Here is a 72,089-nt window from a genome sequence, read left to right on the forward strand (position 1 = left end):
TACGTGAAATATGATGAACTGTTATCCTGTTTCTCTATATTTCAATTGTGGTTCTATTTCTCTATTCCTTTTGAGTTTCCTTGTGGTCTCAAAAATGGGGTTTATTCCCTCCAAGTTTCTTTTTCAGTGAATTGCATGTTGTTGATAGGAATAGATCCGAAGCATTTATCCACTGCTGTATCTCTTAAGCATAGTCGTGCACCATGGCGAAAATGTCATTGCAAATCCAATCGACTCTGTAACACCATACAAATGCCATCACGGGTTTGAAAAGCCTATTAGAACCATGCCCCTGCCCAACCGAATCACCATATACTCACGTTTAAACAGCCATGCGAACCCCCATACATATATAGATATACATCTTCGTTGAATCCCACATGTCTTATTTGGCCACCCACTTATTACATATACGCATACCTCCATTTGGATGCCCCTGTTTCAGTCAATCGCATGACCCAGTTATATATATATATATATACATATCTCCCTGTTGATTTTAATGGCCACCCGATGTATGTATATATACCCATGACCGAATAGCTTCTCACACACATATATACCTACATATATATATATACATACCCAATCAGCCTTCGAATACCCTGGTTCCAACCAACCCACTGACCCATTTTCATATATACTCATATATTCATATGCATATAGATGCTTAGCAGGAAGGTTAGCCGAATGGAAGCTCTCTCTCTCTCTCTCTGACATTGCTAACAACCCTTGTATATTTATATAATCACCACTGTAACGGTTGCCCTATTCTAGCCAGCCGAGCCTAAGACCCACTTACATATATACATATATATGTAATCACCCAATTGGTGGCCCCTACACCAGCCGAAGCTAGCGACCCACTTGCAAATAACTATCCACAAGCCTTTGGTGCCCAAACCACCTTGGGATCACCACTGTTAGCATAGAAGGTTCCCTTTGGAACCCATACTTGTTTAAGAACCTTGGGATAGTTCCTTATAAAATCTTTGTTAAAAACATGATACCAATAGTTAGGATGTGAAGCAAAGGACTTACGTTTCCTCTTTATGAAAATTGTTTGCTTCTTATCCTTATGCACATTCCTCTTAAAATGAGAGTTTTTAGGTATCAAAACATGCTTGGATTCTTGAGGATTTGCATGAGAAACATTTAAAGGCTTGGTTTCCTTAGGAATCCATTTCATTTTAGGTCCAAAATATGATTTCCTTTTTAAAGGACAGTTGTATGCAATGTGACCTAATTTACCATAATAAAAGCATTTAATTTCATGATAGGTGTGTAAATGTGAGCTCTTGGCTTTTGCTCTTGGACTATGAAAAATTTCAACACCTTTGTTATGATCACAAGAATTTGAAATCTCTTCCTTTAAAATGGATTTCTCATTTAATGCACTGTTCGAGGATTTCAATTCAAATTCTTCCAAAGCATTTTCCTTTGAAAATTCTTTATTGGAAGCAAGAAAATATTCATTATTTGATCTCAATACTTCCAATTCATTTGACAGTAGATTTAATTTCTTTTGAACAGATTTATTTTTCAAACAAAGCTTTTCAAAATTTTCATATAAATCATTAAAAGCATTCAATAACTCTTCATTTGAAAAAGTATCATGATCATCATTTTTAGCATTCAAAGAACTAGACTCATGATCATTTTCAATATCATTACTATCATCAAAATCATAAATAGAAGTAGAGGTTACCTCCTCTTCTTCTTGAGCTATGAAGCACGGGATGGGTTTTGAATTTTCTTCCTTCTCTATTTGTTGATGATTCAATGAATTTTCACCCTGCACTCTTTCATCAACATGCTCACAAGATTTATCAGAGAGATATAATGAATCAAGAGTACTCAATATCTCTTTAGCACTAGAGCACTTAGAAACTTTACCATAAATATCATCACTTAGGGCATGCTGTAAAATATGCATAGCTCTAATATTTAAAGAAAAAATCATTTTATCACGATCATCCCATTCCATCTTTGGTTTTGAAACAAAACCATTTTCCATAATATGCCACAAATAACAGTCGATGGATGTCATGAAAATACAAATTCTTTTTCTCCAAAAATAATAATAAGAGCCATCAAAATAAGGTGCCACATTAATAGGATAACCTTCCTTAAGAGCCATGGATCTCTCCTCAGGTTGATAGACCTTGAAATAAGGAGTTAGGCTCTGATACCAATTGTTAGAACAGGTAAGTTTTATGGCACACACCAAGAGGGGGGGTGAATTGGTTATTTTAAAAATTTAACTGATAGAACTTAAAATAAAAATTTTTTGATATAGATTGAGGTTTTAGAGATTTAAAACGTAAACCATAAAAATGACAAATGAACAAAGATAAATATGAGAACCGAGTGAGGAATAAAGAAATGCTTGGAAAGATAAATATATCAAAGAACACAAGCATAAGAAAACACAAGGATTTATAGTGTTTCGGCTTAACCAAGCCTAATCCACTACCTTACCTCCTCACTAAGGATTTTTCAAACCATCCACTAAAACCCCCTACTTAAACCAAGTAGGTCCTCTAGTCTAAGACTAGGAATTACAACCTCTTGCTTATACAAGCAAGCCCTCTAGCACCTAACTAGGAATTACAGCCACTTGCTTTAACGAGCAAGTCTTCTAGCACAAAGCTAGGAAAATAAGAGTGATACAAATGTAAACAAGATGCTAAGAGTTGGCACTCTTAGTTACAAGTTCTCTCACAATAAAAACAAGGCTTGAATGAATTAATACAAGTTAAAATCAAAGCCTTGAAGAGAGAAAAAATTGAAGCACAATCACTGTAAATACAAATGATAGTAACAATAAGCTCAAATTAATTCATTCCCGTCCATTAGCCTTCTCTTGATCTCCTTGATATGTATATATAAGCTTCCCACAAGATTGAAGAGAAATGAAGCCGTTTGTGACCGTTAGAGAATGAGAAACTAGCCGTTGGAGATTGAAAAACTAGCCGTTGTAAGTTTCTGTAAAACACATAGTCGACAGATCAAATGGGTTAGTCGACTATTTCTACAAATAAAACTAAGCATAGTCGACAGATGAGAAAGCATAGTCGACTATTTTTCAACCAAAACTTCTCATAGTCGACAGATCATTTTACATAGTCGACAGATCAAAAATTACAAAGAAAATTTTGAAATTCATGAACAAACATAGTCGACAGATGAAATAGCATAGTCGACTATCCTATCACAATAGTCGACAGACGTAAAAATAGTCGACAGATGCAAGATATAATCGACAGACTGAACAAGCATAGTCGACTATCCTTATGCATAGTCGACAGTACTAAACAACATAGTCGACTATCTTCTTGGAAAATCTGGAAACTTGACAGATAACATGAGAAGCACACTTGATTAATACAAAACATCACCACATATTTACATTAAGTAAATGTCCTCATTTTGTTTAATTTATATTTTACCTTCCATTTACTTTAATACATAAATGTAAATAAGAAAGTACCCCCCATTTGGATTCAATAAAAATATCAAAAAAATCAAAATCCATAAGAATAAAAAAGTAGAATTTGGATTTTAGTAGGAACTTAGGATTTTGCTATTTTACCACCTCCAAGATATACACTTTTCATTTCTTGAAAAATTCGTTAAAAATCATTTTATCACTAATGAATGTTAGTTATTAAATTACCGGGAGTTAGTTTTTTAAAAAGAAAACATTTTCATATATGTCTCCTTATAAGGTGCTAGTTTTCCAAACTTGGAAAAATATTGAAACGATGTCAAAATGAGTTTCAAGACATGATGCATGAACTAAAGGATTTTTCATACGATTAAGTTTCAAGCCAAAACCTTTCATGCATGTTTTAAAATATGAAAAACTTAAATTGAAAACCTTTCATTTGAATTTCTAGTTGGTCTTTTGCCTTAGAACAATTTTAGCTCTATGTTGACCAACGACTTCAAAGCTAATTCGAAAAACATTTTAAGAGATTTTATCATAATACATGTTTATTCACATCTCCATGTATAAGAATATAAATCATTTGGTTTTCATTTTAACAAAGTATTTGAAATTGATTTTTGTTGAAAACCATAAACTTGACTCATGACTTGGGGATAAAACACGATATTGTTTTTTATCATCAAAACTAAACACAAGGGTAGAACATCACCCACTTTTATATGCGTAAATCCGCGCCCAAGTTAGCTTCCCCTAGTTTATCGAGCAAACCCACCCCCCTCCCAACTTCGATCCACTTTTGCATATGTATATATGCTTACTTGCAGCACCATATATATATATATATACACGCATGCCTATTTAATTATTGTAGTGTTTACTTATGTTTAGCACTTAAGACACCCACATAATATATATATATATATATAGGTTTACACATGTTTGCACCCATTATAAATTGAAGTCACCTAATAATATATAAATATATATATGTACACATGTGCTTAGCACCCACGCACCCCCTGTAAAATGAAGGCACCCAATAATATATATATGCATATGTTTAGCACCGATTATATATTGCCACAGCATAATCTATCTATTTAAATGATTTTTGAGTACGTCCGAATTTATGAGAATTCATATAAAAAAAATATTTCTCTCCATTTTCTTCTAAATAGTTATTAGAATATGGCCAGTAAATTAAATGTCATTGTATAAAGATCAATAAAGCTAATGTGCTTGATGTGGTCCTTTTAGTTGCATGAGAACTCTAATAATAAATTTGAGACTTTTTGTGGAGATGTATTTATCATCAATACGTGAAATTAAACCATGTGGATACTTATTTACATATTTGAGAGCATGGCATTAAGGTTGGTAACCTTACGTGATGTCATAAATGGTTTGTTAAAATATGACATATACTATTATTATTAAATTTTGTGCACCTATTATTTTGCGCAGAGGGAAATGGTACCCTAGAGCACCTAGCATATGACGAGATGGCCATAGCCCGACAAGTTGGCTCCACATTGAATGTGAGTTTTTATTCTCTTGATGCACTTTCGCATATGTTGTTTGATGACTTGCAAGCGTACGACACTATAAGAAAAATCAGTTTTAGTGACGAAAAAATCCGTCACTAAAAATATAAAATTCGTCACTAAATTTGTGACGGGAATTACCCCGTCACAGATCTGTGATGGGTTCAATTCCCGTCACAGATTTAGTTCCCCCGTTATAGATCTGTGACGGGCAATGCCCCCGTCACAAATATTCTTAAATAAAAAAAATATTAAATAAATAATTTTATTTAAAAATAATTAAATCAATAATCTGCGACGGGCAGTACCCCGTCACAAATATTTATAAATAAAAAAAATAATATTAAATAAATAATTTTATTTAAAAATAATAAAATTAATACGACCAATCTGCAACGGGACAGCCCGTCGCAGATATTTTTAAATAAAAAAATAATTTTGAAAAAAAAATATTAAAATTAATATTAATATTTTAAATCAATAATATATTTTTATGAAATTAATATATTTTTAATTTCAAAAAATATATTTTTAATTTTTAAATTTATAAAATTAAAATTTATATTAAAATATTTTTAAAAATTAATATTTATTAAAATTAAAATTAATATTTTCTTTTATAAGAATAAAAAAATTTAAAATAACAAGAATTTTTTTAAAATTTAAATAAAATATTAAAAATAACATTAAAAAAATTAATATTACTCACATTCACAATAAAAATAAAACAAATTTAACATTAAAAAGAAAATTAAAATTTAATATTAATATTAATATTATCCACGTTTACATCATCAATGTTTACAACATTCAACTACAATCAATCGTCATTATTATTATCATTTTCATCTTCATCATTATCACTCTTGTCTTGATCAGCAACCGGGTCAGATCCACCTAGAACAGTCGACGGTCCAGCATCTGCAGTAGATTATTTTGTCAATCTACTTATTACTATATTCATTTCTGACTGCCACGCCGTCACTTGTTCTTGCCACTGTCGTAATTGCCGATTCTTAGCCCGGGATTCAAGTAACTCATCGTTTAATTGGATGACTTTAAGTCTCATTTGTTCAAACTCTGGTGACATATTTGAAGATGATTGGCTAGAACGATTTGCGGTAGATGGATATAACAAATTAGCTTGGGAACCCAGCCCGTATATTCGACCCTTTCTATTCCGACCACTAACAGTTTGATAGAAGATGTCGTGTTCATTAACTGTAGGCGATGAGGACTCTCCGGTACTTGCGGATGATGAAGATGCTTCCGCACTCAATTTTTCATATTTTTCCTATAAAATTAAAACTTTCATGTAAATGAATTAAGAAATTATTTTAAAATAAAAATTTTAATTTAATTTATAAAACACACTTACAGTGACAGCCCTACATCTGTCATCGACCCACACTTCTTTTCCTTGATTATCTTTCTTAGTGTGAGTTCTCCTGAAGAATTCAAACTCATTGGGCTCACGATTCAATTCAGTTGCCTGTATAAGAAATTAATAAATAATATAGTAAATTTGATCAAACTAAACTTATAATTTAAATAAATTAAAAAATATATATAACTTAGCATATGTAATTACCAACCTTCTTCGAGTCAAGGAGAATGGAATGGATCTGCCAGTGTGGAGCGACCCACCGGTCTCGGAAGCCCGATTTTTTTTATTTTGTGTGGCAATTTTTTTGTTGCTTTCTTCTGCCCACTTTGCATCAAGTGCCTTATATACGTCGGGATCCATCCACATTGCTTCGTCTTCCCCGTTTCTAATTTGATGCATATGGCTCCTAAAACTTCGTCTACCAGACTTATTCCATGTGAGTCATATGCGATCATTCTGCTCGGGTTGCCAGAAATACGTCTTCTACATTAAGTTAAGAAACATATATATATATATATAAGAATTTAAATACAAACTTATATTAATAAAGAATTATAAATTAACTTACGTTAAATTCTTCAAGCCACATCCTTCGTATTATTTCTGGCACTTCATCCCAATGAATCCACAGTTCAGTGTATCGTGCCCTCCAAATCTTTCCCAGTTTGCTTGGTGGGCCGCTTTCAGGGATAAAACTGTCAAACACAAAAGATATATATATATATTCATTTGAATGTATAATATAATTGCAAGTAATAAATTTAAAATAATAAATACGATACTCACTGATTACACTGTTCATCGCAAGATAAGTGTTTTCGATCATCTCCTCGGTTGATGCCAACCGGGTCAGTTGGAATGGGCTCAGAGTGTTGTGCAGAAGCAGATGATGAATTGAGTCCTTGCGGTGTCGACATGAATGTGTATGGGGAAGGTCTGTCTGGCATATGAGAAGTTCCTCCAAAATATTGGCCACTCGGTGGTACAACATCTGGTGGGTAGAAAATAGGTGAACACCATAATAACCCTATGGCATTATGGTTCCAGGATATGGAAACTGATGAGGCATGAGAGCAAAAGATTGTGAGGGTGGTGGTGAGGGTGGTGACTGGAGATTGAATTGTGCAGATTGGACAACAGGTGTGGAGTCAGGAGAAGAATATTGCGAATCAGAATTGGCATATGGAGAAAGTGTAGTCCTATAAGATATTCTACTTCTACCTCTTCCCCTACCCAAAGGTGTTGAATGTTCTGACATCTATTTTGACAATTATATATATATGAAAAAAAAAATTACATTAACATCAAAGTCATCATACTAAAAGTACAGGTACACAAATTATTAATATTCATATTTTAAAAATACAAATGTTATTAATTATAACTTTAGAATTGAATTTTTCTTAAATACTTATTTAAATTTGTATTTCCTTTAATACTTAAACAATTATTAAAAATTTTATTTGTTACATTTTTTATTTTATTTTGATTGAGTAACTAAGAACAATATGGTTAAAATAGTGTATCTAATATATTTTCTAAGTTAGTTATAAATGTCTCACATTGAAATTTTAAATAAAAATATTAAAATCCATCAGTGTACTTATTTTATTTTATAACAATAAATTATATTACTCATTAATAGTATTTTATTTTTAATATTGTATTTCTTATATATTTAAATTTAAATATTTATCTAATTTATTTCTCATGTAATTTTTAATTTTTAGTGTTTTATTTTAAATAAAAAAATTAAAATTTATACCTTTTTAAATTCTATTTTAATTTTTAAAATAATTATCTAATTTATTTCGTACATTATTTTAAATATTCTAATTTTACTTTTATTTATTATTTTTAATGTTTTAAACAGAAATTTTTTAATTTTTAATGTCTATATTTAATCTTATGGCAACAAAATATATGTTTACATAAATATTGTATTTACTTTTAGTATTTTATTTTTTACGTATTTTATTTAAAATTACAATATTTTAAATTAAAAATCTGTTTTAAATTAAAAACAAAAAAATAAACATTATTAATACAATTACATAACAAAATAACTAAAGAAATAATTTATAAACAATTAATAAAGTTCACATTTTAATTTCTAAACATTACAAATAATATAAATAATTAAAATAGAACTAAACTAATTAAAATAAAATAATCATTAAACTCAACATACATACTAAACACAAAAATAAATTAACTATTAAACTAAACTAACGCAATTTAAACTTTTATTTCCTTTACTACTTAAACAATTATTCAAATTTTGATTTGTTATATTTTTTATTTTATTTTCATTGAGTTATTAAAAATATTATGGTTAAATTTATTGTTATAAAAACTAATACATTTTTCATGGTAAAATTTTATTTGTATTTTTAGTGTTTAATTTTAAATAAAAATAGTAAAATTCATTAGTGTATTTTTAGTGTTTACTTTTTTATTGTATTTTATTTTTAATATTGCATTCCTTATATATTTTAATTTAAATATTTATCTAATTAATTTCTCATGTTATTTTTAATTTTTAGTGTTTTATTTTAAATAATAATCTTAATCTATACCTTTCTAATTTTTAAAATAATTATCTAATTTATTTCATATGTTAGTTTTAAAATTTTTAATTAAAATTTTATTTATTATTTATTATTTATTATTTATTATATTTTAAATAGAATTTCTTTTATATTTTTAATAGAATTTTTTTTAATTTTTTAATGTATACACTTAAATATTTTCTTATGACAATAAAATATATGCTTTCTTAAATAGTAAGTTTATTTTTAGTATATAATTTTTTACATATTTTATTTAAAATTACAGTATTTTTCATTACAAATATATCTAAAATTAAAAATAAAAAAATAAACATTATTTATATGTGTACCCTTAGAGTTGCACGGTTCCCTAGTCCAATTATTACATATCAAAATAACTAAAGAATTAATTTATAAACAATTAATAAACTTTACATTTTAATTTCTAAGCATTACAAATAATGTAATATCCCAAATTTGAAAATAAATAATAATTATTCAAATCAGTGTTTAAGGACATTAATGAATATTCAAAAATTTAAGAGGAAATATTTATTTAGGTAGTTTTGAGAAAATAAGGGATTAAAGATACTTAATTAAATTATTAGAACTAGTTAATAAATAAAGATATTAATATAATAATTAATATATTGTATGGGATAAATTTAAATAATAATAATAAAATAAGGCAAGTGAAGGAATCTTGAAGTGAAGTGGCTAATGTGCGTATATGTGATGATATACTGTGTTAATAGCAAATATTAATTTAAGTTTATACCTATTATGCTAATATCTTATTATATTAATTTAGTAAACATATTATGTGTGTGGAAAAAATCAAGGGAAATGGAAATGAGGATATTTCCATGAGCTGCCACCTCAATTAATGCATGTGTGTGCGTGTCCCTAGCAGGTGAAAATCAAACGGCTGGGAAGAGATGAGGGAGAAAAGACAATTGAAAGCAAAAATTGGCAAGAGGCCATGATTACGTCTGGGGAGAGTGAAATGGGATAGAGACTTAGCCTCCAAGGTTTCAATTGCATGCTATATACATGAGTATATGAATCAATATTTAATTGTTAGCATAATATATTATTAAAGAGGATTGAGATTGAGGCAGTGGAGTCGGCAGAAACTTAAGAGCATATATATATATATGCTAGTTTTGCAAAGCTATGATATATATATATATATAACTAACAGTGAGCTTGATGGGTTAGGAAGCTGCCATGGCCGACGAGGAGCAGCCGCGGCTTGAAGAAGTCGCGGCCATGGCGACGTGAAGCAGCGGCAGTCGGGGCGGCGCGGTGGCGCGCGGTGATGGCCGGAGGCAGGCCCGGCGACCAGCGGAGGGCCGGACAGAGAAGGCCGGCCGCAGCCATGCGTGGTTGCAGGCGGCCGGATGCGTGGGAGGAGAAGAAGGAGGCAGCAGCGCGGGGAAGAAGAAGAAGAAGAAGAAGAAGAAGAAGAAGAAAGGAAGAAGAGGAAAATGAAGAAGAAAAGAAGAAGAATGAAAGGAAAGGAGAAGAAGAAATGGAGTTGCAGGCGCGGGTGAAGCAGGGAAGAAGAAGAAGAAGAAGAAGAAGAAGAAGAAGAAGAAGAAGAGGAGGAAGAAAATAAAGAAAAAAATAAAGGAATTTTGGGATTTTTCGACAAGGGAAGTGATCAGGTACATGGGTAAAAATTTGTAGAAGCATGTTACGTTTAAATTATAAATTTTACGCGATTAAAATTAATTAATTTGAGTCCCGATTGTGTTATTTGCTAGGAAATGATTTAATTTGCATCGGGAGCTCGAGTGAGGTCGGAATCAGCTAATTTCAAGCAAGTTCCAATCCCTTTCCTCGTATTCTTTAATTCCCGTGAGAAACCCCGTGATTTCCTGTATTTTATCACCTCCCTTACTTTAATTCGGCACATTGCCTTATTGGTTGAACTATTATTCATTTGTTTTAATTTAAATTAAATCTGAGGCTTCTATAATTTTATTCGTTGTGAGCCTAAGGGGGTTTGTACCGCCCCCATTCCTTTCGGAATGATGCTGAACCCAGTTAGGGAACTAGGTTCCTAGTCGTGCGGGTTTTATTTACAGTTTTTCTCGGATTTATTTATGATTTGGTTAGAACTATTGAGCAGTGGGGCAGGGGTCAACCGTTTGGTGACGTTGGGGTAGACTATGGTACGGCCCTGATGCGGACCGTCGGGTGGACACCCCTAGTCACTGGCCGTTGACCGGTGCCGAGCATTGCTGAGTAACTCTGCCGGTATGTGATTTATTGTATGAGTAGATGCATTGTATTACTGTTCATGATTTGGTATGCACATGGGTATGGGATGCATGTTGGGATATTCATTTATTGAGTATGCTTGGACACGGACATTCTAGCTTGGTTAGGTTGCATCCAGCGCGGCATATGCATGGCGTGTGGTTTACTATGTGGGCGGAGCATGGCCTGATGCCTGGATGTATGGGCGCCTTGTATCACGTTGATGCTCACTACGCCATTGCATTTCTATGTGCATTGCATGGATACTGGTAGTATTTAGTTCTCGGACGGGAGTACCGTTCCGAGGGAGCCTATGGCTCGGTTGTCGGGAGTACCGACGGATACAGGTGACGGGAGTACCGGCCTGGGACAGCGCGCGCAGGTTTGTGGAGACATTTGTTGCCTTTCAGGGCAGCGGCAGGTTGGTATGGGACTTGGGTGCCAAGTGTCTTATGTGGGCCCCAAGGACCGATATGTGCTTTTATTTTGTTATGCTATTGAGCTATTGTGTTGTAGCGTCTCATGGCTTGTGTGTACCTGGGGGTTTATTTTGGGGAGAGTTTTTCTGGTTATGTTCAGCCTTCAGCCTTTTCTTCCTTATGCTTGCTGAGTCTCTCGACTCACCTTGCTTTCCATCATTCCAGGTAGTGGCGGCGTGGGCCATGGCAAGGGAGTCAGCTTTAACGGCAGAGTCGGTGTGGTGTACAGGCAGTCTCGTCAATCCCTATCCACTCTGATGTCTAAGTAGAATTTACTCTATTATTTCGTACTGTGCCAGGTCTTTTCTCGAGTCTCGTGTGTGTCGGCACAGGAGTTTGTATTCTTTTACTTATGTTGTGACCGCTGTGTTAGCGGGGTTACCCGTAGTGCATGCATGTCTTGAGCTTTGCTTCCGCTGTTCTTATTTTCGTGTATGCATGCCGGGGTGATTTTTGTCTCGTGTTTTATTATTTTTCTCCTCCCGTAGGCGCTCCCGTTCGGGTAGTCCGGGTGGTGGGGATATCTAGGCGGGGGTGCTTACAAATAATATAAACAATTAAACTAAAACTAAACTAATTAATATAAAATAATCATTAAACTCAACAACTAATATAAAATAAACTACTAAACTAACACAAAAATAAAATAACTACAACTAAACTAACACAAATAAATTATACTATTAAACTAAACTAACACAAAATAACTACAACTAAACTAACATAAAATAATTAAAACTAAAACAAACTAAAAAACACAAAATAATTACCTTAACTGATGAGCACCGAAGATAACCGCAGATAAGAAGAACAAATGAGAGAAAACTGAGAGAGTGAGAGAAAGGGGGTGAAATGTGGAGGGTTCGTTCGGAGTGGGGAAGAAAGGGGGGATTGAGCATTTTAAAGGCCAATCTGCGACGAGGCTAACATGTCCCGTCGCAGTTTTGCGACGGGACATGTCAGTCCTGTCGCAGTTCTGCGACGGGACATGTCAGTCCTATCATAGTTCTGCGACGGGACAGCTCGGTCCCGTCGCAGAAATGCGACGGGATGAACATCTCGTCGCTGTTTTGCGACGAGAGATTTATCCCGTCGCTATTTTGCGACGGGACAATGTATCCCGTCGCTGATTTGCGACAGAAATAGCTATCCCGTCGCAATTTTGTGACAATAATTTCAGACCGTCACTAAATCACTTTAGTGACGGCTTTCCATCACTAAATCCGTCACAAATTAGTGACGGGAGCATCTCCGTCACTAAAACTGATTTTTCTTGTAGTGCGAGATTTGATTCTGATACTTAATTTTATATACACATTTGCATAGTAATATATGGTGAGATGATGCATTTAAATTGAAATTTATAAAGTCATAAATTACGAATCTTGTATAAAACTGTGGAGTTCTTGATTTCTCTTTTTGGTGTCACCATATTCTTGATTCATGTTCGCTATTCATTGCTTCTCGAACTTGCTGAGCCTTGTGGCTCACTTGATCTTCTTTACCATTCCAGGAAAAGGGAAGGCCATTTTCGGGGGCGAGTCCAGTGGGACTAAGGCCCAGGGATAGTGGTGTACGAAGACGCGTCCTAACTTGAAGATCCTATTTAGCATTTTAGTGAGGCTTAATAAAATGATTTTTATTTTGTTAGTTAACATTAGAGTTTCTTAATTATTTTGTATGGCCTTCGAGCCCCAAACTTATAAGATATTGGAAGTGTAACTGAACCTTAATTTAGTTTTCGCTGTTAGAAATGAATTGAGTTGTTGTTTTATTATGATTTGTTCTATATCATCTCTGTGATGACCTCCTTTCGAATATCCTATGCTAGCGGAAATATTCGAGAGTGGGCCCTTACAGTTTTTGAGAGAAAGATATGGAACAAAATCTCACAAAGTAAACAACTCTAAGACGAATTATATATCCATCTCAAAAACCATCTTTAGTACTTTGAGATTGATATAAAATCCCTCTCAAACCTATCTCAAATGTAATTTTGTTAAGTTTGGGACAATTATATATATTATCTATTTTAAAATCCATCTCAAATTTAAAACGAATATTTGTTCGTATCAAAATTTGTCTCAAATATGAGATGTATATATTCCTATCTAAAAATTTGTCTACCTATGAGGTATATTTATAATCCATCTCAAATTTGAGACCAATATTTTTCCACCTCAACATCCATCTTAAATTTTAGATGAATTTTTTTTAGTCTCAAAATCCATTTCAATTTTTTTTAGTCTCAAATTTTGCAATGACAAACTTTCAATCACAAAATTTGTCTCAAATTTGAGATAGATATTTTTCGTCTCAAAATCTATTTCAAATTTGACACAAATATTTCTCCATCTCAAAATCCATTTTAAAATTAAGATAGAGCCCAACCATGGGCCTAGGTTCATTGCAAATGAACTCGGATTCATCACAAAGGAAAACGAGATGATGTTGATGAATCTAAACTGGACTAGGTCTATCATATTGAACCCAGACCATCTATGTAACATCCTGGTATTTTGAAAATAAATAATTATTATTAATTTCGGTATTTGAAGTGATTTATTATTTATTGAAATTTTGTGGATTTGAATAATTTGATGAGAGAATTAATTATTATATTTGAGGTGATTATTGAATATTTGTGGATTTAAGGAAAAATGTTAATTTATTTTGTTTTAAAGAAATGGGCAAGTATTGGTAGAAATCGGGGTATAAGTGGTATTATTTTGTGGCGAGTGAGTGTTAATTTCCAGAAATTGTGGGGGCTAGATGTAATTTCTACAAGTGACTTGTGGAGTTTCTTTAAAATTAATTGTGTGCATAATATAGGTAAGGGAGCTTGTAGGTGAGGTGGCATGCGCGTGCGAGGCTGAGGCGGTGGTCACGAGTTCAAGCTGGGCCATGCATGCGAGTGAGGAAAGAAAAATTGAATTTTTCCAGCCAAAGCCAACCCTAAAACAACGTCGTTTAGGGGAGGCGATGCTGGTGTTGCTAGTTGTCACGTTGCCAGCTTCTAGCCCTTCATTTTGTAATTTAAATGCCACCATTTTGGATGGAAATCGGGCAGTGAATCGAGCAAACAGAATAGGAGAAATTAGGAAAGAAGCAGCGAACGACGGAGTGGAAAAGAAGAGAAAATTAAGAGGAAATTTGGGGAGAGATTTATACAATTGAAATTTAAGGAAGTCAGGTAGGTTGAAAAAAATATTTATTGGGAATTTCATATAGTTATACTTAATTTTTAGTCTGCAATCTCATTATTTTGGGTAAAAATATTATTTTGTAGAGTGTGACCAGAATAGTTGTAATCTTTTATAAAAGGCAAGTTCCTACTCCTTTATGTTCTTTTGCGAGTTTACTTCACTTTGCATATTTTATTCCCACGCTTACCTCGTTTTGATTCTAAGTATTATTTTTGGTGGGTACACTTTTGTCCCTCTTTTATAAATCCATGTGGTTTATTCCTTTGGTTGTGGATTTGAGTTAAATAAAGGATTTCTTGAAATTTTGTTTCTAAACGCATAAGAGGTATTGAATCGCCCATATTCCTTTGAAAATGATGTCAAACCAATTTGGGACTGGGTTCTTAGAGGATTGGAGGACGTTTGGTTGTGGTTATGAATTTTCACAGGTGTGAGTCGTTGTAACAAAGTGCAAGAGCTATTGATTGGTGAGGTAAAGTGTCAACTGTTTGGTATCACTAAAGCGAATTGTCATAAGGCCAAGGAAGGTCGTCAACTAGTTGTTCTTAGTCACAGACTATTGAACGGTACCTGGTTACTGTCGATCGACTCTACCATTATGTGACATACTACATGGCATTGTAGTGCATAAGACTGGGCTTGCATCGTTGGGGGAAACATAAGCTATAAATACTTGGACACGTACATCTTAGAATGACAAGGTGCACAAGCATTACATTGGATGTGTATTCTTATGTGGACGAAACATGGCCTGATGCCTGGCTTATGGGGGCCAATGTATCACGTTGATGCTTACTATGCTGTTGCATCTATTATTTGTTGCATTGCATGGTTACGTTATCATGTGGATTATGATATAAGGGCCTCAAGCTCATATGGACTATGTTATGAGGGCCTCAGGCTCATGTGGATTATGTTATGAGGGCCTCGGGCTCATGTGGCTTAAGCTAGCCAGTCATGGATGCAGCAGGTTTGTAAACTAAGATTTTGGTGTTAGATTGTGCATTTCTTATGTGGGCAAGGACCATTATGTGCATTGGTTTATTTATGTTGAGAACGAAATATCATGATGCATGGTATGATGTGATATTGTCATTTACAATACAACATTTTGTGGGGTGTATTCTGGGTAAGAGATCCATCCCCCACTACAAAAAATTAACGTTTTAGCGACGAAAAATTCGGTCGCTAAAACATCAAAATTCATTGCTGAATTTTTTAGCGACAGATTTAGTGACAGGTACTTTTTCGTCGCTAAAAATGATGTCACTGAAATTTAACGACGAGATTAGCGACGGGATTTTTTTAGCGACAGAATCAATGACGGGGGTTGTACCAATCGCTAATCAGCAACGGAATTAGCGACAAGGTTGATCCCGTCACTAAATTTTAATTATTTATTTATTTATTTAGTTTTTTAGCGACAAGGTTGAACCCGTTGCTAAATTTTAATTCTTTTATTTAATTTAATTTTTATTTTTTAGCAACGGGGTAGCTAAATTTTAATTTTTTTTATTTAATTTTATTTTTATTTTGTAGGGGTTGACCATATCAGTAATTCTGTTTCAAAATTCAACTCTTGCCAAACCCCGGCATCCCCTCATGTGCGCCACGTGGCAGCGCTAGGATATTACTCCCAACTATTATCTCATGCTCTCTACCGGATTCGAACCCCTAACCTCTCATGACCAAATTTCGCATGTAAGCCAGCTGATCTGTAAGCTTTCTTGTTTATTAATGTATATAAAATATATTTATAGTATTCTCTTCCAAATATTTCAGAATTATATTTATTAACCAAAATTTCTCAAACTTATTTAATGATATTAATTTTAATATTAATGTTAGTAAAGGGAAATGAATATTAATTTTAATTTTATTTCTTTATTAATTCAAATAAAACTTTATTAATTATTATATTAGCAATGAAAAATTATGTTTTTATTTTGATTTTAATTTGTAATATATTTAAAAAATTATTATGATATGTTTAAATGTAAAATTTTTAATTTTTTTATTTTTTAGCAACGAGATTAACCCCGTCACTAAATTTGAATTATTTTTTTTATTTTTTAGCAACTGGGTTGACCACGTTGTTAAATTTTAATTTTTTTATTTAACTTTTTTAATTTTTTAGCGACAGGTCAACCCCCTCGCTAAATTTGAATTATTTATTTATTTTTTAGCGATGGGATTGACCCCATCGCTAAATTTTAGTTTTTTATTTATTTATTTTTATTTTTTAGCGACGAGGTTGACCCCGTCGCTAAATTTTAATTTTAATTTTTTATTTTTTTATTTTTTAGAGATGGGGTTGGCCCCATCGCTAAATTTTTATTTTTTATTTAATTTTTTTTTAATTTTTAGCTACGAGGTTTACCCCGTCGCTAAATTTGAATTATTTATTTTTTATTTTTTAACGACGGGGTTAATCCTGTCGCTAAATTTTAATTTTTTTATTTAATATTTTTTATTTTTAAGCGATAGAATTTTCGTTGCTAAATTTAGTGACAGGTTTTTCCGTCACTAAATTAAAAAAATATTTAAAAAAATTAGCGACGAAAATTTCGTCGCTATCCGTCTCTAATTTGCGACGGAATAATTCCGTCACTAAAAACTATTTTTCTTGTAGTGCACAGCCTTATTATTATTCTTCTATCATGCTTACTAACTCTTGTGGCTCACTTTATTTTAATATCATTCTAGGTATGAGAGCTGATGTTCGAGGATGAATCTTATAGCGTGTTGTTATCTAGGTAGCTATGTGTACGGAGCTTCCCTGATTGAAAAAGATCTTTGGGAATGAGTTGTAAACAAGGGTTCAAATATTGTGTTTTATTAGATTTGATTGGTTGATACATTGTTATGTAAAGAAAAGCCCAAGAAATGTGTATTTGTAATTAATTTGCTTCAATTGTTGTAAAATTGTGGGGCAAAATTTTAACATGTATATTTGAGTTATCAGAGTGTATGTAAACAAAATTGAGAAAATTTTGAGGCATTACAATCTAGGTTCATAACAAATAAGCCCAACTACCTAGGTTCATCACAGATGAACTATGGTTTGTGTTCATTCGCGATGAATGCAAGAGAGAGAACAAGAGACTTAATTGCCATTGTTATAATCTTTATTGAACCATCGTTGTTGTTTTTGTCTAACTATCCACCATTTAGATCATTCCAAATCTAGAAAGACAAATGAACCCAAATTCATGGCAGAGGGGAGAGAAAAGAAGGAAAAGACTTATTGTTGTTATTGTCTGCCAAAATATTTCCGTGAAACCATTGTCATAATTTTCGTTATTCAAAATGTTCCACATCTAGAATATGGGGGGCGATTGTTAACATGAACAAAGCCTTAGAAAGAGGGAGATGAATGCTACAATTGTTCCTATTGTCACTGGCTAATAGAGATAGAGAAAAATATAAGAGAGACATGAGAAGAGATAGAACTAAAAAATGAAAAATGACACTACAACAAAAACTGGCATTAACGACCAAAAATTAGCGACAACATTAGTTTTGGTCGTTAATGTAGTACTATTAACGACTAAATATAAATCCCGTCGTTATAAGATAACTTTTAACGACAGGCAAAATAAGTCGTCGTTAATCAATCATTTTCCCGTCGTTATTGGCTAAATTTTTTAATTCTAACTATAAAATAAAAAAAATATTAAAATTTAAGTACTACTTATAATAATTAATTTATTATAATTATTATAATAATACAATATATCAAACTAATTAATTTATTATAATTATTAGATTTATAATATAATTATATTTTTAAATAAATATTAATTTGATACAATAATTTAAATTATTTTATTACCATATTTTAGATTAATAATTTAAATTATTATTTTATTAGTTATTATAATCATAAATTATTTTATTTTTATCAATTAAATAATTAATAATATTATTTGTATAAATGATTTGATTTTTATTTAACAAATTAATATTTTAAAAATAAAAAAAAGAGGAAAAAATGTGGGCGGGATTACTCCCGCCGTGTATATCTCTCCCTCTCTTTTCTCTCCCTCTCCCTTTCCCCTTCTTCCCCAAATCATCAAATCCCTAACTCCCCTCTCTCCCTCTCTCTCTCTCTCTCTCTCTCTCTCTGTGAAGTACTCCCACTGCCCATCGATTCGCCGCGCTTCCTGTCGTAGCCACTGCCGCTGTCGCTGCCGCTGCCTCCGCCTCCGCCTCCGGTTGCCACCGCTGCCAAATCCGCCTCCACCTTCGCTGCCTCAAAGAAGGTATATATATATATATTGTGTGTGTGTATATGTAGTCTGCGTGTATATATATTATGTGTGTGTATATGTATTATGTGTGTATATATGTATATATGTTTTCTGTGTATGTCTATGGATTATGTGTGTATATATATATATTTATTTGATACTTTGAAACTTCGATTCGACTGATCGTGTGGCGCTAAAGCTATATAATCTTTTATAATGTGTGTATGTATATATATTACAGTGATTGCATATGCTCGATCCTGCTTTCCTTCCTAATTTGACTATTTAGAGCAAGCTTCTGATGTTAAAAAAACAGAGGAATGTACTGTTATAAAACCAAAAGATTCACTTGCTTCTAATGTTAATTGTTACAACGTACTTATGAAACCAAAAGAAGAAAAAAGCAAGCCACAGCATCTAAATTAAACAAAAATTAACCTTAATTTGTTCTTAATTTTAGTTTTATTAATGTCATTATTAATGAATGGTGTCTATAATTTGAGTGTGAAATATAAGAATTAACTCAAGAAAAAATAAATTATAAAAGGTGTTCTGGTCAAATGACCAAAATACATGAGGTATATACAATTAATTTATCTTTTTTTTTTGTTAAATATAATTTTCAGTTTTTATTTTCAAAATGTTAAAAAAACAATATGGTTATCGAAAGTAATATCTAGTTTTATATTTTAACAAATAAATAAAAATTGACAAAAAGACTTTATGAGTACTCTTTATTGGGCTTCTTATGGATTAAGTTTCCTTCAAAATGGGCTTATATTTGGGTCATTATATAACCTAGCCTAGCCTTTTATCAATAATGAACATGAATTCATTGAACAATAATGCTTAAAAGCGTTAAGATTGTCATAATCATAAGTAGATTGTTTATGTATTACAATAATAATAAGGTGCTTTATAGGTGGATGGGTGTTTAATTTAATAGGATAGAGACATAAAATGTTGTTCATATATATTTATGAACATATATGAACATTTTAACTAATTCGCAGAGGGTAAAATTGAATATATATTTTCATATATGAACATTTTTGTTAGTATATATATATTTTCATATATATATATTTTTGTTAGTATATATTTCAATTACGCCTCTCATTTTACATACTACTTTATAGTAGTATGTAAAAGATACACGTATGGTAGTATTGAGTGTTAATTGACCCAGATGTCCTTACTTTTCATTTTAGTAAGACAAAAATAGTCACTTGAAAGGATAATTTTGAATGTTGAAAAAAACATTTATTTGTAAAATGAGTAAGCGCCATTACTCACCAATTAGGTTATATTAGGGAAGGTCAATCTATGACTTTTTATTATTGTTCAACTAGTATATGAATTCCAGAATATCCTTAAACAATTAATGTCAATATTATTAATCTCTTTCTTCTTAAATTTGAGATTTTTAGGAAAACACTCTTATTATCCAAAACAGAAAAAAATAGATAGAAAATAAAAAAAATGTTGGTTTATTTGTGGATGTGGAGTCCTAGTTATCTTTTAGGGTTGTAAAATTGATGCTTTAATTAAAAAGCACATTTTTAATTTTAATTGGTGTAAGTAATTACTTTATCAGTAGGCATTATTATGGGGGCGGGAGGGGTGTTACTATTAGTCCATTAGGAGACATGAAATCACCCAAATGATTTATTTATTCTCCCAAGCCTAATCATGCTCCAATTTTAGAGCTCTCCACCTCAACAAATTTACAGTGATTGACTTTTACAAGCTCAAAAAGTTTAAGTTACATTATAATTTTCACACACACACAAGCTTTTAATTGATTCAACAAGCTTTGAATTGTTCAAGTAATAAGTTGGCCTAAACTTTTGTTTACTTGCTTTTAAAGTTTAGTTTTCTAAAAGTTCATACAAGTTTAAAGTCCAACTCTGATAATGAGAAGCTAAATTTTGTTATGAATAGCCAACTTTATTTCTTAAGGCTTATTAGCTAAATGATATTATTGTTATATTGTTTAGGTGAAGTACAAGATTGTCATTCTTTTATGAGATAATGGCACCTAGTAAGGAGTGGATGAATCTTGTCAATGATCGACTTAATGAAGCTTATCAAATAGGGGTACAAAAGTTTCTAGATTATGCTTTAAAGAAGTTGGGTGCCAAAAATAAGATTCGGTGCCCATGCACAAAATGTTGCAATACTGATCTTGGAACTCGTGAGTCTATTGAGGCACATCTAATGATACATGGAATATCTGAAGGGTATACATTTTGGTATCATCATGGTGAACTAAGCAATGAGCCTCAATCTGAGTTTGAGGATGAAGAAAATGAGATCTTACAATATGATACTAGTGCTCCAGATGATAGTGATGATGAGATCCAACAATTCATAAATGATTTGTACCCTCAGTTTAAAGGATTAGATGAAAATAATGAAGATGTTGAATTTCCAAATACCCAAAATTTGCCTGAAATGGAGCCGAATAATGGAGCCAAACAGTTTTACAAGTTGATAGATGACCTTGAGCAACCAATATATCCTGGTTCACTAGTTTCAAGATTATCTGCAATTCTTAAATTGTTGCATATCAAGAGTCTTGGTCATTGGAGTAATAAGTCATTTACTATGTTGTTGCAATTGTTAAAAGAATTCTTACCTGAAGGGTCTTTCTTACCAGACTCATACTATAATGCGAAAAAGGTATTGCATGACATTGGTTTGTCTTATGAAAAGTATGACTCTTGTGTGAATGATTGCATGTTGTATTGGAAGACCGATAATGGATGTGACTGTTGCAAGGTATGTGGTGCTTCTCGATGGAAGAAAGATTATTGTAGTGGAGAATTTAAGATGAAAACAAATGGTAAGAAAATACCAGTAAAAACTCTACGTTACTTTCCATTAAAGCCACGACTTCAGAGGTTGTTTATGTCTTCCAAGACAGCCTCTTCTATGAGATGGCATTTTGATAAAAGAGTAGATGATGGAGTGATAAGACACCCAGCTGATTCAATGGCGTGGAAGGATTTTGATAAAGTCCATCCAAATTTTGCCTCAGAACCTCGTAATGTTAGACTTGGTCTTGCTAGTGATGGCTTTCAACCTTTTTCTAATTCAAGAACACCGTATAGTATATGGCCAGTAGTGCTTATTCCGTATAATGTGGAGCCTTGGGTTTGCATGAAGCCGTCTAATTTCCTTTTGTCAATGCTTATCCCAGGACCAGATGGACCAGGGGATGCAATTGATACTTACCTCCAACCTTTGATAGATGAATTAAAGGAGTTGTGGGAATTGGGTGTCGAAACCTTTGATGTGTCAACACGTCAAAATTTTATGATGCATGCAGCTTTGATGTGGACGATCAATGACTTCCCTGCTTATGGGATTTTATCTGGATGGAGTACAAAAGGAAAATTAGCATGTCCTTGTTGTAACAAGAATACTTTTTCGACAAGGCTTACTAACGGTGGGAAACAATGTTATATGGGTCATCGACGTTATTTGCCTATGAATCACAAATGGAGAAATAATAGGGTTTCTTTTGATGGTACAAGGGAAAGAGGGGTCGCTCCAAACTTACTTTCTGGTGTAGATGTTCTAAAGCAAGTGCAAGACCTTGAAGGGATTACTTTAACTAAATCTCGTCAATTGAAGACCAAGATAAATCATGAAAATAGGGGAGATAATTGGAACAAAAAAAGTATATTCTTTAAGCTTCCATATTGGAGTACACTTTTGCTACGACATAATTTGGATGTGATGCACATTGAGAAGAATATATGTGATAACATTCTTGGAACTATCATGAATGTTAAGGGAAAGACTAAGGACAATTTAAAGTCTCGGCTTGACTTAAAATCAATGGGCATACGACCAGAGCTACACCCAATTGTACAAGGAGACAAAGTTTTTTTACCACCTACAAGTTATGTTTTGTCTCCAAAGGAAAAGGATGCATTCCTTATATTTTTAAAAAAATTAAGGGTTCCTGATGGATTTTCATCCAACATATCTCAATGTGTTAACCTCAAAGACCACAAAATTATCGGTTTGAAGAGCCATGATTGTCATGTTCTTATTCAGCATATACTTCCTATTGCATTACGTGGCATCGTTCCTAATGATGTATGCGAGGCACTCACTGAATTGTCTTTGTTTTTCAAGATATTGAGTGGTAAGGCATTAAGGGTAAAAGAAATAGAGCAAATTGAATCTCAAATTTTTGTCACTCTCTGCAAGTTGGAAATGATCTTTCCACCATCTTTTTTTAATGTAATGGAGCACTTGCCGATACATTTGCCAAATGAGGTTAAGGTCGGTGGGCCCATACAGTATCGATGGATGTACCCCATGGAGAGATATTTGTATAATTTGAAATCGTTTGTTCGTAACAAAACACACCCAGAAGGCTCAATTGCTGAAGGATACATTGCTAGTGAGTGCATGATGCTTTGTTCAAGGTACTTGCCTAGCATGGAGACAAAGTTTAACAGGCTGGATAGAAATTACGAGGGTGATGTGCACAATGGAGGTTCACTTGTGTTCAACCAACGTGGGAGACTTTTGGGAGCTGGAATTACCCGTGATCTAGAAAACAATGAGTGGATTGAAGCACATATATATATTCTAAGGAATTGCAGCAAAGTTCAGCCATTTATTGAGTAAGATCCAACTTTAATCTTAATGTCACTTTCTTTTAATTTTGTTATACTCAATAATAACTATTTTATATCTGCAGAGAGTATTCTAGAATTCAATCAGTCACAGCCTTACAACTATCCAAGCAAGAGTGGAATATAAATTTTACTAAATGGTTCAAGTTTAGGGTAAGTGTATTGTGATTCTTTTTATGCTTTATTTTAGTATATGTGAATTCACTTAAAATAATTGATTTGTAGGTTGCAAGATTACATAGTCAAGATCGGAGCAACATAGATGAGAGCATGTTGTCATTGTCCCGTGGGCCATTAAAAAATGTGGCATTTTACAATGGTTACATTGTCAATGGGTATAGGTTTCACGTGGAACACTATGATAAAAAATTAACGACACAAAATAGTGGAGTAGTTGTACTTGGTGATGTGGGAAATGGGAAGGATGAAATAGACTACTATGGCATTTTGACCGAAGTAATTGAGTTACAATATCTTGATAACAATAGAGTAGTACTATTTCGATGCAAATGGTTTGATGTTCATGATACAAATAAAGGCATCAAGGTCGATAAATATGGATTCGTATCTATTAACCCATGTCGATTTTTGAAAGGTAATGATCACTTTGTATTAGCCAATCAAGTGTCCCAAGTATTTTATATGGATGACAACTACATCAAAGGATGGCATGTAGTTACAAAAACACAACCTCGTGATTTATATACTTTCCCATTTCAAAAGGATGATGACATTGATGATGCAAATCAAACATTTGAAATCAGTCCTCAAAATGCATCAATCCCACCTGAATTTCAAGCTTCCACCTCAATGGATATAGGTGATAATGTGCATTGGACAAGGAAAGATATGGGCCCAATGGTCATTAACACAACTATTTATTCAAAGAAAAGAAAGGAAAGAAACTAAGGTATTAAATTTTATCTCTTTTGCATTTACTTTTATATGTGCATGCATATATTGTGCATACCTAGTTTTTTATTGTGCATGCATGTTTATTTTGTTATATGTTACTAATTTATTTTGGTTGTGCTTTGTAGTAATATGAAAGAGACAAAGGATAAGGAAGGCTCAAAGACTGGTAAACATGTCTTCATACCTCCAGGTACTTTACTTAGAGGAAAGGTAAGGGGTTTGTCAACTTCAAGGCCAACATGTTCTTCTAATAGAGGATCAAAAGTCTCAATCGAAAAGAAAAATGAAAAAGGAGCTAGTAAAAGTTCGCAACGTTTTGTTTTTGAGGCAACAAAGGGGTTGGTGTTGGGGAACCCAGGTTTGTATTATTGTATGCTTTTTGGCCCTTGAATTTGTTCAATTAATAGCATTTTTTTTTTATCTAAGCAAAGAGTTTTGTGATAGGTAACATGTTGCTGCACAATTTGCTTTTCTACTTTGAGAATAGCAAAATAGAATTAGAAAAAGAAGTTGACCCAGACAAGTACACTTACTTGGACATGCTAGAGACATGCTCAAAACAGCTAGATATATATACTGTTGGGATGCACATCATGTATGGGGATGAGATGCGGGTTACATGTGATGCTGATTTGCTTCAAATGTTTCAAGGAAGTCATAATGAAATGAATATTCATATCTTTGTGTACGAGGATAAGTCAATACGCCCAGTTTCCTTCAAGTTACCAAAACATATCGAAGGATCAGGTTTGGAGATATTACTTCTTAGTTGATTTTAGATCTTTGAAGATATTATTAGGTCCTTAAATTTTGTTTTTTCTTGCTTCACATAAAAAGAAATAGGATATTATTAGTTTGTATTAGGCGCACATGTTTGAAATTGTTTTCTTCTTAAGTATTTAATTTTACTAATTAATTGAATGATTATAGGCCATTTAAGATATTTATTTGGAATCCATTAGGTTTTTTTATTTTGTTTTTTGTTGCTTCACAGGAAAAGAAATGGGAGATCATGGTCATGATGATTCAGTTAGTATTGGATGCGCAGGTTTGAAATTGGTTTCCTTTGAAACTTTAATTCTATTTTTTAATTGAATGATTCTAGATCTATTAAGTTTTTAATTTTTATTTTTTGTTGCTTCACAGAAAAAGAAATAGAAAATCAAAGTCATGATGGTTTAGGCCGTATTGAACGCACTGGTTTGATATTATTTTCTTCTTAAATTTTTAATGTTATTCTTAATTGAATGATTCTAAATTTCCTAAGATATTTATTTAGAACTTAATAAGTTTGGTTTTGGTATTTGTTGCTTCATAGGGAAAGAAAGACAAAATCAGTCAACTAATGATTTCCAATGTCTTCCAGACAATACACTAATTGATAAAACTGCACCACAGCCTAATGAAGTCGAACCGCATCCACATCAATCACCAATAAAAAAGAAAGGACGAGTGGAAAATGATGGTATTTATTTATCATAATTTTGGTATTTATACACATTAATACATAATTATGTAACTTTAACAAATTTATGTCAGACAAACAGAGAAGAGTTCGAGGAATGAACAAGAACAAAAGAGTTGCAGCTCTGAAAAATGATGACCGACTAGAAGTAACTTTCTACAAAAATCGAGCTGTTGGACCTAATCATGAGGCTTTTTCAAGACACTTGGGACGGATTGTTCGTGATTTTAATATTTGTTCTGTTAGAGTTCATAGTTGGAAGGAAATTGGAGAACAAGAGAAGAGCCACATGTGGGCTGCAATTAAGGTAAATAAAAATTAGTTGATATATATATTTTCAATTTTGGTTATTGATTTGTTCAACTTTTCTTTGTAGGAGAAGTTTAAAAATGATAATATGGAGGATCACCGTAAAGATGCACTTTGTCACATGCGTTCCTTGTGGAATAATTGGAGGTCCTTATTGAATAGAAAATATATCAAATCGTACAATAGTGTACAAGACATTCTAAAGAAAAAACCCATTGAGATTCAAGATCAAGAAGATTGGGAATGGCTTGTCAAAAATCATTTTCAAGCTTCATCCTTCAAGGTAAACAGTCTTGATTTTCTTTGGTAATTCTACTTCTAGTTTTTTAAGGAGTAGCATTTCTATCTCATTGATATACTTTATGTTGTTATTAAATTCTCTAAATTTGGATAGGAAAAAAGTGAAAGAAATTCAAAAAATAGAAAGCAGCCACGCATGCCCCATAGGACCGGAAGCAAACCAATGCGAGAGATTGCATACCAAATGGTACTATAACATATACCTTTAACAATTTTCTTACTTTATACATATCAATAGTTTGTTAGATAGTGGTTACTCTAAACTTTTCATTTTATTTAGGGAGGCAAAAATGGTCATGAACCCAATTTAGCCGAAATGTGGTTTTCAACTAGGAAGAAAGGTGAGAAGTTGGTGGAGCCGAAAGAACAAGAAACATATGTAAGTTAAATAGTTAATGACACTTGTTTTAATTTTCTTGTTCAATTTTTCACACCCAATTGTATTTAATGTGTATTAAATTATACCATGAACATGTTTTGTAGGATCAACTAGTTCAAACCATCCAATCGAATCCTGAAATGTCAAATCTTGAAATTATTGAGACTTGTTTTGGCCCCCAAGTCAAGAATCATGTTCTTTTGTATGGTGGCGGGGTGAGACCTAAAGAATTAAAACTTGCATCTTCAAGCAAGAATGAACTGGAAGAAGAGAACAAGATGCTTAAAGACCGGGTGAAAGCTCTAGAAGATGCATTTAAAGAATTTATGCAATTTAGGAGTCAAGATCAACCTTCTACATCTCAATCTATTGAGGTAATATATAATTCTGTTTATCCCCCGACTTTTTTTTAGATTTTTGCAAGTATAGCTTCTGTTGTTGACTTATCGGGCTTGAAATTAAATTAGTGGAGTAGAAATCTTTATCTTCCTTTTTAAACTAAGAAAAATTTAGAATTGCCATGAATGAAAAAAATGGGTGGTTGCATAAAGTAGAAAACCAGAAGCAGCAAATTTCTAACATATGCATAAAGTAGAATGCACATTTGACATATATATAGTTATTTGACATACATGCATAAAGTAGAAAACCATACTTTATGCATAAAGTAGATGGGAACTATATGCATAAAGTAGAAAAACCAAAAGCAGCGTAAAGACAACAGAATTGCACATTTGACATACATATAGTTATTCACACAGAGAATAGGAAAATGCCATCTTCATGAAGAAGGCTTCACTTGTAGAATTCAAAGACGATAAGACATATTGGAATGGCTCACCATCATGGAATTTTAGATGCTCATAAGCTCGATTTGGTTTAGGGAAAGAAGTACATAATATTGTTCACAGTGTGTTCTTTGAGGTTGGTAGCTATAGATTTTGCTACTACATGTTCCAAATTATTTTGGAGTAGTAAACCATTGAATGAAATATGTTTCAAATTGCAAATTGTGATTTTTGACGTGCATGGCCAAGTTTACTAGGTGTATTATGTGTCAAATTGACATTGTTGAGTTTATCTTGAATTTGTGGATTGGGGGCATTAATGACCCAGTCCAATATAAAGGAGAATTACGATTTCTCTACCCTAATCCAATTTAGAAGAGGATGGGAGAGAGTGTGAACTGGGGATGCATTATATTATAAGCTTAGTTTATTGACATAATAAAATTTATTGGTCATCTCTAGCTTGTAGAAGTAGGCATCAAGCAAAAATACATTAAATTTGCTTCTCTTAATAAATTTGATTTTTTTTTTCTTGTAGGATTGTGATTGGATTTTTTTTTTGCTTAGTAAGATTCAATATTGCTGGTAGGAGTAAACATCATATTTGCTCTCTGAAACCAGATTTGTCGGGGACTGGGTTTTGTTTTGTCACTACATGCTCGTGTGAAATGCCCGTTTTGGGTAAGCCTGAAATCAGGTGGGCGTTCGTTAATTGCCCATTTGTTTTTGGCAACAGGTCCATTGAATTTAACCCTCTTCTCATTGCGTGGCCAGTGGGCAGTGGGAATGCCCCCACTGCCTTCTTTTCAGAATTACTTTTGTTTTTGTCTACAGTTTCTATATGCAAGGATACATACACTCTAGGTATGCATGTCTGTGGTAGAGTTTTTTTTTTTTTATATATATATTTCATTTATATAAAGTAGATTTTTTTTTTTATTAAAGTTGGCAGCCAAATTAAGCACTCTAAATAGGACCTATTTGTATTTAACGATTTTTAGTTAACTATAGTTCAAAATTAAAATTAGATGCTATTAGTTAAAAAAAAATTAAAAATGCAATCTAAAATTAAAACAATCACAAAAGTTTAGGTTTGATTTTAAAGAAAATTGCTCTTATTTACTTTGCTGGCTGTGGCCTATTTTATTGATCTTTTCTTTGCCGGATGCATCCTGTTTGGAACCTTTTTATGCATATGTAAATTATTTCAAAAAGACAATGAGCCACGATAGCTATGGTGTTGTTACTCCTTTTTTACTAGAAAGTCATTGGTTCAAGTTGTGGAAATAGCATTAAAAAAAAAGTTGTGTGAAAATTAATGACTTGCAAAATGAGGAGCGCGTGCATGGTGAAATGGGAATGCCTCCCCCTTTAATTTTATTTATTTGTAAAGTATCTCTCTCTCTCTCTCTCTCTCTCTCACACACACACACACACACACACAGATAAGCTGCCTTTCATTTTGTCTTTCGAAGGGTGGTGGGTTTGTATGAAATAAAGTGCTCCGTTCTCACAATGTACGACACATTTATTAATTGATTTTGTGTTGTATTGCTGCTGGATTGAACAAGCTTTGCACTGGTTCTGTTGATTGTGGAATATAGGACTATAATAATTTTTCTTAATTTGCCAGAATATGTGTTGAATACATATGTATCATAATATATATTATATTTATTTTTTATTATTTTATGTTGGGTCATAGGACTACATTTTAGTAGATAAAGAGATGTGAGAAGATATGGTGATGGATAAAGATAATTCACAAATTAGAATTCATATAGGTGGCTCCATTCTATAGAACTAAGGTTTGGTGTTTTTGTTAATTTACATTTCAATCTACTCTATATTTAAGGGTTTCTATATTTTGGTACATTTTAGTGATTGTATGTTATATAGTTTGTGATGGAGACATTTTGAGATTTGTTAATTCTATTTCTAACATTTTATAAAGAAAACATGAACACTTATTTGATTCTAATTTAATGCTTTATTTCTTGTTTTTGTAGGTCAATGAGGCAACAAGACTCTAAAGGAAACAACTGCTATTTTGGAGTACATGAACAGTTTTATGACTATATATAGTGTTTTGTTGTACATTTTTGAATAGTATATATGATTGTTAAAATGTTACTTTTAATTGAATATATTTTTTGGTGTAAATTTTTGAATAGTATATACAATTGTCAAAGTGTTATTTTTAGTTGAACATATTCTTTGGTGTAATTTATTGGCAATTAACACTTATATATACTACTTTTGGTGTGTAAATGGTAATGGATAATGATTATTTTGTGTTATTTGAATGACATGTTTAATTTTATGAGTTTTATTTCAATTTGATATGAATAATGATATATAGGTTTGGTGGTTTATATCAAAACATGATATTTTTGTCATTGATGACTAGTAATTGTTTTCATATACTATTAAAAAAAATAAAAAAAATTAAAATTTTAAAAATTAAAAAAAAAATATTTTTTTAACGATAGGAATCATATCGTCGCTAATTGTTCATATTATTAACGAGAGGAAATATTGTCGTTATTGGTTTGTGCTTTGATAACTAAAAGTTATTTTTAACGACAGGAATTATACGGTCGTTAATTGTTTAGACTATTAACGACGGGAAATATTGTTGTTATTGGGTTATAATTTAGTAGTTAATAATTATTTTTAACGACGGGAATCATACGGTCGCTAATACAATTAACGACGGGTTTATCATTCCCGTCGTTAAAGACTTTTATCCTCGGAGGCAATAACGACGACTGACGATAGGAAAATTCCCGTCGTTATAACTTTTTAACGACTGAAAATCAACTTTTAATGACTGATTTTTCCCGTCGTTAAAACCCGTTTTTGTTGTAGTGTGAGGAGAAAATCTTTAAATATAAAGGTACTTTGATCATTTTTAATGTTTAATAAGGTTAACTAACCGAATGGGAAAAATTGCAATATAACATTAAAGTTCAGTGGTACTTGCTGTATTTTCTCTAACATCAAGTTACATTTTGCAATTATCCTAAATCTCAATAGTACCGTATAATTTTCTCAATTTTTTAACAAGATATCTTTGCCATATTTGAAAATATAAGGTCTCAGTGCCTTTTTATCAAAGCTTGGGGTGCTTGATAAAATTTACATTAATTTAATTTTGTTAGGGTATTTTCCACTCTATTCCTTATGAGCTGGGCTCAACCTAGCAGGCCGATCCAATCGCATAAAGTCCAGTAAACGCCGAATTGAGTTCGTCGGACCGAGCTTGCACATTGCTGGAGCTCGAGCTCAAATCACGGGACCAAGCGAGCTTTATACGAGCGAGCTCCCAACTACACTTCGAGCGAGCCCCCAACAACTCTTGCAGTTCTCTAGCCTAACCGATCAGCTCGTATTATGAGAAGGTCATATGCCAGAGAATATTAATGGGCTAGGGGTTGTCCCAACTGGGCCATTTAGGCCCCACCTGGCCCCGTTCTCTCGGCCCATGTCAATTCCATCCTGGCCCCTTGCAACAACATCATTACAGCCACTTCTAGATTTCCACGCATCCACCTTAGATCTCATCCTCATTAATAATGAATCTCATCTACATTAATGAGAGTCCCGTCTGCACCTTGCCGCTGCATGGGCGCTTCCGACGATGCCGGATATTCTGTCCCATTACCTGCAGACGTACAACACATGCAAGAAGACATCTCCTTCTCCTATATATATATATTAACCAGCTCTTCCCAGAGCCATGGTATACTTTTTCCTGCCAATTTGCTGATACTCTGCATCTCCTTACTCGCTTATTGACTTGAGCATCGGAGTATTTTGCAGGGGCCGATCGGTCGGTGAATCAACAAACCAAACCAGATAATCCCTTTCTCCCTCTCGGATTCATTACACTAGCGTGGGCCAACGAATCACGGTCGATCAATTCCGAATGTTGACAAATTCCAACGAAAAAAAATGTTGGTTTTTTTTTTTTTTAAATACCTCAAAAAACATAAGGGTGCTTTTTTTTCTATGTTATTTTTAAATGTTAAAAATATAATAATAATTTGAGATATTTAAAAAAGTTAATGTCTACTCTATCCAAATTAAAAAAAAAAAGAAAAAAGTAGAGTAAATATCTACTATTTAAATAGCATCTACCATTTTGTTAATATTTGGAGAATTATTTTTTATTAACATATGGACAATTATTTTTGTAATTTAAATATTTTGATATTGAATTTTATTTTTTTTCACTGTAATTTTATGTTAATGTTGTTGTATAAATGTTTCTAATTGTTGGGAAATATTACTGAATATATTTTTAAAATCTTTAAGTACTGCCTGCTGGATTTTATTTTTTTTTTTTTCATATCATAATTTTCTAAACATTACTCAATGGTGATGGATTTTAATGTCCTCTCGTAATTGGGCAACAGGCAATAATGTCAAAAACTTACAAAGTACTAACAATGTCGCAGAAAGAAATTAAATCTGCAAAAAAATATCATCATTTTCTGTGTTATTAATCATCTTCCCGTATTGTTCCATCCACAAATTACACATCCAACTACCATTCTTTATGTGTTATTAATCATCTTCCCGTATTGTTCCATCCACAGATTACACATCCAACTACCATTCTAAAGAATGGCAGCTGAAGGACAAGCTAGCTGTTCACTGTCAAAGTTCTTATCTGGAGAGTTATTTTCCACTGATAAAGCAAGGAAAGAGGAGAGAAATTAAACACCACGTACCAACTAAACAAATCAACTCAAAACCCCAACAACTCCCTACTACAATTCATCTCGCGCCTCCTCATCTTCTTCGTCTTCCACAACAGATTTCAGCTCCTCATTCTCCGAATTCCTCACCGAGCACTTGGCCCGAATCTCGCCCTCTTTTCCCGTCAGAACGCTCAGCTGCCCCATCTTCACCATAGCCGCCACGAACTTGTCGAAGAACAAAGCCTCGTCGTCGGCGAAGCTCTCCACGATCTCCCGAGTCCTCTCGTCGGTGTACAGGTCCTGGTCGGAGGTGAAGAGCCCCTGCCTGTGGACCAGATTCACGTAGTACTTGTTGTCGAACCCGTCCGGTGTTCTAACGTCCAGATCCGTCGTGGTGCTGTTGGAAGCATTTTCTTCCGGGCATATGGTTTTGAGCTTCTTGGCAAATTTTTTGGCCATGGTTGGGTCCTGATCCGGGTAGAGTCTGTTGGTGAAGGAGCCGCAGTGACCTCGCCCGATGGTGTGGCCGCCGGAGAGGGCCACCACGTCGGTGGCGTCGAAGCTCTTGCCGGCAAGCGAAGAGAGGAGGAAGGAGGTGTTGGATGTTGGCGGAGGAAGGTTCTCCAGGGTCGCTTCCCTGGTCGCGAAGTTGAGGCCATCCCTCCTCCCCAAGGGCACATCGTACTCAGGGCCACCAGACTAAAAAAACAATAACAATAATAATATATAAATATAAATAATTCGGCAAATGTAATGAAACATCTATATTAGCCCAATTATTAATCTCTTTATTATATAGATTAATTATATGGATTCTATCTTATCAGACATATACACCTATAACGTATCATGAGCCACCAAACTATATTTCTACGAAAATTCTTGAACGTGAAAATTAACCAGTTACATGAATAAAAATTATGATGAAAATTCTCTTGAAATAAATTCAAACAAAGATCTGTATGTGCTTACTTGATCCACACTAATTATGATGATCAGTTATTATACATAATGTGCATAGGAAGAATGGTAAATGTCGCTCAAAACAATGGTGAAATTAATTACTAGAAGGGAACAAATTGATGGATGAGTTTTACCAGGTAAACTGAGTCGCGGGCAGCAATGGCAGTGATGTCTGCGCAAGACACGACCATTCCACACTTCTTGTGGACGAGTTCCCGGAGATCCTCGATGATCTTGAAAGCCTCTCGCCGGAGACTCAGGTTGGGCGGAGCCTCCTGCTCGCTGGGACCGCTCGCCGATCCAGCCAGCAGCACCGAAGCGTCGCATCCCTGCATCAAAACACAGCCAAAATCATGCATCATGAGCATGAAAGCACAGTACGTAAAACCAGTTAAATTAGGAAAACAACCAGAAAATATATTTAGATGTATAGAGAGTAGTGTACCTGAACAAAGCAGTCGTGGAAGTGAACGCGGAGCAAGCCGGCAGCTTGGCCGATGTCGTCCTGGAACACTTTCCTGAGGTGGTTTCGGATGACGGATTCCAACTTTGGGCAGCTTGATTCATAGAAACTCCATGAAAGTCCCTTTTTTATATGATGATGATGAGCAGTAGTGGAATATTTGGCCTCAGAAACATGGGAGCAAGAAAACAGCAAAAGAAGCAGACATGTCAAGTAGGCGACCATAGAAGCCATCTCTGCCTGGTTCAGCTGGTTAATTAGCGTTTTTTTCCTAGGATAGGCAGAACAACACCGTATATATAGGCAGAGATTCGTGGAATAGTCTGTGTGTTTCAGCCTTGTACCTGTTGAAAAATCCAACAAATATTAAGCAAAACAAGGAAAGTTTTATTGTTTGCTAATTAATGGAGGAAGGGAGTAAGTTTAGAAATAAATGGAGTTTTAGGTGCCAGAAGAGGGGGTTGAATTCCAATCCCTCATCCCACTTGAGATTAGGGTCGGCAATTAAGGTGGTTCTTCCGGATGTTGAAAAATCCAACAAATAACTTACTCTTATTTCTTTTTAAGCTAAAAAAAAAAAAAATTAACTTTTGGCTTATAACAAGAGCAGTGTTATGTCGTATTCAGTTACGCTCTTTTGGCTTTGAAAATTAAACATGTCTTTTTATCTTCGATAGGAATGGTTCTCCTTTTTGAAACTTAATCAATCTGTTACTTCTGGTACAAGCAAGCACGTGGCCATGGACTATTTCCAACGAGAAAAAGTTTCCGCGTGTGAAAACAGACTTTAGTTGCAATTAAAGTCTTTGCTATGGAAAATGTTTCCTTACAGACCCAAAGTCTTGGCTTGGCTGTATTTCATTTAAAAAAAATTCTTTTTATTCCCAAAACTGTGTCCTTATAGCAAAATTATAGCCCCCCCCCCCCCCCCCCCCTAAAAAAAAAAAAAACAAATGAACGCGTTATATAAACTTGGGTTCATAAAGTGGAAATATCTGACTCAATTAGGTTAAAAACCTAGAAACTGGATAATTTCAATTACAGAATCAGTGGAAAAGTGAGGCTAGGCCCTAGGACGATGACAATGTTGTGCCAATTGGCTTAAAGCATCCAAATTCAAGCCGCCCATGTGGAAACTTACAGTTACCATATTATGAGGACATCCAAATCCAATGCCAGTGCTGACTGGTAGGTATGGATTCTGTGGATACAATAACATGCTATTTGGATAACTCTGTTACTGTATTTTTTTTTTTTTGTGATATTTATATATTAATTTAATATATTTTATATCATATTAATATAAATATATAATATATTAATACATGAATATTAGTTGAAGTTGTCTTTTTTCAATTTTTATTTGATAATATAAAGCCACAGAGAAAATTCTTTCATGGTTAGCAGAGGCAAAAAGATTCGCAACTTCTATTTTATTACAGTTTTACTCGGGCAGATTCGAAAATTTTCGTTTATGCCCTCAAATTTCATCAAAATCTTACCGAGACCCTGTAAGTTATTATTTAAGGCATATGTGACCATTTATTTGACATGTTATGCATATTTGACTTCACAAAATTGCATATTAACCCCAACTTATTGAACTATTGATGCCTGTGTTTAAAATTTTGTATTAAATGCATTAAATTCTTATTTAATGTCATGAATATGCACAAATAGTCTATCATTTTCTTATGATTTGTTAACTTATTTTATCATAGTAACACGCTTAAAAAGACAAGGTGTTACATAATGCTTATGAGGACTATTTGATCCTTATGTTGCACTTATCAAAAGTGAAAAAATAAAAACTAAAGTTACTTATAAGTTCCAGTTGATTGGACTTATAAAGTGTAGCAGAGAGTAGGTATATTAATTAAAGGTCTCAACCATCCTTACCTTCTTAATATAACCATCCCTATTACCCTTATAGTCTTAAGTGTAGCAACCATCATGGGCATAGAGGCTACCTCTATGGGTGAATTTGGTGGGAATGAGTGATGATACCACGACTATGGATGGTGTACTTGCTCATTAGTTATCCACGATTACTCATCAACACCTACCTATGAAAATGCAAGACAAATAGATGAAAAAATGAAAATACAAAATGAAATTTACATTTAAATACATAGAAAAATTTCTTTTGTTTGTCTTGCATTTTCATAAAAAAATAAAAAATCATTTAAATAAATAAATACTAGGTACTTGTTTATTCCTATTTTCACGTTCACTACTAGTCTATTTTACATTTTATTGGAATTATACATTTGTTTTTTTTTTGTTTTTTGGTAAATTAAAGGTGAAACTATATTATCATAAAATCAATAACAGTAGTAAAAGGCTTTTTAAGCCTTGAAGGCACTACATCTACATCATCAACAATGCCCCAATTCAATCGCATATATATATATATATATATATGTAGTCACTTGTTTGAAATAAAAGTAATAAACTTGTAAATATATTTAATAGAGTTTGCATTAATTGTTATTTACAGATTTAACTTAAAAATGATAACACGTACGTGGATGTGGTTAGTATAGGGCATGCATGTTAAAGGCACAAAATACTCTCTTGTGATATATCAAATGTCAAAAACAATTAGAGTGTGTTTGATTACACATATTTTTCATAAAAAATATGTAATTATTATATATTTTCTATGGAAAGCAATCAAATACTCTTAATTTTTCTATGGAAAAATATGTATGGTACAACTATTTAAAGTTTATTTCCATAGAATTCATTTTCCAAGGGGGTAGGGTAGTTTTTATTTTCTAGATAATATTACTTAGAATTAAATTCTAAGTAATGCAATCAAACACACCCTTAATGCAATCAAACACACCCTTATTTTCTAGGTAATATTACTTAGGGGTGTGTTTGATAATATTTAGTTGGAAAGGAAATCAATTTTCAACTTCCATGGAAAATAAAAATCATTTCCTCTTAGATAGAATTTTTTATAAAAAAAAAAAGACAAAAACATGCTTTAATGATTGTATCATGGAATTTAATTTCATGAAAAATATAATATATCAAACACTAAAGATGGAATTCAATTCCATAAAAAATATAATGTATCAAACACTAAAGACAGAATTCAATTCTTTGGATGTGACATTTTACATATATTTCTCATGCTATCAAACACACCTTTAATGTTATTTGACCTTACTTCTAAATTATAATATTTGTATTCAAAATACATAATTAAAATAATGTTTATAAAAAAAAACAGCATTATGAATTTATGCGTATATATTTCAAAATTAAAGCTAAAAACAATATGAATTTATGTAGCAAACTTGACTTGAGCAGGGACACTCACTCATCTACCACAATAAAGCATTAGATGTACAATCAAATGAAATTAATTGCAATAATTGATTTGTAGACCTACCCTACCCTCCTTTTTCTTCTCTCACACTTCTCTCTTACCATATCTCTGTTGGGTATTTATCTGCGTGTGTGGTGGATCAAGACCAAAGCCTAACAAATTGGGTTAGTTGAAAAATGGCTCAAGGATTATTAATTTGGTGGATAGAGAACTTTATTATTATATATATGGACAGTCATGTATGTGTGCATGTGTGTGATTGTGTGAAAAAATCCCAATTTTCGGCCGCCAACTTTCCATTAAAATCGAGAGCAACAGTTGTGAGTTCAAGATATTTGGGTAGTCTGGGCAATCATTGGTTAATCCTAAATATCTTGGCATCCCATGGTTCCATAATCACAATTTTTGAATAACACATTCGCAACTTATTGTTCTTCAGATCTAACAGTCCAGACCAAGATCCAACCATCCATGTGAGAGGAATTGTTATATGAACAGTGAGATCTTTCCTTATTGTTTTTAAGTGGTATTCCAAGAATCTTTATACTTGAAAGAGTTATGGTTGGGTTAATTATTTTGTTGATTTTGGAGATTTTAGTGTGTTAAGAATTATTAAATTCTTAATAATTTGGTGTGCTTCTAGTGTTATCCGAGAAGAACGATTATACTCATTATTTTATTATAGCGAAATTTTGGGTAGATTTCGGGGTGATTTTTACTCCTTGCATTGAGGGAGTTTTTCACATGAAATTTTAGTGTTTTTATGATTAAGTGATTGCTGCACTTATTTTATATTATTATATATTTACTTGATTTAACTTCTACTAAATTTACACAAAAAAGAATAAAATATTTAGACATCTTTATATTAACTTGTTAATTTGGCATCTTTTCTCCCATACCTTTCCTCTAACATGCTCTCAAGATGATATTCTCTCTCCTCTTTCTTAACCAACAAATCTCTCTCAAGCTAAAAGTACGTGAACTAAATCTCCACATTTCATTTTAAATTATTCACACCAAAATATCTGTCCTAACACTATAATTCAAGGTTGCTTTTAAACTATGAATACTAATTAGGATATATAAACCTAAAATAATCCTTATATTTGATTTAAACACTTAAACCATATATTGTTAAATATCAAAATCAATCTAATGGGGGATTGTGCAATGGATTTAACATTTATGTTTTCAGTTATTAAATTTTTTTTCTTATATATTTAGGTTGTATTTATTTTAATTACACATATATATACACGAATACATATACATATGTATAGCACGTGATAACATGCATAATAATATTAATTATATAAACAAAATTTTGTACAAAATTCTCACATATATACAATTATATTACTCATAGATAATCATGCATAATAGAGAAACTTACTAGTTAAAGTTGGTTATAATTATAAAATGACATTATTACATTATTCCAACGACATGTTTTTTATGAAAATTGCATAAAAATATTAGGCTGCGTTCTTTTTACTGTTTTCAAGTCATTTTTAGTTTTCGATTTTCTAAAATAATGAAAACGCGTTCTCTTTGTTATTTTTAAAAATACATTTTTGAAAATAAAAAGAAATTGTAAAGAAAACTCAAAACAACAAAAAATTATTTTGAATATTTTTATCCAAAACAAACTTTAAACTCAGAACATATTTATTTATTTATTTATTCATATTTTATTATTATAATAGAAAAAAATATTATAAAATTTATTAACTTTAAAATGTATATATTTTTTTAATAATATATTAAAATTAAATATTTCTAATGTACTGAATAATCAAATTTATTGAATAAAATATCATTAAAAATTTATTTTTAAAAATTTCAAAAAGAATGCGTTTTTTAATTTTCTATTTTAAGAAATAGTTTTTCAAAATAACAAAGAGAACGTATTTTCAATTTTTTAAAAACAGATTACCAAAATAAAAAACTGAAAATAAATTTAAAACTCAAAACTGAAAATTAAAAAACAAAGAGAACACAATCTAAGTTTCCTAATACAAAACAATGTAGATTAGCAATTATTTAACCTGTTTAGATTTGTAAAATATTATAAAAAGTTACTTTATCATTGAACTTTCAATATTTGGTATTCAATACCTTATTTATTTGCCAATTATATCAATATTATTGTCTTTAAATATTATCAAAAAAGTAAACAAAATGTAAGTGAGACTAAAATTTTGTGCAAGTACATATTTTATGTATGTATATCTATATATATGCGTATGTATAAAAGTAAAACATATACAAACTCTAAATATATAAGATAAATAATTTTAATAATTGAGAATATTAAAATTGTTTGGTCAATTGAACATTAACATCATTAATTTTATCTAACTGGGTCATAAAATTGATATATATTTGAAAGTTTGGGTATGTTTTTGATAATTTCTAAAGTTTGTTTTATAATTAATGTAACGACCCATAATTTTATTTCCTATTTCAAGAATAAATAATAAATTTGAGAAATATTTAGGTTAGAAGAAAATATATATGAAAATAACTTGAGGCTGGAAAATCCTTGAAAATGACCCTATAACAAGTAAAAATAGTATGTTGGATAGATAAATTATGGATTGAGAAAATGACCTTGATGGGCAACCATTGAGAACCAACATTTCAACATTTGTAAAAGTGGAATTTTAGATTAATATTGTACTTAAAGAACCAACATTTCAACAGTTGTGGTCAAAATTTCATAACTAAATGGAGAAGTTTCAAATAAAGGGGTAATATAAGTTAGGACGAGGCAAGTTTTTGAAACCAAGGCATAAAGGTTTCGAAATAAAAGTTTTTGGAAGGGAAGTTTTAAAATTAAAGGGCATGTTTTGAGACGTAAGGGAGAAGTCTTGGGACGTGGTTCTCTAAAACTAATAAATCAACCAACAACAGTACTTCAACCAAAAATGCTAGTGGAGGATCGTCTCTTGGAATTTGGCTAAGAAATTTTAAATATAGTTCTACCATAATATTACTCATATATTGGTGGTGTTGTATTGAGATGAATCGATTATTTGATAGCCAAAAATGAAGATTAAAATAGTTGATTTTCATAATAAAAAAAAAAAACATGATAAAGCATTGGAATGAAGCTTGGGGCTATTGTTAGTTAAAATCTCAAATCTTAGGTTAAATATTGACCCAAGGAGAACACATTCTCTATAAGGCCCTCACCCAAGTCCTTAAAGAATTAGAGCGGGTGCTCTACTAAAATACAGGGCCGACCCAAGGCTTAATGGGGCCTTAGGCCATAATAAATTTTGTGGCCCTTCAAAAAATAATAAAAATTATTGAAAATTTATTTTTCTTGTTTTTTGAGATGCAAAGTCATTGATTAAATTTTTGTATTCTAATTTAGAAAGTAAATCTTTTTCAATTAATAAATATTGCTAAATTACTTAATCTTTCTTGTGACATAGTTGAACGTAAATAAGATTTTATTAAATTTAATTTTAGAAAACTTCTTTCTACTGAAGCTACAATAACATGAATGGTTAATAATATTCTATAAACTATCCATGCATTTGGAAAAGAATTTATCTTTTTTATAAAATTTAATATCACAAGTGGTGTTTTAATTTCTATAATTATAATTTCTTTTAAAAATTTTAATTCTGAAAATAAATCTAAACCATCAATATCACATAGCATATCATGTTTTAGAAAATTTTCAAGATTTAAACAATTTTTTTTTCAAATTATTATCATCAACCAATTTTAACTTTTCTGTATTATAAAGGAAACCAAAATTATCTTCATAAATTTTAAATTGTTCAAATCTATTTTGAAGGGAGGAAATAGCATGATCATCTAAATATGTAAAATAATTAATTCTAAAATATTCTTTCCTAGATAATTTCATCTCCTTATTTTCATTCTCATCAAATTATTTTTTTCTTCTTATTGTACATTTTTCACGAAACTTTGGTTCTATATTCATTTGTTGTGCAATTTCTTTAGCAGCAATCATAGAAGATTTAAAACCATCTTCTCTATAGTTTTTAAAAAAAGAAATAAGACATTTGAAGTGATCTATTGCAATAGCAATGTCCATATCTTTACATTGTAAATATTTATTAACTGTATTAACAGCAAATAACATATCATACCAAATAATCATGCCTAATAAAAATTCAAAACTTTCAATATCATATGTTGCTAAAGAAATAGCTTCACTTCTTGTTTTAGGATCCTGACTAGTTAGTTTTTGCTAATTGATATAAAACATCTCTTATTTGTGGAGCTTGATATCTTATTGCTTTAACACTTTCAATATGGCTTTCCCAACGTGTTTGTAATAATGGTTTAAGTGTCAAATTTAAAACATGATCTTGTAAATTTTTTTATCTTTTTTGTAGAAGAAGAAAATAATGTGTATATACGTTGTGTGACTCCAAAAAATGTCATAGCATCAGCACATGAATTAGCCATATCACAAAGAACTAAATTAAGATTGTGACAACCACATGGTGTATAAAATGCTCTAGAATTTATATCTAATAATATTTTTTGCACACTTTGGTGTTTACCTTTCATATTAGATCTATTATCATATTCTTGCCCTCTCACATTATTTATATCAAGTTCAAAATTTTTTATTTTACTTATGAGTACATTAAAAATACATTGACCTGATGTATCATCCACTTTTAAAAAATTTATAAAATATTCTTCTATTTTTATCGGACTTATTGAAATATCTACACTTCTTAATATAAGAGATATGTGTTCCTCATGACTTGCATCTGGGGTACAATTAAGTATAATTGAAAAATATTTTGATTCTTTAATTTTTTAATAATGATATTTCTTATTTTTAATGCTAAAATATTTATCAACTCATTTTGTATTCTATGACCAAGGTAATGGCAATGAATTTCTCCATTTTGAATGTGTTTAAGGTGTTCTTGTATTATTGGATCAAACTCAGCAATTGTTTCAATTAAGCTTAAAAAATTTCCATTATTATCTTGATAAATCTTCTCATTTGTACCATAAAATGCCAAATTATTTTTTGAAAGATTTTTTACAATAGCAATAATTCTTATTAATACATTATTCCAATACTCTTTCTGTAGGCGCCCCTACCTAGGGACCCACAACAAGATGACATAAATGCTAAATCCCATTAAAAACATTATACATCCTCTTTGATATTGACAACAGAAGCCACACTCATACATTCTTGCTCACAGACAAACACAATAATGACCTCATGCTCACATAAATGAGAGCAACTCAATATTACACACCATATTAGGGTCCATAACCCACCATATCCTCTCAGGGGTACAATCTAAAACATAAGCCAAGCATAATTTAATATTACACACATAAAACACCCCCAAGGACACCTTTGGTTGAGACGGCTCTGTACACACTACTACTCCATGGATCCTGATTCACTTGGCTCTTCCTCTACTTTAGCCTTACCCTTACCTAGAATGATGCAAGCAAACATGAGCCACAAGTCCCAGCAAGTATAACTGGAAGAAAGCGAGCATAAGAGCCATGTGTATCAAGAAGCAAAAGAGACATGAATGCCATTTAAGGTACTTTCACATGATAAAATGATGAAACATGCATCCATGCTCATATGCAGTACTTTTTAGAGTTATAAGCATGGGACCGAAGTCCAACTTTGAGCTCAACACTTTCTCTGCGGATATATCCTGCGGATTTGTCCGCTACGCGCATCATGAGGCCTTTACACATTTATTTAAAAACCATTTTCATGCATCCTCATAACATGCATATTTGTAATAACTTTTCATATATAATTGGCATATAATTAACGAAGCAATATACAAAATGGGACAACATTCATGCAAGACAACATCAAACCCTTGCATGTCCATAATAAAGCATCATTCCCAAGGAAAGATAGGGTGATACAAATCCTATTTGAGATTCAATAGGTATAAATGTAAATCATGGAATAATTTACTAGCAAAGGGAAAATAACTTGTAAAATAGGAAAATATCATGGAATTTAGAAAATTAAGAGGTAGGATCTTGCAATGACAAGAGTTAGAAAATAGAACTTGTAATTTAAAACATATCTTTAGAAAAAAGGAACTGAACTTGTAAAATAGGAGAAGAACTTGCAATTTAAAAGATCAGGAACTAAGAGCTTGCATAATAATAAGAAAACTGAGATCTTGTCCTTTAAATGGAACAAATAGGAAGAAGAACTTGTCTTAATAAGAATAAGAACTTGCAAATTAAAAACATGAACTTAAGAAGAGGGAGAAACTGAACTTGTAAGATAGGAATAAGAACTTGCAAAAACTAGAAAGAGAACTTGCCTTAAATATCTTCCTAATTCTTGGAGCATACCAGGGTTGCTATGCCACAACCCAATCTTACACGGACATAATTTCCCTTAATTTCTCTAACATTCTCCCTAATTTCTCCCCAAAACCTCTCCCCCAAAATCCTTCATTTTACTCAATGTTATGGCCTATTTATAGGCCAAGAGAGGTAGGATAATGTAGGGGTTATGTGGGGCCAAAAGGATTAAAAAATTTCTGATAAAGAAAGGGATTTTGGACATTTGGTGAAGGTTGGAAGCCACTTGGCAGTGGCTGGCGCGCATCAAGCCTAGTGGCGCGCATGCGGCCAAGTGGCCGTGCGGCCGCGCGCCTGTTGGGTTTTAAAAACCCAGCTGCAACTTTTGCTTAGCCGCAGGTTTGATCCCGCGACCTCGCCTTCCTCCTTTGCACCCTCGACCATTTCTCCTATAGCCCTCCTTGCTCCTCATCGCAATCAATTTATTTTTAAGGCATTTTCAATTTCCAAAATTTCATTTTTAATGCCAATAACTTTCAGAAATTATCCCAAATTAATTTATTCTATTCTCTCAATAAATACTTTCAAACAAAATAATTAATTACACATTTCCTCAAAATAACCTCAAATAATTATTTTAATCCCAAAAAATACCAAATTTAATATTTTTCTCACATAACTCAATAAATCCCAAAAATTAATTATTTCCTTAAATCCTCAAATGTTCAATACCATAATTAATAATAGCTATTTGTCTTCAAAAATTCTAGGATGTTATACTTTCTCTTTATTTATTTTATCTTGTCATTGTTGATCAATTGTTTTATTCTTAAGTAATCTTATTTCAGCATCAACCCAAATATTCATATTTATAGCATGTTCATTTGTTGTTTGGTGACTTTTAAGTTTGGCACTAAATTTTTTCCAATCTCCACACCCTTCATTTGCTAGTTGACTTGTATTTGATTTCAAATTAAATAACTTACAACAATAACAAAATACTTTATCTAATTCTTTTGAATATACTAGCCATTTTCTATCATATTTTTCTCCATTTTATAAATTTTGAATGTAATGAATTGTAGAAAAATGTCTAGAATTTTTATCTCTTGGAAAATCTAAAACATATCTAATTGGACCTTTCTCAACTAATAAATCAATCATTCTTGCGTCTAAAATTTTCCATTCTGCTAGATCATAAATATTTTTAATAGGTATTTCATCTTCATTATTAACATTTTTATTCTTATCGATTATTACATCTTCTTCTAAATTTTTATCATATTTTTCACTATTTTTTGGTGAATTTGAACTATTATCCTCAAAAATTTCTTCACAATTTTCAACTAATTTTTCATTTAAATCTTCATTTGGTTTTTCTAGTATTTGGGGTTTAGTATTAATAACAAACCTCTCAGGTGCACCTTTTTGGGATTGAATTAGTTCTTCTACCTTTCTTTTTTTCTTACGTTTTTCAAATCCAGATTCATACTTTCTAGTAGAGATTTTTATTCAAACAATAATTAATTCTATGCCCCTAATATTATTTTGCTAAAATAAAAATAATTATAAAAAATAAAGAAAGTAGGAATGATAGCATCTGATTATGCTATTTCAGTTGCACTTTCTGGTGAAATAGTGATAAAACTTGATATTATTACCTGTAAAAAAAATAATCAAAATATATGACGTTAAAAACTAACCAATGATATTGAGATAAAATAACAGTAAAACAATGTATCAGTCATCGATATCGATCGAACTGGTAAGATAAATAAGTTAACCAGAAAATGAGTTATTGTTGCCAATAGAACTGGTGTGCTTATGCGGCCGTTCGACAAGTGGTAATAGGATCAAATGAGAATCTAATTGGAGTAATAGAAATTGTGTATGATATATATATATATAGAGAGAGAGAGAGAGAGAGTCTAAATGAAGTAATAGAAATCATGCATGTATATATATATATATATATATAAACGGAAAGAAAGAGAGAGAGAGAGCTTCAGAGAGAAGACTTGAGAGCTAATTGCAGCAACAAAATTGCACTTGTATGTAGAGAAAAAGAAAAGCCAAAGCAAATAGCAAAAAGAGAGAAATGGGCATGGGCGAGTATTTAATCCTTTTATATCTTTTTTTCTTCCTCCATTCCGTTCCAAATCCAAATCAACGGGCTAATTAATTTCTTACTGCTTCTTTTCAGTTGTCACTTTTGCTTCTGGTGTGTTTTACCTTCTGAAGTTAAATTATTAAAATAGGGATTAGGGACTGTGCGCATGCAGGAGGCTCTGGTTCATTGTTTCATCATTTATTTCTTTTTTTAATTTTTTATTTTACTTCTTTCTCTCTCTATTATGACTCACAATCACATTTATTGCGCGTCACTATGGCAGCACACTACTTGCTGCCCGTCTTGGTAAGGTGGTTGCTGTACCTATATATTTTTACTATATTTTTTGAGGCCCAACCAACAGTTGTTATATTTGTTGGGGGCCCCAAAAAATTGGGGGTGGCCTATGCCTTGGGCCAGCCCTGTTGGAATGGAGAAGGGGTCACATACAAACTATTGGGGCTGCAAAAGTAAGGCTACCATGATTGAAAAAAATGGTCAAAATTCTTTGAAATGAGCATGAAAAGCAAGAGTGATGCCCCCAGACCTCTTTGGACTGATTTACCCCTAATCTTAGGGCATAAAAGTTCAAATGAAGGGTAGATTTGGTCATTTTGACATTAAATAAAAGCAACAAATCTATTCAAAGGGTTAACCAAGGTTACATACAAGGTGACTAAATACTTGTTTTGCCCATCAAATTCTAACATAAAGGATCCAATGTAGTGGTAAAGAGATCTGTTGGGCATCAAATAAAATGGAGAAATCATATTTCTCCCCCATTTCTGATTCATTTTCGGACTTGAAGGAGATTGGGAGAGAGAGGAAAGTGATTCCTTGGGGTTTCAGGGCATTTCTTGGGTGATTTGAGAGGCTCTCACCCATGGTAAATGAGAAACCAATTTGTCTTAATGGTTTAATTACTATAAATCATTTGAAAATGATTTATACTTGTTAAATGGGGTGAAACCCTTGTTGTAGGTCTGAAAATTCCCTAGTTTGGAGATTTTTGAAGCCTAAAAACTTTATCAAGATAACTTAGAAAACAATGGAACCTTATGTTTTAAGTTTTAAAAGTGTATGTGTTGAGGTGTTGAAATGCCTAACACTCTTGAGTTTAATCTTTGTTTTAGGAATAAAGGTTGGACTGATTAATTTGCATAAGTCATTTACCCCCTCCCAATTTTGTGTTACCTTGAGCATCATTAGAGACGATTCAAGGCATAGCCCACTAAGGACTATGCCCCCAAAAAGGAGGGGCCCCAAAAATTTTGCGACAATTGGCCACCAACCAAGACCAATTGCTATCGACTGAACCATTTACGAGCAGGAGAAGGAAACGGGGAGACGTCGCTTGGCTAACAAAAACGGAAGACGCTATCGCCGAGTTGCCGACGGGATGAGATAGTCGGTCAAGGACACGGGTTCACCGTTCAATCAAACCCAGGACGATGGTTGGAGGGAGAGAGAAAGACAGAAGGTCGCTTGCCTGCGTTGTTACCCTTGTTGACATCGATCGCCGGACTGCAGCTACCAGTGGCCAGCCCTTTCTTTACCAATTGTCGCCTGTGTGACTTGACGAATGTTGACTTTTGAGAGAGAGAGATAAAGAAAGAAAGACAGCCTCACTTGCTGCTGACAACTCCTATTTTTTTAGAATCCAGTTATGACTATGAGTTATCCTTGCTTCAAAATTCAGTATTTTCGTTTCCTTGATAATGTAGAAGAGTTAAAATTACTTGATGTTGATAATTTAAAGAAAAATTATTTAAATCTTAAAAATTTTCTAAAACATGATATGATATCTGATATTGATGGTTTAAATTTGTTTTCAGAATTAAAAGTTTTAAAAGAAATTATAATCATAGAAATTAAAACACTACTTGAGATACTAAATTTTATGAAAAAGGTAAATTCTTTTCCAAATGCATAAATAGCTTATAGAATATTATTAACAATTCTTTTGCCATTCTCTTTTACACACACCATACATAAGGCATTAAACCCAATTTGGACGGTTACCATTTTCTTATTTCTTTTTCACTTTTTTTTATCAAACCAATTATGAAATTCCCCTTTTTGTCCTCACCTTTTTCATAAAGCATGCCCATTTTTGTTATTTGCCACATTTTTCATTTTTATTTAATTATAATGCCACCTTTTATACACATGAGCCCAAGCCCAAATCAATGGCCTAATATATTTATTAAGCCCAATGGGCTAACTCTTCAACTTGGTCCCAACCCATTTCATTTAACTTAAATAAATTATAATACAATTTGTAATTGGGCTTAACCTAATTTCAGCACATAATCAATTAGAGATGAGTTATTTTGAATCTTCCAACAATCCATCACATTAGATCTTTCAACTCTTGGCTCAAATCCAATTTAGCCAACTAAGTTGGACTTTTCAACAATTTTCCATTTCCTTTCTTCCACCTCTTTCAACAATATATGATAATAACATTTATAATTTATCCACATAATTTACTTACATAATGTTTTTCACATAAAAATATTTTCCAACATTTAATTTAATAGGGGCAAAATTTTCAATGCCCAAAAATAAAATAATAATAAATGCCTAGACCCACTAACAGGTTGTTACAATTTCTCTCCCCTCCTTAAAAAGAATTTGATTCTTCAAATTCGAACCTTGTCATATGCACAATTGGGAAGGAGATGCCTCATCTCAACCTCGAATTCCCAGGTAGTCTCACGTAACTACGATATTACCCCTAGACCATTACCGACGAAATCGATCGATTCCTCTATATTCACCTTTCATCCCAAAATGCTCAACGACATTTCCCCAAACGATACCTCAGTCTTGACCTCTATGGTCTAATCGTCCATCATGTGCTAAGGATCCAACACATCCTTCCTTAACATTAATACATGCAACACTTCATGCACACTTGCCAACCCACGCTAACTCATACGCCAAATATCCAATTCACTTTAAAATCTCAAAGAATCAATATAGCGGGGAATAAACTTCCCTGAAATCGCAATTCGGCATACATCCATCCTGGGCATTTCCTTCTACCATGTACGATCTGTAATACCTGGGAATCTTTTGAGGCTATAAATGGAATTTTATGAAGGGCATGAATGGAATTTTCAGAAAAATGAGGCTATAGGGTACACTAACACAGTTTTAAGCAACCAAATCGACCGAATGGAGTACCCCAGACCCTAGATAGCTAAGGAAAATGGAATAATGCCAGTGAGTAATATGAGTTATGATGTTACCTGATAAAATAAATTAGATCGGGAATAGTTTTCGTTACAGCTGTCAACTGGGTTGAGAAAACTGAATTGATGTATGGAATGTCCGAATAATCAACGAAGTATCTTGAGGACTTAGATTTTACATACTAAACAACCCTCTAGCGATTTCGGGTTGAAACGAAGGGATTTAGGGTCAAAACGATCAGCCGGGTCTAAGTGCAATTTTCTAAATTTGCCCAAAGGAGGTCAAAAAAGTAATTTTTCAAAAATTTCAAAGATGGAATGAAGAGTATAAGACTTTTGGGTCTTAGTAGTATTGTTAGAAAGATCAGGGGTGCTTTCCGATGATAGGATGACCGAGGGTGGTTCGGGGGAGGTGGTATACGGCGTAAGGAGGCTTGGGGTCCAAGCCTTGGCCTTTGATTGGTTGCAAATCGGCCGAAATTTTGCTATAAATACCTAGGCTTTTGGCCAAAACTTTGGCATCAAACTGCTCGTGATTGAGGGTGAATCGAAGGTAAAGGATAGAGGGATTTTTCTTCTTGGTGTGTGGGCTTTGTTTCTAGAGCATTTCAGATCGGTTGGTGTTCGTTTGAAGCGGTTTCGATCATCATCGAAAAAATCGAGATGGACTGCCACGCTGTGCCTGTAACTGCCCGTTAGGGGGCCTTTCAGGTGGTGTTTCGATCGGAGATTGGTGCAGTTGAGATCGACTAGGCGAGGGATTGAAGGGGTACCCTCAGATCGGCCATCGGAGTCGTCGCCTACGGCCGGAAGCGAGGAAGAAGACCGGCGTGTGGCTGCACACACCATTCTTCATGCGCAGTAGCGCGTAAGGGCGCGTGAGAAGGGGTAATTTTGGGATTTCTCTCTCAGTATTTTCCTTAAATTATTGTAGGAATTATTGTGTTGAAAAATTTGGAAAATGTTGGAGGAGATAATTATTTTTGAATTATCAAGGTGAAAATTAAGAGAAAAATAGAGAAAAATATGGAAAAATTGAGGAAATTGTGGAAAAAATATAAACATTGACTTCTATAGTCATAATGGTAAACATGAGACGACTGGACTGCTTGAGGTAAGGATTGCATGATTTTGAATGTGAGGCACGTTTTTCAAGGCGAAAACCAAACTTTTTCGAATTGAGGTGAGTGGTTTGATTCTAGTTTTATCTTGTTTTGAGAGTGTGTGTAGTGAGTTCAGGTGAGCAGTTTACCCTCCCGAGCTTAGGTTATATGTGATTAAACCAGTTCAAGTGAGCGGTTATACCCTCTAGAACTAGGGATGCTATGCATAGGTGTTTACTTATGTACTTGTGGCATCATTTGCATATTGAACATGTGGTATATTGCATCAATTGTTTTTACTTGCAAAAGAATTAGTCCATGGCGTGTGATTTTTCATATCATCGGGGTATTATTTTTCGTGTCGTTGTTATGTCCATGGGAGACGGGATGGGGTCTTCTTGAGAATAGGGAAAAATTAATCCAGATGAACGAGTGACACGATAGGGCACTCGAGGATTAAGTATGTTGTGACAAAGTCAACCCCAAAGGTGTGTGGAAGGGATTTTCCATGGGAGGTTGAGTATCTCAGGGAGATTTCTCAAGTTAGATGTGTTGCACGTTGTTGTTGTCGGTGTATGCCATGCTCGTATGTCTTTCATGCATTCAATAAACTGTTTCATGCCATCACTTAGATGTTTTACCATCTAACCTAGGTTATGCCCCTAGAACATTCAACGTTCCACCCAGGGACTGCTGCGAGAGCGAGGACATGGCCAGTTGAGGGCCAATGGTGTTTAGTATAATAGTCGTTGTATAATTTTGAGGCGAAAATAACTATTTTGGTATATGTATGAATGGTTGTATGATAATGTTGTTATCATTTGGCAGTTTGTAATACGTATTTTATTGTGGAAATACTATGTAAGAATCACGATATTTTATTGTTAATGTATCCGCTGCGTTGTATCATGTCTCGTTTAGTTTTAAGATTATTGATCTTGTTAGTTAACCAAGCAAGACTGGAGTTTTCGGGATCTTATCTGCATGTGACAATTGTTCTTGAGATCACCACGGATGCCAGTCATCGTATGTGTTGGGCATGTTTTCTGCATGTGAAGATTGTTCTTGAATACACCGCGCATGATGGTCTTGGAAAAAAAAAAGATTCCCAAAAATGGCCTTATAGTGATGCACCCGTGCGAGGTAGGGTGTTACACGATCTTTAATGGTAGCTTCAAGCTACATTGTCTCCTATCTGTGTAATTCCTTTTCCTATCTTGGGTCATCTTCATAAAGCCATAGTGGCTCAGATCTTCTCTGATGTTTGCTCAATAACTTCGGGTCCCAACAATACTTGATATCTGATTTCCTCTCAACACACTAACGACCTACATGGCTTGTTATAAAAACAAATGCCTCATAAGGTGGCTTATCCAATGTTGGGGTGGTAACTATTATTGTAGGCAACTTCCAACAATTGCAAGTGATCATCCCAATTGCCCCGGGTCTTCCTTACACACATTCCCAGCATATCTTCCAATTTCTGAATAATGTTTCTTATCTACCTGTCGGTCGACGGTCACCATACAATTTTGAACTTCAATTGGAACCCTCAAGGAAACATGTTTCAAGTTGCAATTGAATATTATACTAATTAGAACTTCATGCAATCAGCAATCTCTTGAATCTCGAAAGATCAAAATCTTACAGATGATTTAGGTTGCCAGGCTCCATTCGTTAGCCTACTTCACACTTCCCCCAACTCCATTCACACGTTCTTTCGCTCCTAGCCATTCATACACTTCCCGTGAACCATGATGTGTTATGACTCCAGGTATATTGTATATAGAATACAATGCGTCCCGCATAAGATTTGTTGCAGATACTCATAATGAGTTGGCATGCACTTCCTTAGCTGCGCAACTCTATTATTCCACACTTTTGGTTACCTCTTTCCTCTACATGAGAGGATGCCATTACATTTCCAAAGCATGCACCCCTCTGCAATCAGCCTCACACTATGTGTTAAATATTCCCTTCTCATGGGGTAGTAGCTCTTATGATCCATATGCGATCACCCTCCTTGTGATGCACTAATACACATACCAATTCTACTTCCCAACTTGAAGAAAGTAACCCTTAAGTACTCTTGGTGAGTCTCTTCACTTTGTGAGTATATCCCCATATCATCGATAAAAATATAACATCGATTTAGAGGCGACTTATTTTTCCATCTCACCATTCCTTGATACCATCTCGACCATATGACAATCTTGGAAAATGCCTTGCCTTAACAGCTATTCCAGCAAGTTATCCACTTATGGCGAGGTTGATCTTATCTGTCATGGTCACTTATTTCAGGTACCACCCTTTGTGCACGTCCTTACACTGCCATATTTCCTCATTTCTTTACAAATTAATCCATGATCATCTAAGCACTATTAATATATAATAATACCACATATCGAATATGAATACACATACATACATACATATATATATTGACTGCATTACTATTTTAATGGTTTTAGAAAACCACACTCAGCAAAAACACAGTCGACAGGCGAAAGGAAACGGGCAACCGTTCGTGACCAATCGACAGCTCCTTACTATCGGTCAACAACTGTTATGTTGAAATAGGCTCTCATCTTATTATTTTCTTTCCCTTAGCTTTTCATTACCCTACAAAATTGCATTACATTTTTATACGATTTAGCCTAGTCTAGGTTTTACATATATACGTAGGAGTGCATTCATATGGTAGCTCTTACTCTTTCTTTTTCTTTTAATTCGCCTTGCACACTATCCTACCAAATCACGCCAGTGGTTAAGGCAGGTAATACACATGCCTCTCATAGAACTCCAACTTAGATGCACCATTTTTCTTCCCATTAGTAAAACCATATACTTAGGGGCTATGCAGTGCTCTTCACGTTTCTCACGATACAAGACATGACCTTTCTCGCCAAAGAACTTCCAATGGTGTGTCCTAACCTTGCATCCACTAATTATTCACCACCCATCATATAACACCCCACTTTCTCGGACATTTTATAACTTAGGACAATTTTTGGATAATAATTTTTTTCTTAAAAACTATTACTAAACCATTTCATTCCTCATATCTATCCCAAAATTTCCATACATCTATCTCAAAAGAGAATTATCATAAACATCAAATGCGAAAGCTAGAATCGAACCTAACATCTTAACATTATTCCCAAATAAACTTATACATCATCATTAACCATAAATGAGGTTATACATCATCATTCCTTAAAACGTTCAGAATTCAAAGTAGCATAACTTAAAAACATGGGTTACATAACATACATTCAATTCATAATGCACTTTGCTAAGTGCCATTACATGTCTCATTCATCATCGTTTCTGCTACAGTCTCCATTTGGAACGTTTGAATATTCCAGGGGCACAACCCAAGTCAGATGATGAATCATCTAAGTAAGGGAACAAAATATTTAATGCACGTGTATGAATGCAATGCACATAACATCATAACTCTCGTGTTTGGGTCGACCGCACCTTAAGATTACCCACCATTTTTACAGTTTTCATGTCAGATAGAGGTGTATGGGTGCACCCTTGGCAAAACAACGACGTCAATACCTAATCCCAAACCCATGCAACATATGATCGTGAATCTCATCATGCTTATATGCATACTTTGTCATCAATATATGTAAATGCAATCTACATGATATGTTCACATCAAGACATGACAACATGATGAAAACATTTACATAAAATCAGGTTTTTGGGGTCAAACCACTTACTTTCTCAAACTTATCGGGATATCTCGATATTCGTAACTTGCTTCGAAATCTATTCATCATCTCGATTTGCGTGTCAATCCCAAAATTCGCACAAGTCACTTCAACTTAAGGCTCAAAGCATCCTAATAATCATATTTATTTAAATAAGCATTAAAATCTATTTTCCATAATTTTTTGCATTTTCTTTATTTTTCTCTCTATTTCTTCCTATTTTTCCTCAATAAATCCAAAATAAATATTTTTCAAATATTTTATCAAATATTTCACTATGACAATTCATAAAATAATATTCTTGAATTTTTAAAATTTTCTAGGAAATTTTACTTACCTTAACGCATGGAAATCCTCGATTCCCACGCACTATCTCGATTCTCGTGCACAACCTCAATTCTCCTGTACCATCTCAATTTTTGTGTGCTACCTCAATTTTTGTGATCGACCTTGAAATGCATGCCAGAACCATTTTCTCGTCAAAATCTCCGGAATATTAATAAATCTCTCTTTCCTATTTTTTCTAGAATTTCCCAGAAATTTCTAGAATTTTTCCTATTTTTTTTCTATTTTCAATTTTATTTTTCTTCTTTTCTTTTCTTTTTTTTTTCTTTTTTACTCTACTCTTCTTCATTTTCAACCTCTGCTTCTTCTCATTCTCTGCAATGCGCAAACAACGCTCATGGCCACCACTACCGGCGAGCCAACCGGCCTTGTTGCCACCCTTGCCGGCTGTTGCCGCCCTCCGTCGGCCGCTGCACCGATCTCCATCCTTGCCCGCACTCATGCAAGCACAGCACCTCCGCCCCTCCTGCTCGCTTGTTGTCACGCCACCATAGTCATCTCCAGCTTGGGGTTACGGCCCATTTCGGCCACCTCTGGCCAACCTCGAGGCTGTCTCCAGCCACCAGCCTGCCTGCAGCCTTCCATTCCTGCTGTTGTTCAGCCCTCGGCCTCCTTGCTCCTCTTGAGCTTGTGGCCATGGCCGCTTGGTGCTTGCAACTATGGTTGTTTGCGGCTACAACCAACCACCACGATCCGCTCACTCCATCTCTCGCAAGCTGTCGCTGCCATGCTCAGCTATCAGCTCTCTGCCTCAATCTCTCTTCTCTCACCCAAGCTCTCAGTGTAATACTCGGGAAATGTGGATTATTTAAGAATAAGTATTTTATTAGAAAAATGGAATTTCGAGAAATATTGGTATCTGAAATAGCCTAAAAAAGTAACCGAATCGATTACAAGGAGTGTCCTACAGCCGAGATGCCAAAGGAAAATAATATTGCAGTGATGATTATTTTGAGGCATGATTTATGGCATCAAAAGAAATTGGATCGAGAAAGGTTTTCGGTACAGCTAAAATGCAACTGCCATTTAGGCTGTAAAATCGAAATGTTATGGACAACTTTCGGGAAGTCAACGAAAGCTTGAGAGGGCTTCGGTTTTTCATGAGAGATAAACCTTCAACGATTTCAGGAAGAAACAAAATGGGTTTGAGGTCAAAACAAAGATTCAGGCCTTAGTGCAGTTTTTTGAAATTGCCAAAGGGAGGTTGAAATGTAGTTTTCCGGAATCTTCTAGGGGTGAAATAAGGATCCCAGAGTTTGAGGGACTCATTGGAAACATCATAAAAATTAGGGGCTTGATGAAAAGGGACAAAGTGTAATTTGGCAAAAATGTAGGGGTCAAACTGCAAATTTCTCAAAGTTGAAGGAGGAGTAAGCTACCATGGCCGACCAGCAGGTCTGCCGGCCATCGATCTGCGTTTCTGACCATTGGGATCTCGAGGGAATGGTCGAGGGAGCTCAAGGCTGAGCTTTGATCATCGGTGAGCATGGGGTGGTTGGATTTTGAAGTTTCCGATTGTGCCTTGGCCGAGGATGTCGCGGCCTGCAACTTGGATTTTGAGGGTTTTGGTCACTGCTTTTAGGTTATTCGAGGGGTGTTTGAGGCATCGGTGCAAGTGGCCATGGGCGTTTCGAGGACTAATTTTGCATATAAAAAGAGCTCGAGTGGTCAAGGGTTTTGCTAAGTTTGGGGCTTCAAATTTTGCCCGAAATCGAATGAATTGAGGCTCGAAAATAAAGGGCTTTTGTTGCCCATAGCCTGAGGAGAAAATTTGGAGATTTTAAAGGATTTTCGTTGAATTTTGAGGGCTATTCGAAGCTGGCCAGAGATGGGAGGCGGACGCCTTGGCCGAGGCTTCAAGCCTCTGGTTGAGGGCCTTCCAATTGTTCTTTCAAGCCAAGAAAGGTGCCATGTGGATCGACTGGTTGAGAAGAAGAAGCTGGTGGAGAGAACCAGCATCACCGAGGATCGACGGGGAAAATGACCGATGCATGAGGCAGACAGACCGGATTTCACGTACAGGTGTGTGGCTGACCTTTTGGGGGAGTATGTGGGCGTATGGCATGCTTAAAAATTTTGGGAAAAATATGGAAAAATTGAGAAAAATAAGTTGAGGGTGCTTATGCAAAAAGTTTTGAAGTTGGGTTATTCGTTGTCTCGATTTTAGCATCGATTAGCCTCATTTAGCATGAAAATGCAGTATCCGAGTAAGTTCAGTAATTTTCCTTTGAAGTTCATAGGATATTATGAATTGTTATGGAAAGAGATTTGAGAAAATAATCCCGAGGGTATTTATTGGGATTTTTAGAAAGGAAAATGAAGGAAAAATGAAAGAAATTAGAGTATGAGGATATTTTGTGATAAAATATATTTTATAGGACTGAGGTGCTCGAGGAATAGTGATTGATTCAACTTTTGGAGTTTGACACGAAAATTGAGGTCGGCACACAAATCAAAGCGATGCGCATTTCTCGAGGTGTTCTGGATTTTGGGCATCAAGTGAGTACTTTTATCCTAAACCTAATTTTGTGAGTGGTTTTTCCCCAAAAACTTATATATGATATGATTGCTTATGTTATGCATGTTATTCATGAAAGTTATGAACATTTTATCATACTTGTTCATATATTATTGCATAGAAAGACATGATTTCATATGGCATGATATTATTGGCATATTGATACTAGTGCATGGGATGGGATGTCGCCCTGATAGTATAGCCGTAATTCCCCAAGGGCAATTGATGGAACAACGTTAGGATTATCTTGTTGAATGTGTCAAGATTCTACCTAGAGTTCCATGCCGGGCTGGGCCTGGGAAGTTACACTAGGGAAAATGTTTGTTTATGTATTTGCATCATGCATTCATGTAACTATTTTTAAAACGCTCACTAGGAGGTCCATCTTCTAATTAGGTTATGCCCCTAAAACATTCAAACGTTCTAGTTAGGACTTGCAGATATGACAAGTAGATGATTGAGGCATAACGGCACGTGATGACGTGACTGATGGATTTGGTGAGTAGATCCAGTATTTGCTCCTGTATGAAGATCCGGATATATTTCAGTCGAGTTGAGAGATGATCGTGTATGATGTTATTTAAGGTATCATTTGTTTATTATTTGAGGTATTTAGTTATTATCTCTTGGTGACAAGTCTCCATGTAATTTAAGTATTTGAAGATGTAAAACGGTACAGATTTCTATGTTATGATTATATTGAATTCAGTTATGTACAATATCAGATTTCGATTATTACTTCCGCAATTGTAAATGATATGTAGGGGTTTGTTTTGAATTCAGTATTTGAGGTTTAAGTTATGTACCGTATTTTAAAAAAAAAAAGAATTTATGTATATTTTGGGCCCCAGCATCGTGACACGCTCGGTAAGAAAAAACGGGATGTTACACTCAGCTTCTCTCGGCTATACCTTGCTTCCACTTCCATTCTCCTTCCATATTTATAGACAACCCACAGAAGCCTCAAGCCTTGCCTTAGCCAATCACCTCAACCAAACTCTCGATCTATTTACATTTCTTTCGATGGAAATTGCTCATTTTGCAATTTCTTTATGTGGAAATTACTCTCATCCCAATGCCCTTAATTTGTGCTAATTTGCCCCCATGAAACTTCCCAGAAACTACCACAATCACACACGCACATATGTAGATATATCCATATATTACACATAATATATATGAGAACTTACACATTTAAATCTTATATTTCCTCCTTATTACACTTGGGCATTTCATTAATTACAAAAGCACCCTCAATCGTGGAATTAATTTTCATTTTGATACTTAAAATGCACAATTAATAATTTCAAGCTCACTCGATAAGGACGATTTCATCTTTGCACCCTCACAGGACCTTTGTTTCATCTCAAAACCACTTCAAAGTTGATCCTTACAAAAAATCGGAGCCCCCTAAGGGTTTCGTTGATTTCCCGAGAGTCCCTTACAATGATTCAGTTTTTCAGCCTGAATCAAAGTTGTATTTTGGTTGTACCGAAAACCGTCTCAATTTCAATTTCTTTTAATACCATAAATCCTATCTCGGGAATACTCATCGAGACCATATCTGTTTTCTTGGACAATTACACTCCAGGGCATTCCCTGCAGTCGATTCGACACTTATAACTGTAAGAAATTACACTTAAGTCCTTAATCTTTTGATAATTTCACCTATACCCAAGTTAAAATTACTCTTACGTCCTTTAGAAAATTTAGGATATTACATTCTCCCTTCCTTACAAAAATCAATATATGAAGACATGAATAACTCAGAGCCAAGAGAAGATCATTACTCGACATCTAGACAATAGTTGGATTCATGCCTTCTACAGTTGACAACATCCTCAAGAAATACAATTTCTTACATTTTCAATCCCACAAGGTAACCATGTACATGCATAATAGATTGACACATAAGGCCCCTTTAATCACATGCATCATATATACATAACGACACATAATCCATGCCATGTGGTTATATCACTAGAAGAATTTCGGGATTTAGCGACAGAATATTTCCGTCGCTAAATCCAAAAATCCGTCGCTAAATTTATTTAGCGATGGAAAATGTCTGTCGCTAAATTTTTTTTGCAACGGATCCGTTACCAAATTAGCGACGGAAATGTGTAATTTTTTTAAAAATTGCTACGAAAATTTCTGTCACAAAGAAGGAATGATTTAGTGACGGAATATTTTATCGTAATTTAAAAAAAAATTAAAAAATAAGAATTTTTCATTAACGGCTAAATATTCCATCGCTATTATTTTAAAATTAGCGACGAAAATGTGTAATTTTTTAAAAAATTGCAACAAAAATTTTCGTCGCAAAGAAGGAATGATTTAGCGACGGAATATTCCGTCGGTAATTTTCGTAACGGAATATTCCATCGTAATTTAAAAAATAAGAATTTTTTATTAACGACCGAATATTCCATCGCTATTATTTAAAACTTTTTTTTATTAAATTAATTTTAGTGACAAAATTTTTCATCGCTAATATTTTAAATTTTTTTTATTAAATTAATTATAGCGACGGAATTTTTCGATGCTAAAATAAATTAAAATTTTTTAAAAATATATAAAAAATTTATTGCGATGAATTAATTCCATTGCAATCATTAATTTTTTTTAAAATTTTAGCGATGAAATTTATTTCCTTCGCAAAAATTAATATATTTTTTATTTTTAATTATAATTAATTATTTAATTTTTAAATTTATTTATAATTAATTATTAAACAAATTATATAAAAATTCTAAAATTTATATTTATAATATAAAAATTAATATTCAAACAAGATACTAATAATTGTTTGTTACATACTAATCGTTACATAAAAATAACTACAAAAACTAATCATCACCAGCATTAGGTGAGTTAGGTTGATGAGTTAATTGTGGCTGAGAAGAAGAAGGAACTATGCCATGAGTAGATGTAGTAAGTTGTTCAATAAAAATTCGCATCTCAAACATTTGTCGCCGAACGTCGTTCAGTTCATGAGCCTATGAATTTATCTGCTTCGCCTGCGAATTTATCTACTCTGACTGCAATTTTAATTTCTCTGTCATTTCTTGTATAATTGGGTTTTCATTAAGATTAGATGAGAAAGAGGATGAGCTGCCAACGTCAGAAAATTTTGATGGGGATAAGGATCTCGTGTTGTAAATCCTCTTCTTTTTGTTTTTCCCTCTGGCAACCTGGATGAATATCTGGTCGCAATCTGGCTGTTGAGGCTCCTCAGACCCCTCATTTGGTTGAGTCGCCTGCTCCAGCAACTGTCCGTACATTTCCTACTATAGTTTAATGAAAAAAATATAAAAAATCAATTATGACTATTAAATTTTACGTTAATGATAAAAATGATATTATTTACAATTAAAAAAGACTTACAGCGACGCTCAAAGAACATTTGTCGACATACACCATCTGTCATTCCTCAATTTTTTTAGAATGAGTTCGTTCAAATAGTTCAATCAGTGTAGGCTCTCTCCCAAACTCCTGTGTCTAAAAAAAAAGTGATATAAAATTAACAATTTTAATAATAAAAAATTTTAAATATTAACAAATTAAATTTCTCACCATTCGTCTTTTATGCTTCGCTGAAGATATAGAACCCCCAGTATGGCGGGAAGGACCAGCGCCAAGGCCACCTGTCTTACTCAAACGGTTCAGCGATACTTGTACAAACCGTTTCTTAAAAGCTTCATCTTGTTCTCATTTTTGCATCCAACTATCCCAAACATCATCTACCACTAAGATCAATTTTCTATTGGCATGCCACTTACGAATGTTGTCGATGTATCGCTTAGCTATTTTTTGTGCCCACTCTCTTCTCACTAATGCATCAATTGCAAGATCCCATTGAAAAATTTTCTATAAAAAAAAATAAGATTAAATAGTTTAAACATTTCTACATTAATAGTTAATATATATATTATTAATTTGAATTTAATACCGCAAATTCATCCCAATACAAGTCATTTGTCTCCAAAGGCACTTTTTTCCAAACATGACCTTCCTTATAAAGATGTTTCTTGAAGATCGTTGATATAATATGGGAGATGTTCATTGTACGACAAAAGAGGCTCTTGTATACAAATAATAATAATTAGTATAAAAACTAACACATGTCATAATGTAAAAAAAAATTAAAGTTACTCATCGCCATCTTGCTCTATAGCATGCAGTGATTCGGATGTAAAATGACTGGCAGTTGAGTGAGATGATGGATGTACTGGTGACTCTGTAGGAAAGGTCGGTGCAGAAGCAACTTTAGGGGAAGCAACAGGAGATGCTGATGGAAGGGAGGCTAGTGAAACATCCCCCGAAATATGCGGTGCTGCAGTAGATGAGATGGAAGCAGCAGTGGACCCAAAAGAGTTAGGTCTAGAACCACTGCATCCTGCACGATATCGTCCTCTAATACCTGTCATACCTATAATGAAATAAATCAATTAGCAAAATCAATATCATTAATAATTAAACATATGTATTTAAATTATAAAATTTACCTCTAATCACTATCATATAAATCTACATTTGTGTCATTAGATTCTAAGTCGTCATCAGAATCTAATTGAAGAACTTGTTCATCCTCTGATTCAGAGCCATATTCAGAGTTTGATCGCAGGACTTGCTCATCATACGATTCAAACTTATCTTCAGAATCAGATCTCAAAACTTGCTCATCATTCAACTCTGGGGCTTCGTCAAATTCTGATTCCATAACTAGCTCATCATTTAAATCAACGTGGTCACCATCATTCATTGTCTTAGGAATTTGGGCATCATCAACTGCAATATTGTGTAGTTCCATGTCATCCTCTTGGTAAGGCAGCGCTTCACGTGAAAGGGTCGCCTCTTGATTATGAAAAGTAGGCCCTCTAGCTACACAAACTAGGAAATACAACCTCCTACTTAAACCAAGTAGGCCCTCTAGCTACACAAGATAGGAAAAACAAGAAGTATACAATTGGAGAGAATCTAAGAGATGAATCTCTTAGTTACAATGTCTCTCAAAAATGATACAAGGCTTGAAATGAATAATTACAAGTGAAGATAAAAGCCTTGAAGAGAGAAAATTAAAGCACAGTCAATATAAATACAAATGTGTATATGATGTAAGCTCAAATAATTTTCTTTCCATCCATTTGTCTTCTCTTGATCATCCATGACTTGTATTTATAGGCTTCCCAAAAGATTGAAGAGAAATGTAGCCGTTTGTGACCGTTGGAGTTGAAAAACTAGTCGTTGGAAGCTTTTTGTAAAAGATATAGTCGACAGAAGAAAATGCATAGTTGACTATTTTTACAAATAAAACAGAACATAGTCGACAGACAAAAACGCATAGTCGACTATCTTATAACACAAAAATCTCATAGTCGACAGATACATATGCACAATCGACTATTGCAAAAATGTGAAGAAAATTTTGAATTTTATGAACAAAAATAGTCGACAGATGAAAAGCCATAGTCAACTATCCTTACTTGATAGTCGACAGATGAAAAAATAGTCGATAGAAGCCTTAAATAGTCGACAGATCAAATCAGCATAGTCGACTATTTTCAGACATAGTCGACAGCACTAAACCACATAGTTGACTATCCACAAACATAGTCAACAGAACATAAACACATAGTCGACTATTCTTTTTATAAAAACTGAAACGATAAATGATAACATGAAAAAGAATATTTTGAATCATAAAATTCTTTAACATTGAAATCTCATAACTTTATTTCATCATTAAAATATAATTGTTTTTCATCATCAAAATTATATCAAATGTAAAACATCAGGTTTGACTTTTGTTACAACCAACCAATCGCTTTTGTTGCGCCTCAAGCTTGGATATTCGCAAAAATATACTTGAATCACTTGAGAAGCTAATACAAATTGCTCGTTTGTATTCCATTTCTTCTTTTCATTGACCTCGACGATCTTGTATGCATGATGAATCTTCACCCCCTCATTCAAAGTTGGAATAAACCAATCGCCCTTGAATAATACAACTTTCTTGAATGACGATACTGAAGGATACTTGAGCTCGACAATCTCTGTTATCCGACCATAATAGTCCTTCACGAGATCATCGTAGTTGGATTATTTAACGCACATGCCACTATTCATAATGCCTTTATTCGAACCATGGCCAATCGTGTGAAATTTAAATCCTTTAACAAAGAAGCCAGGGTACGTTGTAATAGTGTTAAAAAACCCTTTTGTGACATCCCTTATGTATGAATTGGTCACATTGTTCGTAGTTATATAAGAAATAATTATATAAGAAATTGAGTGGAATTAATATTTCAATTAATCAACTCACATAGCTATTGAACTAAGAAGGGAATTCGTTATTTGTTAATTGTTCAATGATGTGGTCGCCAATGCCGGGATTACATTGCCTTAGCTCAGCATCACAAATTCTTGACAAATTAATAAGAAAAATGAAAATAACTACATTAGACTATTCAATTTAAAGATAATTCAAAAATTAATAACAATTAATTAGCAAAATATTACTGCAAATACGGTTCTACTTCTGGACAATTCATCAAAATATATCTGTGCGCAACATCATATTCTTCACCGAACAATATTCATGACTTTTTACATCCAAATGGTCAACAAGGATGCTTGAAAATGGATAACTTCCCCTCCTGGTCATCCCCTTCATTTACAACACCAACATCATTGCGCGACACTCGTGTATGCCTTGTAATAACATGGTCCTCAAAGTAATGAGAACACAACAACGACGTTTCTTCCACAACATATGAATTAGAAATAGAGCCTTCCACTCGAGCTTTATTTCTAACTATTTTCTTCAACTCTCCAAGGTATCTATATAAAATGTGTACTGTAATTAGATAAGTGAACTACAAAATGAATATGTTTCTTATAAAATAGAAAAAAAAAATATCAATCTAATAAATAGTACCTTTCAAACGAATACATCCATCGATATTGAACTAGACCTGCTATCCTTGCTTCATAAGCCAAATGGACTGAAAGATGCTCCATAGAGTTAAAGAAGCTTGGAAGGAATATGAGCTCCAACTTACACAGAGTGATGGGGATGTCGTTCTCTAATTTCATCATGTGCTCACTTTTAAGAGCAGTCGATGTCAAATCTTTGAAGAAAAGACTCAACTTAGTCACTGCCTCCCATACTTTTGCAACAGTAATTCCCGAAATGCAACGGGCACCAACCTTTGCATGAACACATGACAGTCATGGCTTTTCATCCCAAACAATTTAAGCTTCTTTGTGTCAACACATCTAGCCATGTTCGATACATACCCATCAGGAAATTTCAGATTTTTTACCCACGCACACAAGATGGCTTTTTCTTTCTTGTTTAGAGTAAAAGTTAGTTGAGTAATGCAGCGACAATATTGATTCAACTCTTCTCTCGACTTCACTGTGTCCTTAATTTTTCCTAGTACATTCATCACTGTATTGAACACATTTTCGAACACGTTTTTCTCTATATGCATAACATCCAAGTTGTGTCGAATAAGTTGAGTTTTTAAATAAGGCAAATCCCAAAAAATGCTTACTCTTCCAACCACTACCATGACTGTTATCTGCATTAGTCTGTGCAACATTGGGTTGTGTCGCCTTCACTAAACCCAACTCGTCCAAGGAAGCAAGTATCTCAGGTCTAGACAATACAGGAGGTGTTTTTTTTACCAAAGTATTATTGCGGAATCCATAACTATTCCGTCGATACGGATGATCTCGACGCAAGAATTTCCGATGGTTGTCAAACCATGAAATCTTTCGACTCTTCGACAGGTAAAATGCGTCCAAGAGAATCGTGCAATAAGGACATGCCAGCTTTCTTGCCGTGTTATACCCCGAGACCATTCAATATGCAGGAAAATCACTTATGGTCCACATCAAAGCCACTCTCAGTTGGAAATTTTGTTTTAATAAGATATCATATGCATGCACACCAACATCCCACAAATGTTTTAACTCTGTAATAAGGGGTTGTAAGAAAACATCAAGTTTTGCCTTAGGATTCTCTGGTCCTGGCACTAGCACCGTTAGGAACATTGTTGTATCCTTCATACACATCCAAGGTGGTAAATTATACACCGTGACAATGACATGCCAACAAAAATATTGCTTCCCAGATTGACCAAACGGTTGAAACCCATCAGTACAAAGACCAAGTCTGACATTCCTTTTCTCGGCAGCAAATTCCCTGTGAGTCTCGTTAAAATGAATCCACATAGGGGAATCCGACGAATGACGCATGATGTCATCTTCAACCACATGATCTGCGTGCCATCTCATTTTTGCTGCTGTTGAATTGGATGCATACAATCTCAAAAGCCGAGGAGTTAAAGGAAAATAATGCATCTTCTTATGAGGAACACAAGTTTTTTGTCGTTTGCTACTGTCGGCTTGATCAATTTGTTTGTATCGATTCTCATGGAAAAACTTACAGATTGTTAAATCACTATCATCACCCCCAAAAAATCATACAGTTGTTTCTACAACAATCAATTTTCTCAACAGGAAGGCCCAACCCTCGAACCAGTTTTTAGTGTTGTAAAAATTATCAATCACCGTATTAGGTTCAGGAAGAACCTCCTTAAGTAATTCACAAGGTTAATCAAATCACCTCTTAGATAGATGGTGCTTTGACTTAAAGCTAAGCAATCTAGCAACAAGCGACAACTGCGTATGCTTTTGACCGAATCTACCATAGCAACAACTTCCCCATAAAGTGTCCACTCTAATACCCCAGTACGAAACCTTTCGTGAGCAAGTGACTTGTCACAGTTTCCTAGTCATGAAAAGCCGTGTTCCTACACTTTCGTTGATTACAGGGACATTTAATCTTATTCCCATCCATCCACCCTAGTTGACTCTTAGCAAAATTAACAAACTTCTCAACACCCTTGATAAATTGCGTAGAAATATAACCATCATCCTTACGCCTGATATACACCCATCGACTATCTGATCTCATTTTTTTCCTGTGATAATTAAATAACAAAAAATTACAAAATTATAATTACAATATTTTTTTTATTTGAGTTGTTTTAATATTCTTCCACTGAACCACTCCTTATAACTCCTCCTTAAAATTTGAAGGTTAGGACCTATCCCATCCGAAAATGAGTCGTGATATGACGACTAGCAGACGCATTTACTCACGATATGAAATTTCGGTACCATCTCAGCATAGTTCTCCAGATGCACGATAAGGATTATGTGTTGATTCATACAAGTTGAACTCAATTTGAGTCAATTGCATGAATCAGAACATATTCCTATATGCAACCAAAGAACAACATGAAATGCTACTAAATTTCCGTACTATACATGAGTAAATTAATGCGTATTCGCTGGGCACACAACGCGACACCAAATTTCCAGACTGTCCAACTGGACAATTTAGTGATCTCCTCGCTCTATCGAGGAAGTCACCGAATGGGAATCTAAGGGTAACTTCCAACAAATTTAATTAAATAGCTAAAAAATATTTAATTAATTATATTTTTATTTAATATAATTTTTGGAGAAAATTCAACAAAGTCTCCACTATAAATGGACTACACCCCATGTAAGGAAAAAAAAAAAACACAAAAATATAACACTTCAATATATGCAACATCATCAATTCTCAACACATCATATACTTCATAATCATCCTATAAAATAAATAAATTCGATATACGAGAACCAAACAAGCTCTAACTGAGTTGTGTGCTGAGTTACTCAACTCTTTTACAACCCTATATGCATGCTCCTAACTTGATCAAGTAGGTGAATCCAGGATGGTAAACGAAATTTTATATGCTTTCATGGAATATGTAACCTTTTAACTTTGGTTATCACAATATTTAAGTATATATTGCAAGTATCCATAGAAAGGATATAAAATGTTGGGAATTAATTTTGTAAGTATACCCGATGTTATTTCATACTCAAATTTCACATAGCATGAACTATATTTTGTTTCCCTTCATTTTCTCATTTTGGTACTATTCATTTGGATTGGTTGAGTGATGATGGTTGTGCATGGGCAACCTTGTACTTAGTGTCTTGTAATAGTGGTAGATGTGCATATGCACATACAACAAAATTTTTTTTGCCAATTAAGATGCTCTATAGAAATAACTAATTGGTTTGAGACAAAAATATTCTTACTCGAGTTCTAGTTTATTGTATGCACACTTACCATGCTTGTTTGTTGGATGGTCATAATTTGCCTTCAAACCCAAAACCGTGTGTTTCTTTCTTTTTTTCTTTCTTTCACTTTTATGATTAATTTTTAATTTTATGTTTGTATAATATTATGATTATAGGATTTATAAAGCTTCCTGAGTGGCAAACTTAGGACAAACTGCATTCGGAGTTAAGTTATGATCAGTGGACAACTCTATCTACAACCTTCAGCTCGTTACAAGGTCATATTCATTCTTAAATATATCTAAGCTTTATGTTGTTGTAGCATTTGTTGTTTTACTATTTTCTGCACCTTTGGATATTTTGGCCAAATTAAGTTAATTAAATGCTCTTGCTTTGAAATAGAAATCATATTTTACCTAGTCATCTTTTTTCTTCCTTGCTCTAGTTGCAGGTGGCTCAATCAATATATTAAGTTTAAAATATTATTAAAATAAAAATAAATTGGTATTAAATTTTTTTGCATCAGACTCCAACTTATGCTTTTCAACTCATTGAAAAGTCACTTTTCAGTGAACAGGGCACAAGGGTTGTTCCCCCCCTCCCTCTCCCCAACAAAGCCCCAATTTGACAATGCCCATTTCACATGTGATGAAATTATTGCAACGAGCTTGGAAACTAAAAAATCATGAAGGTCAAATTTTTCTTACGATCTGAATCAAGTAATGAAGCTAAATGTTTCAATACACCCAAAAAAAAAAGAAAAGAAAAGGATAAAAAAGAGAAAGAGAAAACGAAACAGACTTCCATTTTCGTTGTTATTATTTTGAAAACAAAAATAGAAAAATGGCATTTGGTTACCTGTTTTCCTTTTCAAAGAATTTGTTAACTTCTTAAATTGAAAACAAGAAAAATGTGTTTTCACGATTTTTATTTCGTTTTCACTTCCCTCCTCTCACCACCTATGACCTAAGGAGGAGGGTGGGGGGGGGGGGGGGGGGGGGGGGGGAGTCACCGACGACCCTCCAGCAGTTGCCGGCAACCCCCCCTCAGCCGTCAACAATGACTCTCAAAGGCTTCTGGGAGTCTCACTGGCATCTATGCTACTCAAACGAGATGACTTTTATTACCGGCAACATAAAGGGTATAGGAGGAAATCAATCAAAAGGTTATAACAAGTTAAGTTTTCAGCTTTTTAACAGAAACAAAAAATTGAAAACGAAAGCAAAAAATAGAAAAATCTGGCAAACTGCTCACTGCTCATAAGCAATTGAAGAAGGATCAATCATATTGCCCATTCTATTTCACTCAATTTCGATGAGAATTTGCAAGCACAAATACTCCAATCAATTGAAAATTCCAGGTATTTCCTTTGTGGATGTACAACTTCAGGATCTAAAATCCACATTTACATGAGTAGGTGTGCACATGCTTTTCCATTCCATTATAACAATAAAGACTTCAATATCAGCAAAAGGTGGATATTTCAGATATCCTTTGATCCATTTTAACTAAAAGGAAATGGATCACAGTGCTAATACCATCTGAGGAAAAGATCAACTTCTGCCTGTTCACTGAAAAGGGAAGACTCCAACTTAATACTAGTTTATTTTTATTTTAATATTATTGAATTTGAGTATGGATAAAATTGAGCAAGATGACTCCAACGTATACTTTTCAAAAGCTGAGAATGAATCCCAAACATTTAGGCATGAAGCTTAAATGTCAACAATATAAATTCCAGCAATATAAAGATGACTCCAATTTCTGCTTTTCAAAACAAACGAGCAAGTTAGAATTGATTGATCAAAACAAGCGTGAAGCTCTTGAAATTGGCCAGCTATCTATAATAACATAACACAATTCAACTTGATAATGATGCAAAATTGTATTATTGAACATACATATGTACATTATTGAATTCAATAATATAAATTGCTGCAATCATATATAAATTCAATAATATAGAAAATAAAATAATATATAAATTCCAGCAATCAAGAATTCAATAATATAAAGTCCAGCAATCATATATTATTGAATTTATAAATTCCAGCAAGAACCACATTCCATCTAGTTTAGATTTCACCATTTCAAAATGCTCATTCGCCATCATAAAACCACACCACCATTTCTACAGTAAAAATATAAAAAATAAAATAACTATAAGTTGGAAGCGAAACAACAAACCAACCTCTCCAGCTAGGGATCGAGTGCGAGCGAGAGAGTGAGCAAGTCATAGGAGGCAGCGAGCGAGGGGCTATATCAACAGCGAGAGGTGAGGGCGAGGGCGAGGGCTAGCTGAGAGAGGCAAGAGCGAGGGCCAGCCGCGAGAGGTGGGGGCGAGTGCGAGAGATCGAACCAGAGAAAGGGAGAAGGGGTACGTAGAGAAGACGACGCAGAGAAAGGAAAAAGGAGAAGAGGGTAAGAAGGAGAGAGGGGGGGGAGAGATTCCCCGCCTCTTTAATTGATAAATTTTATATAAATTTATGTAATATTAAAATTATTAAAATAATAATTATTATTATTTAATTAATAAAATTGATATTAATGTAAAATTATAATACTGAATAAAATTATTAAAATTATGATAATTATTAAATAATTTTATTAATAATTTATTATAATCATTTAAAATATTATAATAAAATAATTTAAATCATTTCATTTTAAATTAATATTAATTTAAAAATATACTTATATTATAAATCTAATAATTATAATAAATTAATTTGATATGTTATAAATACTACTTTAATAACAAATTTGTAAAAGACAAAAAAAAATTCAAAAATGTTGTAACAGTATTCTTTATATATTTTGAATGTTGAGTAATTTTTAATTTTTTAAAGAAGAAAATTTTGATTATTTTGTCTTTCATATATAAAGAGTTTCTCTCGTTGTTAGGGATACATAAACGATCGGTTCAATTATCGAAGTAATCAAAAATCAATAAATTGAACCGGAAAATTAAACTAAACTGACCTAACCGATTAAACCCAATAAATTAAATTAACTGACAATAGAAAAAACTAAATATAGATTACATAAACTGAACCGATTAAAAAAACCGAACAAACACATAACAAAAATTAATTAAAACTAAATTAACCAATAAATCAAATAAGCTGAAAAATCGAACAAGCTAAAAAATTGTGTGATAGGCCAAAAACGACATCGTTTTATAACCATAAAAACGTCATTGTCTTAAAATCCAATCAATTTGGTTATTTTTAACTAAAAAATATAATCGAAAACAAAAAATTATTTTTTTTTAAAAACATTAATTGAATAGAAGCAAATTTTAAAAAAATAAAATAAATTGATAATTTTAATTAATTTGATTCAATTAATTCGATTATACCTAATTTTAATTAATTTGATTCAATAAAGTAGTAAAAACCAAAAATAAAATTAGAAATTAAAAAAATAATAAATTTTAAAAACTAACAATATACTGTCATACAAGAGGTTATACCGAATTTTAATTAATTTGATTCAATAAAGTAGTAAAAAACAAAAATAAAATTAAAAATTAAAAATTAATAAATTTTAAAAACTAACGATATACTGTCATAAAAACAAAAAGGTCAAACGATGATCAACAAAACAACGAAGAGATAATATTTAATAACATAAGGTAATTTGTTGCGATACCAACTAATGGTGCGAGGAAAGAGATAATGGTGATAGCGACAAGTGATCGATAGTTGGTTATTGACAAATAATAGTTAATAATTAACAAACATTGCCGAAGAAGAAAGAGAGATCTGGATTAGAATTTTTAAATTGATATAAAAATATATTTATTTTTTTCTTATTCAACATTAATGTTTTATACATAACATTTAAACTTCAAAAATAAAAATTAACCCCCTATTAAGGAAAACCATTCCATATCATAGTCCGAAAACTATTTTAGACTTATTTTCATACTTGATTATCCTGCTCATTTTAACAAACGCTACATAAATATATTAAATAAATATTTTATTATTTATTTATTTATTGTGAATGACTTAATTATACAGTTAATTGTTTCATTTTTATATAATTCTCCTATTTATAGAAAGAAAGACATTGACAAGATAGCTCATAAACTCATTTCTATATAATATAATCCCTTGATATTGTTTTATTTTTATTTTTATGCACATGAAATATATTAATTGATGTATTTAGAATTTAGTAATATTATGATTTTTAAATTTAATATATTTATTTAAATTTTATAAATTAATTTTTTTATATTCATCTCATGTTTAAATGAATATTTAATTTTTTAAATATACATTAATATATTTAATTTCTTATAGAATTTAATATTTATAAATTAATTGAATAAAAAATAAAAAATTAAATTTAGCGACGGATTGAATGTTCCGTCGCTACATCAACGACGGACTCGAACAAATATTCATCACTAAATTTATTTATTTATTTTTTGTTATTTAAAATAATATTAAATTTTAATTTTTTATTTTTAAAGTTTGCGATGGAAACAACTTCCTGTCTCTATATTTGAATAACAAAAAAAATTAAAATTAAAATTTAATTTTTTAGCGATGGAAATAGTTTTGTGTCACTAAAAGTAGTGACAGAATATTAAATCCGTCGCAAAATTTAATTTATTATTTTTTAATTTTTTTTTATTTAAACTAATATTAAAATTAATTTCTTTTTTAAAATTTAGCGATGGAATTTATTTTCAGTCTCTAATATTTGCGATGGAAAATAAATTATGTCGCTAAAATTAGCGATAGAAAATAAATTTCGTCTCTATATAAAAATGTAATTTTTATTTTTTTATTATTAAAATTTAGAGACAAAAATAATTTTTCGTTGCTAATTTTAGCGACGAAATTTTTTTTCGTCGCTAAATTCCGTTGCTAATCCTCAAAATTTTTTTTTTTCACAATCCCTCGCAATCCGTTGCAATTCTGTCTCTGAATAGAGACAGAAATTTTCGTCCCTAAAAATCTGTCGCTAAATGCCGAATTTTTTGTAATGTATAACAAGTTACCCAACCATAACATAAGTGCATAGATGAACACATATGGTCCTTGGGCCCCACATAAAATGCATACATTAACGCCCAATACCTAAATACAAACATGTCCAACACCCAAGGACAGGCTACCAAATCAATAACATGAGTCCAAGACTCTCATATCACATCT

The 72,089-nt window shown here is 33.1% G+C and overlaps 3 protein-coding genes across 3 annotated transcripts; 2 read left to right on the forward strand and 1 right to left on the reverse strand.

Annotated features, from left to right (window-relative positions):
- The first annotated feature begins 21,177 nt into the window (after positions 1-21,177).
- LOC127799707 (uncharacterized) lies at positions 21,178-23,796 on the forward strand. Its single transcript, XM_052333929.1, has one exon. The coding sequence runs from the start codon at positions 21,178-21,180 to the stop codon at positions 23,794-23,796; it is 2,619 nt and encodes an 872-aa protein (XP_052189889.1).
- A 1,372-nt stretch (positions 23,797-25,168) lies between these two features.
- Positions 25,169-26,803, forward strand: LOC127799708 (uncharacterized). Its single transcript, XM_052333930.1, has 5 exons — positions 25,169-25,466; positions 25,714-25,767; positions 26,086-26,184; positions 26,259-26,491; positions 26,561-26,803. The coding sequence occupies exons 1-5, from the start codon at positions 25,169-25,171 to the stop codon at positions 26,801-26,803; spliced, it is 927 nt and encodes a 308-aa protein (XP_052189890.1).
- A 5,627-nt stretch (positions 26,804-32,430) lies between these two features.
- On the reverse strand, positions 32,431-34,586 carry LOC127800463 (peroxidase 12-like). Its single transcript, XM_052335080.1, has 3 exons — positions 34,078-34,586; positions 33,767-33,961; positions 32,431-33,368 (listed from the first exon to the last, which is right to left on the reverse strand). The coding sequence occupies exons 1-3, from the start codon at positions 34,327-34,329 to the stop codon at positions 32,739-32,741; spliced, it is 1,077 nt and encodes a 358-aa protein (XP_052191040.1). The 5' UTR covers positions 34,330-34,586; the 3' UTR covers positions 32,431-32,738.
- Positions 34,587-72,089: the final 37,503 nt, after the last annotated feature.

Source organism: Diospyros lotus, chromosome 4 (assembly GCF_014633365.1).
Source record: "Diospyros lotus cultivar Yz01 chromosome 4, ASM1463336v1, whole genome shotgun sequence".
In the NCBI taxonomy this organism is placed as follows: Eukaryota; Viridiplantae; Streptophyta; class Magnoliopsida; order Ericales; family Ebenaceae; genus Diospyros; species Diospyros lotus.

Coding starts and splice junctions, on each gene's coding strand:
- LOC127799708 (XM_052333930.1), top strand. CDS start 25,169: ATGTTGCTGCACAATTTGCTTTTCTACTTTGAGAATAGCAAAATAGAA. Junction 25,768..26,085: donor AGTTAGTATTGGATGCGCAG/GTTTGAAATTGG, acceptor AATGTCTTCCAG/ACAATACACTAATTGATAAA. Junction 26,185..26,258: donor AGGACGAGTGGAAAATGATG/GTATTTATTTAT, acceptor AATTTATGTCAG/ACAAACAGAGAAGAGTTCGA.
- LOC127799707 (XM_052333929.1), top strand. CDS start 21,178: ATGGCACCTAGTAAGGAGTGGATGAATCTTGTCAATGATCGACTTAAT.
- LOC127800463 (XM_052335080.1), bottom strand. CDS start 34,329: ATGGCTTCTATGGTCGCCTACTTGACATGTCTGCTTCTTTTGCTGTTT. Junction 33,962..34,077: donor TCCACGACTGCTTTGTTCAG/GTACACTACTCT, acceptor GTTTTGATGCAG/GGATGCGACGCTTCGGTGCT. Junction 33,369..33,766: donor CCCGCGACTCAGTTTACCTG/GTAAAACTCATC, acceptor TTGTTTTTTTAG/TCTGGTGGCCCTGAGTACGA.